Source organism: Scomber japonicus, chromosome 16 (assembly GCF_027409825.1).
Source record: "Scomber japonicus isolate fScoJap1 chromosome 16, fScoJap1.pri, whole genome shotgun sequence".
Taxonomy (NCBI): Eukaryota; Metazoa; Chordata; class Actinopteri; order Scombriformes; family Scombridae; genus Scomber; species Scomber japonicus.
Window position 1 is genome coordinate 24,966,661 of NC_070593.1, and position 62,000 is coordinate 25,028,660.

Here is a 62,000-nt window from a genome sequence, read left to right on the forward strand (position 1 = left end):
GAGTGCTGACGTCAACGTTTATTTAAGGGCTGAAGCCACAAGCTACTAAGCAATTCCCTGACAGCTGACCGCTGCAAAATGTTGCGAATGTTCGTCAGCTGCCAATGAGAATAATCTGACTAAAGATCACCACTTTACTATTGATTGTATTGTAGCGGCCATGATTTATATTGAAATCAATTAAAGTGAGATCAAGGTTTGTGTTGTCTGCAGTATTGGCATTCTTTGGAGGGCAACGCTGATATTTCCCCTGTTTTTATTGATTGGTACATTGTTATCTGTTTAAAAGATAACACAGATAGAAACACACTGATACTGTTGACGAGGGCGACTGTGGGAAACAGTGAGAGGGAGAACATAAAAGCAGCACTCCATGACATGCTTGTTCACATTAAGTATGAAATATAACCTGGAAACAGCTGAATTGAAAAATATATAAATCCTGCTAATGATGATAAGACAAACCCAGGCTCAATAACTTTATTGTCTTGTTTATTCTTCTGTTTTAAAGGTGGCAGATCTTGATACTCATTGTGGGATGAACTGTGAATTTAGCATGCTGTAAAGATTCCTATTGATTTAAACTGTTCTCGACCTAGGCACATTGATTAAGAACTCATTACACTGATAACCCAGCAATCAGCTAGGGGCCTCTCACTGGATTAAGCAATTAAAAGCCTTTTGAAACAAAATACAGCAATGTGACAACAAGACACATGGGTCAATAACAGATGAAGACTGAAACATCATGGTGGGAATGGAAACTGGCCCGGAGAAAGGAGAACTACAAAACACTGTCATGACTATGTGGAGTTTAAAAATCCTACTACAAATGAATGTACAAAATGAAGCGCTGTCTCATGAAGCACATTTAATGGCTTGAAAAGGGGGTGTTACACTCGTCTTGACTTGTCCACAAAATGAAGTCAATGTTGTTGAAGGAACAGTTTACTTTATTGCTGAGTGCAAGAGAAGAAGAAAGATACCCTTTCTCATACATGTACACAAAATATATAGTTGGAGCTGGTTAGCTTAGCTTAACAAACAGTGGAAAAGGGGAGGCCTGGCCTACCAGCAAGCCAGAAGCTCACTAATTAACACTTTATACCTTGTTTGTTTAATTAATCTTTAGCAGGGCTAACCATATCACCTAGTTTCCAGTCTTTATGCTAAGCTAAGTGGTTACTGGCTTCAGTTACCACTTCAGTGTCTTTAGCTAACAAAAATGTGAGTCGTATCAAAGACACAAACCTAGCTTCATATGGAAGCAAATAAAAGTATTTCCCAAAATGCTAAACGATTAGTTTTGTCAAAACAGAGGAGGAAGACTTTTTAAACCAAATTTGTTCCTGTATATTGTGTGGCTAAACCTTAGAAGTTCTCTTCTTATAAGTTATGCATGATACATGAATTTGAATTAAAGTTCTTGACATTGCAACCTGGATGGCTCTGTAACATTCTTCCACTTTTCTAAGCATTTTTGCCTCTCATAGAACTTGGAAAACTTATTGAAGATGTTAGTGATGGGCAACGCCACGATAAGCAGTCCACAGATGATGCACAGTGTTCCTATGATCTTCCCACTAAGTGTAACGGGAAAGGTGTCCCCGTATCCCACCGTAGTCATGCTAATGGTGGCCCACCACCAGCCAATGGGGATAGTCTGCAGCTCCGACTCCTGAGATTCTTTTTCTACACAGTAAATGAGAGCAGAGAACATGGAAATGCCAACAGACAAGAAAAGGATGAGAAGTCCGATGTCATGGGAGCTATGTCGCAGTGTGGCACCAAGAGAGCGTAGACCAGCTGAGTGGCGAGCCAGTTTTAGGATGCGAAACACTCGCATCAACCTTAAGATCTGCACCACTTTACCGACGTTCTCAAGGTCTGGGTTCTCACCTTCGTCCATTATATCACAGGCCAAAGTGACATAGAATGGCATAACTGACATTAAGTCAATAATATTGAGAGGGCTGCACAAGAACTTCCTGGCCGATGGTGCAACAGTCAAACGAAGAATAAATTCTGTAGAGAAGAACAGGACACAGAAGTTCTCGAAGAAGGTCAGCACTGGGTTTTCAATCTCCTTCTCATTGAGGTCCACCTGATGAAAGTCTGGCATGCTGTGGACACACATGGCTACAATGGAGACAATGACAACAGTTAAGGATGCTATCGCCATCACTTTGGCGGAAGTGGAGTAACCTGGATTCTCAAGTTGGATCCAAATATTTCTGCGGATGTCTGCACACCAGGTGCCATCAAACATTTCTATGTCGTCGTCCAAAGCAGACAGCTCATCAATAGAGGAGTCTGAGCTATGGAGCTGCTGATCCTCACTCCCCTGATCCCAGCCCTTATCCTCAGAAAGCTCCATTAGTTCATGAAATTTGCTACTGCAGCAGAAGTCGAGGTGACGCTCCTTGATGCCCCAATACTCAATTTCTTGACAAAAGGAGACTACACACAACCCATCCACCAGGTGGATTTTGCCTGTGAGGTAAAAGTTCAGAACATAACAAAAAAAATGAGGACTGCGGTCAAAATAGTACTCCTTGTCAGAGGGACTGAAGTCATCGCAGAGCTCCAGGATTGCTTCTTTGGAGCTGCAACACAGAAGACGTCCCAGACGTGTCTGAGGGAACCGTTTCAGAATGTTGTGTTCCATTCTTTGTTTGAAACCCCCAACATTAACATTAATGAAGCAATCATCAGGGCTGTGTCGATGAAAGATCTGCCCGTACACCATGATGGAACAATGAACAGCTCCTGGAGACAGTGAAGTTGTCCTTACTGAAAATCTCAGAGGGTCCGTTGCCTGTACAAAAAGCAACTGGGATTAGTACACCTCTTACACTCTAGTATGTCATCTGATCACATTGACATGCATTACATCATGGTTGTCAAGTAGTAGGTTGCATCTGGGTGTCTGTGACACCCTGTAATGGTATGGTTAAATGACAGCAGATCACTGGCTGAGCCTTTTCTATTTCTATTAAGAATACAATGAGGGGATGTAATGAATGTTTCCAATAGACATGAAACATTTGTACTTTCATTTGTGTCACTGTTAACATGTTACACATCATGACAACATGACTGCATAAATACTGCATGCTGTGAACATTATCAAACATTTTAAGATAATGTCCAAAACCAGCTGCAGAAATTAACGCAAGAACTTAATCAGTGAATTAAATGCTTTTGCCACTGAAAGCTCAGCGCATAGCCACAAACAGTTCAGCAAGTGCACCAGTAGTGCAGTTTAACATGACCAATATTCTTTACATACATTGGCTTAGTTCTGGTCAGGTCATCAATAACTGCGGTCAGTCTTGCTTGTAGCTTTAAAGGAGTTGCACTCTCTTACTTCTACAGTGTTATACGCAAACTGCAGTGAATAGCAAGCCAAGGTCAGACTTGACATATTTGGTTGTCGGCTTAATAAAGACTTCATGGCGAACCATAACAAAGCAAAAATACTGAGGAGAAATAAAGGAGACTTTGTGCGTGTTAAAAAAAAAATTGTGCACAAAATAACTATAATTAACCAATTGTCCATGATCGCAGCCAGAAAACTATTACTTCTAGTTCAAACTTCTCTTAATAGTTACAGAAACTGCAGATAGTTTTTTACACCTTACCTGTCCATGCTGTGCCCGTGGAGCAGATGTTCTGTGCCTAGTTACAGTGCGCGGTGTCCGGCGCTGTGAGGTGTGCGAGTCCGGCGGCGCAGGGCGAGACGCAGCCTTCAGCAGGACAGATGATCACACACCGCCCCCCCCCCCCCCCCCCCCCCCTCCCCACGAACTAACAGGCTACACAGTAGACTTTGAATGTGTTGAGTGACACCAGTGCGCGGGTCACTTAAGATGTGCCAAATGTATGATTGTAAATATTTTATGACTGTTCCGGCTAAGTGCTCACATTATTCTACAGGGGCTGGTTGCGCAATTCTCATTTGTTTCCTCGTTAGTGTGGATATTTTCATTGCATTTGGGTTTGCTGTGCTGACTTTTGGTCTCCAATGAGAATAAACCTTTTGGGGAATAAGCATAAAACTAATGGAAAAGGCCAACAGCAGAGAGGAGCATGAGGCACAAGAACTACTCAATTAAATGGTTTAAACACATAAAACCACACAACTATAGTGATAGTAAATCCAGTTTATAAGTGCACCACACACCCAATGTTGGACATTATGGGTATGCAACACTGAAGCAGTGTTAATGACTTGAGAATAGAGAACTATTTTAATCAAGATTCATTTGCAAACCCAACGATTGACTTAGGAGGAGGAATACACAGTATGCAAAGTGTACATTTTTTTACTGTTAGCCCAGCCATGTAATGCTGCAGTGGTAACTCACTACAGAAAATATACAATATGCAAAACTGTTCCAGATGCTGTATCCTACTCAGTAATGCAATTTACTGACAGCAGATGGCAGAAGAAGACTATCAGAGGTCAGCATGGCTTAATGACAACCAAACAGCAAACAACAAGACTAATATAATGACTGCATGAGGATGTATGTATTAACTTTTGTTATATCCAGCAGCAGTGATTTATTGTAATGAAGCTGTTTTGGATGGTCGAAACATCCTGATGTATTGACAGTTTTCCGCTTGCAGGATAAATTAAAACCAGACCTTTGAGTCCACAGATGTGAAAGTGCTTCCCTCATCATTGAGTAAACTGACCCAGCAGAGGACATACCCCACTTAAAGAGGTATTTAATCTGGTTGTCAGATACACCACTTAAGAGCTCCTTACAACTGCTCAGCTCAGATGTTTACTTGTGAAGGACAGTTCTGAGTGCAGTGATGTTATCAGCAAACACTGAAGACGATGCTGCCATTGATTGGTAATTTTTCAAAACATCTAGCTGTTGAGAATTGTCTACAGTGGTCAAGAATGCAACACATGACATTAAATGTTCCGAAAAATGAAATCCAATCAATATCCAATATATATTGTGTTGACAGTTTATTTACTGTAGACTTCCATATAAAAATAGTTATAGTGTAATAGTTAATAGTGTGTTGGATTTAGTGACATCAACCCACTGCATACCCCTCCAAGCCCTCTCCCACAAGCATGTCAGAGAACCTACGATGGCTTAAAATACTTTTAACTATTATTAGACAGACAAACTCATAAAAAAGAAACATATATGAAAGTACACTTCAGTGCAGTGAAATGTGGTGTCTTATGGGATTGATCTTCAGGCTACAGGACTGTGACACAGTGGGCAGCAGTTATATTTGCTGATCTCCTGCTCTCGAGCGCCGTGTTTACACACAGTGCACATCCAGAAGTGGTGCTGTGAGATCGGTAGGCCTGTCACAGTGCATGCAGCTGACTTTCCCTCTGACCTAAAAGAGGGAAAAAAACAAAATTTGTTGAAGTTTTTTAAGGATTTTTAACAGATGGGTTAAAGGGATAGTTTGCATTTTTTGAATTTGGGTTATATGAGGTAGCTATCCATAGTCAGTTTAGGAGTACCTATGGATAAGTACCTCATACAACCCCACTTCAAAAAATGCAAACTATCCCTTTAATGGCTGACAAAAAGTTTCAGATGGCCTGTTGGTCAACTTTCCAATTAAGTGATACACTTAACTGTAATTTAATTTGGATATTTTTGTCTAGTTCTACTTCTAACACGTCTAATATTTTAAAATAAGCCTATTAAAAAAGAATCCATCACAGAAAATATTTCATATGTCAAATATTATTCAGTATACATGCAAATAAATGAAAATAAAAAATGTTTTAATGTTAGCAATTTAAACTACTTCCTTTATTATATGCTAAATGTACAGTTGTGCATGAATTGTATTGTTGCATTCATCACCTGAGCTAAGCTAAACACATGTAGGGAGAACAGGCTGCACTCAAACTGACATAGAAAATGATATTGGAACTGTTCCTCCCATCAGTGTCTGGAGCCATAGTTAGACATGAACTCATTGGTCCCTCACCCCTCTGATGAGCTTTGTTCTATGATGCGGGTGTCCTTTGGGGCGTGCCTTGTAAAGATCTCCAGGGCCAGATCCTCGTACAGCTGACGCTGTTCAGGTTCCAGACTCTCTAGGGACTCCAGCTTGATGAAGGCCTGTGAGCATGTGCCGAAAGCCCGGTTGGCTGAGGCGCAAATGGCGAGCAGAGAGTAGATCTCCACTGAAGGGATGATGTCCTCATACTCACGGAGGTGAAGGGCTTTTAAGAATGAGTTGAAAACACTGCTATGATGAGGAAATCTAAAAAAGCTAAGTCTCCTTAGATGTAAGTTATGTCAGTGGGACAAATAGGAGACACTAAACACAGTCAGATGAACACAGACATTAAAGTAGCAGTTTAATAGTTCAGCATTGCACCCTGGGCTCGACATGTACTGCCATGTAGGTAATGGAATGTTTTAAATTTGATCCTAAAGTGAAAGTCAGTGTAATGCCGCTTCAACTGTAGTGAAAAAATCATTATTGCGATTTCGTTGTCCCGGAATTTTCTCTAGATTTATTTCTTTGTATAACTTTTAAGGAGATTGATCTAAAAGTAGGCATATAAAGTATTATGATAATAACATATTGATGTGTACAAATGTTACAAATGAGAAAATAATTACTTCAAAAATATGTCGAGAACAAAATAAAACAATTACAGCTCATGTATTAAGCTGCTGTCTTTGAGATGGTATGGAAAAACACAGAATTTTAATTATTAATATGGGGAATTGTCCTGTGTGATGGGGTACCTGTTCGCATGGCGTTCTCCATGTAGCCTTCATACAGCTGCCTTTGAGCCAGCAGGAAGAAGTGATACGCCTCCGCTCCACGCCACGCAGAGTCCACAATCCTATTGTCTTCAGGGGTTGCGTCTTCCTCAAGCAGCCCAGCAAGTGCAGATGTTGCCTAATTACAGGATGAAGTAAATGAATGACATGTAAAATGGTATACAGTACAGTATATCAGTGGTTCTCAACCTGGGGGTTGTGACCCCCCTAATTTCTGGTAGTTACCAGATGATTGTGGAGAACACAAGACTAGGTCAAAATCTAGTATATGACTGGATTAATAAAATGTTACAGGGCTTTTTATTTGAAACAGATGTAGGAAGTGGCAGCATTCAGCTGGCCAATGGTGTAACTTCATCACTATGTGCAGCTATGTACAGTTGTTTTGTTCAAATAAGCAGTCCCAGCCATCCCACTAAAATGTGTGAGGGTACGTAATGAACTGACTATTAGGCAACAAGCCTTCAAATAGAAGTCCGTCAAAAACTGAGTGAACAGACAGAGGGTACACCCCCAACATCATTTCCTTGCTCCTTACTTGAACCAGAAGTTGTTCTGGTCCACCATCTTGCAGGCCGTCACTTATTTCTACTCTGAGGATCGAGGAGCAAGAAAACACGAGAGCAGCCTTCACAGAAGTCTTTTATCATGTGGCACACGTCCTTATAGGATATCAGTTACTGATTTGACGCTGCAGCTAATCTGACTATCTGATATGTCACAACATCACTGAGTGAAGAAAGATTTCAGATTAAACCCAAATGTATCACTCCCTAAATTTTATTTGGTTTCTGACTCACCCTCTAGTGGAAAATCTGATAACTGTAGGTCTGAACAACTAAAGAACCATAAACACATTTCTTCATTTATTAGAACAATGTTTCTATTGATTATTTTTGTTTTGCTTTGTCACCAGTTCAGTGTTCAGGTGACTGTTTACCTGCAGCAGGACATGAAGACTTTCGCACAGACATGGGCTTTCTCTGCCCTCTTGTGGTCAATACTGGTACAAGCTTTATCTCAACTTGTACAGTAGCTGGCTGGTTATCACCACATGCAAACTAAAATGCTATACCGAGTCATTTATTTTGTGATCCATCAACAAAGGTCTGCTGTGAAACTTGCATCTTATTTCCTTGTGTTAAGCAGAACTGACAGAAGTGAAATTAAGATTCATGTTGTTTTGAGATGTGAGGGTCACCACTCGTAAAGGTTGAGAACCACTGCAGTATATCTCATCTTACTATAAATTAACAATGCCTTTGCACAGCTCTAAAATAGTTCACAAGCAAAATTAAAAAGTTAAATAAGAGAAATATTTTAATAGCATAGATGTATAAAAAGTTTATTGTATCAGGTACCTCAGACTTCTTCCCTTTGGCTTTAGTCTGCTGTGACGTCTTCATCTGCTCATGGTAATTTTCAACAAGACGTGCTGCCAGCACATAAAGCTTCTTCACCCGCAGCGGTCGAGTCCTTTTCTTCGCCTCCTCATCTGCTATCTGTAGACAACACCCACACATACTATAATATATTCTCACAAACAATTAATTCCAGCAATTAATTTGCTATATAGTGTATAAATGCCTAAATTTTATTATTCTGCATGAAGCACACAGGACCAAGTTTTTAAGTCTTTCTCTCTCTTTTTGAAAAACATCCATGAATACTGTATAAATACTTCCTTAAAATGTTCACAAGTTCAACATTTTTTCCAACTTTATAGAAAAACAAGCTCACCTTAAACATGAGTTTGGCTGCATCAAGGAAATAGTGTGCTTTCTGATACAGTTCCACCGCCTCCAGAGTTTTATTCTTCTCAAGAAGATGTGAAGCATATTTGGAAAGAAGAGATTTGATCTCCTTCATGTTGTGGGTCCTGGCCAGTTCCACTGCTTTGTTCCACTGTGGGACGATGGCAACATAAAAAACAACATAATTACTACAGCATGCAGCATAATAATCATAATATTGTTCATAATGTGATCTTAAAAGCAGGATTCATTTGAAATTAGACAGTGAGCGACTTTTTAAGGGAAGTGACTTTCTTACACAAGCACTCAAACCCTGCAGCTGCACATTTTACTTATGGTAAAACCACAACAGTTAGACATGAAAGGACACTGTCTTTTTAGATCTATCTATAGCAACAGGAAGCTTAAGTGGAAACGGTTAGTGACAGCTGGTTCATTTCAATGTCAAAAACGTAGCATTAACACAGCAGGAGGAACAGCCTGGATAGGACGAAGTCACGATTTCTAATGAACTCTCTTTTTGGATTAACACCGGGTCAATTAAAGCACAGTTTTAACATCCTTTAAACTGAAGTCAGATGAGGCAGGACATTCTTCCAAAGTTCAGCAGGTGCAGTTTACCTGCAGCCACATAATCGTATCATTTCCTGTCTCCAACCTCAACACCTAAGCAACCATTTTTCTTTAACCAAATGTTAAAAATGTTCATTGAAAGAGCACATTTTGTGTGTAGGTTTCACACTCCAGGGCTAAACATCACTCAGGAAGAGGACCAGAGTGGGAGGACAGCAGGTGCCAAAGTGTCCGCTGTGGTCCAAAGCTGTTCAGCAGTGTGTTTATTATCTGCAGATCACAGAGAGAATGCCATGTGTGTCACTCTGAAACACAGGCGCCACAAGTTTTCCGTCTGTCTCTCACCTGGTTCAGATGGACACACGTGTCCACGGCAGCTTTGGGCTGGTTGCACTTAAGGTAGGCGTTCACAGCCTGTTCACACATGCCCACGGTGGCAAACATCTGACCAATCTCCTGTGACATAGAGGTGGAAAATGGCAGTAGATGCAATGCTGTAGAGTTGGTGTATATTAATAGAGCTGTGAAACTACAGCATAAAGCTCATAGATAATATTAAACAGTTCATATTGGTGATCAATCTTGAACATATGGCTTACAGGCAAAAGTTTATGATTCTCTGGTAGCAGGATGGTCATCCTCTCAAGGTCATCATAGTCCTCTAACATGTAGTAGCATTCTGCCAGCCTCTCCTGGTTACGACCCTGAAGGTAGTACTGCACTGCATTGATCCTGGAAAAAAGAATCGATACTGAATCCAATTGATCATTTTTAATGAGTGAATAAACCATTTATACAAAGCTATAATAGTTGTAAACAGACACTGTATGTGTTAATTGATAAATGTATCAACTAAAACTCCTATAAACAGATAATGAATGGTTGATAAAATAACGTAACAGTTGTAATCATCTAAAATATGCTTTCATATTCAATATGAATGTGAAACTCTAAAGTATTTGTATAATTAATGAAGGTTTCATTTATTTATAAATATTGTTTTTACTCTCAAGACAAATGACCAAACTATCTGTTGATGAAGGCCACAGAATCCCAGTAAGTGGACCTTGAGTCAAAAGTCTTTGATGAAATCCAAACCCAATTTTTTCGGACTTCACTATTCATGTTTTGTCTGCAATAGTCTTTCAATGTATTTAAATTATTTAATTAACCCTCATTATAGTAGCTTTCATGATCAGTGGTGGAGTCTGTTATTATTGTGCAGGCTAAATATGGAGGGTTAAATAAAAGTGTAATTGTTAACTCTAAGTAGATTGCACTTCTGACATGAGAAAACTATACAGTATTACAATACACTAAACAGATAATGAGAGAAAAAGGCTAAACAAAATCCCAGTACCACTTCTGTCTGTCAGCGAAGTAATCTCCAATGGCATTGTAAGCCTGCTCCAGCAGAGCATCATCACAGTCACCAGAGCCTGTTTTGAGCAGCTGGAGCACCCTGAACCAATCTCCCAGCTTGATCCTGAGGCTGATGGCAAGATCCCTACACACAACGACAAACATCCAGTTACCATCATGCCTGAAAAATGGTGGCAATTAATCTTGTACAGTAACACCAGGATGAAATCAGAGAGAAAACAAGAGCTGAATTCATTAGGGGATGATGTTATCAACAAATGTGGCTCAGTGTACCTGCGATCCATGTCCAGGTACATGCGTTCAGCTTCCTCAAACCTGCTGAAGTAAGCTGCCACCTCAGCCTGTTTCATGGGTTCGTTCTGCAGGTTGCCCAGGCGCTTGACAAACTCGATGCCCTGGTAGTCTTTGCAACGGACGAAGGCCTGCTCAGCCGTCTTCAGGTCTAGTTTCTGGAGGGCCGCCTCAGCCAGCAGACGCCTGACAGGGTGATAATAGCGAGGGGGGGGCAGTTAAATGGCATGATGTATATGTGGAAATCACTATACCCATCCTACTTTGATTAATTGAGATCTAAACTGGAATGGAGCTTTAGAGCTAGAAGTCAACCTCTGTATGTAGTCACTAATGACTTTTAACAGTAAATCAGTAAAGAAGTGATCCAATCATCTGTATACAATGAATATATCACATTCAATTACTCAATGACTTGATTAGAGTGCAAAGATCAGACTGGAACTGACTCCTTGGACAGGAAGGACCATGCTTGAAGTTGTCAGATTTTGAGGGATGCTGCAAAAAGTGGCATGTCAGCCAGAGAACACACATAAACCACAGCTGTCACAGTGCTGCATCAAAAGACTCACTATAAATCACTCACACTGCCATCATCCTCCCACACCTGCACACATAATATGCTCAGATGGAAAATATCAGAGTGATATCAGCTATTTAGTTTTCACTTTTATCTCAAATATAGAAGATGTAAAAAATATGGTGCAATCTTTGGTTGTCGTGTAAATAATTTTAAATTGCATGTATCTCTATCACCTATATATGCAGTTCATGAAAACGTTTATATTTTGATTGAAGAAGAATGAGCTACCTAAAACTTTTTGTTTTCTCCTGCAACAGAAATCCAGCAGAATAATTAATACATGACTGTACTAACAAACCAAAAAAATAAAGTCTTAACATGAACACTATGCAGGATTTTCCTAAAAATCAATGTATAGACTCATACAAAAGTAACCCTTTCAATCATCACCTATAACCCACTAGAAGTTGGTGTCGGTGCATGTATCTACAAAATACTGCCCTCTGTGTGTATTTTCTTATCTTCTTATTATCTTGCGGTGTTCAGGACATTTCTGGAAGTCAACCTTTGAGTAATGGGTGCGCAGCCCCCAGCCAGTGACAGCATACAGGGTATGAGGTCGGGACTCGTAGCGTAGCAACCAGGATACATCTATGTTTCCGTTTCTGTTTAGCTCCGCTCTCTCTCTCTGTATCAAAGAGCAGCAGGTCTGTGTGTCTGCTTGACCGAGGTCAGGGCTGATAGCCATACAAGTACACACACACACACACACACACACACACACACACACACACACACACACACACAAAAACACACACACACACACACAAAAACACAGAGCAGAGCAGAGAAACCACAGCGAACAGGATGAAGCTTTGCATTCACACTAAATCCAGCTATGTGGACAAAGAATTTATCATGCAGGGTTGTGTGGAGGTGTTTTTTTGTTTGTATTTGCTTGGAACGTAACCACTCTGAAACAATAAGAATATAATATTTATCTGATTCACTTATTTGTTTTCACCAACGCCGCTCGCTCTCTTCATTCACTCTTTAGCTCACTCGACCACAGCTATAGGGGCAAACCTTGAAATGCTGTGTGTTTACAAACACCAACAGACAAATCCTGCATAGTGCACCTTTAAATTTGAAAATGTAACCAATGCCCATGCATGAATCAAAAGCACAACAATTTTGCATTTACCAGAGTCTTGGATGAGGATTGTCTTCAATGAACTGTGAAGCATCTTCAATCCCCACTTTCTCAATCAGAGCACGACTGTCTCTCAGGGAGCGGATTTCAAAGTTGATGAGGTTGTCTTTGTTCGGCCTCTCTGGATCCTAGAAGGAAGCATTACATAAGTGAATGTTTCATTCAATCAGCAGATAGAAAGTACACATTTGAATCATTTCTAGGTAATAAAAACTCATGCCTATTATCTCTAGCTGTTACCAAAGTATTGTAAATCTTTCTGCTTTACGATACTTAAGATGCAAAATAGATCTTTTACTTAACACCATAAGAAAATAAGTCTTTATACACTATCTGTGTGATTCTGTCGCGACTCAAATAACACCAAATTTACCTTCATGATTTCATCGAGCAGGACAGATTTGATTTCCAGGTCTTCAAAGTTGCAGATATATCCAGATGTTTGGATGGGTTCCTGTTTTAAAGATGCGATAAAAAATTGCAACAATAATCACACTCAGATTGAACAATAAGACAATGTACGTCTAATACCATTTAACCATCATACAAACACTAGACACTCCACTCACCTCTGGGTCCAGGTTTCTGAAGACGTACATCCTGGTTTTCTCCATCATAGCAAACAGGTCAGGGTTGTCATTTGCCCACTTCATGTCCCAAACATCCTTGCGCTCAAACTTGGATGGATCTCCAGCAGATGCTTGATTGCCAGTGCTGTCGTCTGTGGAGCTACGAACTTCCAGGTCCAACAAAGTCAGCACGCCTGCGATGTCGATTATGGCCAGTCGACTAAAGAAAATAATGATCTGTGTTGAGATGATTCATGACGGATTTCTTTAAAAAGATTACTTAAATCTGCAAAAAACACCAATGTGTACTTGCCTGGAGTTGCAGTTCAAAGAGAGATAGTAGGCTCTGTTGTTCAAAGTGTATTTCTGGATGAGAACAACATTTGGGAGGCTGTATTTGTGGATAGTGCCAGACTCTCTGCCCTGTGAGCACACATAAAACAGAAGAGACTTTACCTTGATTTTACTCTTCATTTTGCATCATTCAAAATTGTATAATAAAAAACAAGATGTACAAACCACAATCAGTGTCTTGTCTGTTGCTGTAATACAACAGATGGGATCTCGTGTTGCCTGGAATAGAACAGAATCATACACTTCATGACGCTGTATGTGCTTTGTAGAAGAACTATGACTTCATTACCCCCAATAATAAACATATTATAATGTTAAAATGTCAAAATATGGCCATTTATGATATAGTATTTATTTGAATGAATTAGACAGAAAGGAATTCATAAACTGCAGATGAAGAGCCAAAATCCCCTACATACTTTACTGAAAATGCTTCAGACGTGAATTTATGAACTAGATTTTTGATTTTGTGCCTGTGAAATAAAAATGTCACTTACTGTGAAGGCTTTTGCAAAATCTGGACTAGTGTCATGGGATCCAGATGGATTACTGTCAATGTGGTAGACCCTAGAAAGGCAGGAAGTGAAGACAAATGAGAAAGAGCTGGAGACAGCCAGCCAGACAAATAATTACCCACTGAGGGGACTTTTGGTCCAGGTGCTAGGATAGCCCTGGCAGAACATTAGGTCATGCCCAGCCTGTCTGGAACCTCAGTGGCATTTCATTCAGATGAATGAATCCTTTTACAGGTTTTGCCACTCACTCATAGAATCTAACCTTGTCGTTATCTTGCCTTCCTGTAACTTTCCATGATCTGCTTGATGTGTACTCTAAGTCCTGGCAATGGGTGTTGTATTTCTTCCCCAATCCACCAATTTGGCTTTGTTAAATACTCAGTGACTTCCAGTTTTTAGTTCCAGCTCCACTCTGGTAAAGTGTTAAACCTCACCTCTCCCTTCCCTCCTTCTTAGTTCTGGTCACTTGGTTGATCTCCAAGGCAGTTAATTTCTTTGCCACTCGGTACTGCCACAAGTAGAAAGCCTCTTTGGATGCAGCGATCACATGTGTCTTGGTCATGGTGACAAACTGTGGATCTGACCAAGGAGACAAGACACATATTTTAGAAGGTTTTTATTTGTATCCAAGATCATGCATGTCCACTGTATCTGGCATCAAGTTTGTGACGTGGAGGACTTCCGTTACCAAGGTCACCAATCAAAAACATCTTAAACCTTTGTTTGGGCTCTTGTTCATCTAAAACCACACAGTAACCATACATATGAATATTTATTAGAACTATTGTCTGTGTGAACTTAATCCAACAACAAAGTCCTGGGGTGTTCTTGTAGTATATTTGTAAAGACACACACTCTTTTACTGGCCTGGTAAAAAAAAAAAAAAAAAAAAAAGCCACCGAGAGGCCACAGAAGGACTCACTTCCAGGAAAATGTACACTTCACAAATCCCTCTCCTTTTATTTAACCAAGGTGGGATATCTGGAACCCTTTCAGACCACTGAAACCTTTCATTTCTGTACTCTTTGAACTGTCTTGGCCCGAACTCCTCAGCAAACATTCGGCCATGTTGTGCCGAAACGGAATGCTGAACATCTGTGAGATATAAAGATGCCTGGTGCTCACTATCTATTTGCTATAGGATGATGTGGGCCCATGAGAGATGTAACTGTTGGCGGAAGGAGGCGGAAGGCCAACCACAATTTCTTCATACAGAGGGTGTGATCTCTCACATTGGCTTGAAGAAATACATCAATCTAATGGTAAATTAGGAGTTTCACCAACTTGCTGCTGTAATACCTGAAGATTTTACTTCTATATATGCAAACTTGCAGGACACATACCGTGGTGGAGGGTATGTTCAGTTTTAAGGGTGTGTTAACTAGTAATGTAATTTCAGAGGCATAACAATATTAATCTACCTACGTGTACACCAAACTCACCAATGTCAATGTATTTCGAGTCCAATGGAGTCCCAATGGAGTTGCACAGAATCAGGACATACTGAAAAACACACAGCAGTGCTTGATTATTTTACAGATCAATGTATGCGTTAATATCTAAAGAAAAAGTCCTCATTTTGATTGTGTGGTTTTTAATTCATACGTTACCCTTGCATGACTTCCAGACTCTAACTCAGCATCTTCCTGTGCAACAATGGTTAAAAAAAAACAGGATGAAAGACAACAGAGAAACAATAGTGATACTAGATCTCTATGTTGTCTCTAATTCTACTAACAGGCTTAGAATAGATTTGTCAGAATCAATAGATAAGCTTGTCTGAGTCATACAGTAAGTAACAAGCACATAAACTCAACCTGCAGTGTGGTAAATATCATTATGTTGGAACATATAATCTGATAGTGTTACTACCTGAGGGTGGGTGTTGTCTGCCTTGCTGGCCAAGATACAAAAGTCCCCTGATGTGGTGATGGACATTAAGCTCTTAACATATTTGACAAACTTCTCGTTGTTTTTGGTGTCCCAGAACACCACGCAGTACTCTTGCCGCTCTGGCTTGGTGTAGGCGTACACCACTGTGCTGCAACAGTAGCCCCACTGTACACAAACAAGAAAGACTTGATGAGATTCACCTTTTATGTGAGTTTTCTAATGTGCTCATAGACAAGTCAACAACCTTTAAAACCACATACTGGAAAGTCCCTCAATTCTTTTCAACCATGTAAATATAATTATCAGATAAAACACACATTTTCATATCTTGCAGATAGGAGCAGTAGCTACTGCGCTCTAAGTACTAACTGTTTTTCAGGCAATGAAAATGAGTCATAATGTTAAACTATCCATTAAATATTTCAAAGAATGTAATTCAGAAAATGTGTTGGAGTTGACAGTACACAGAGTAGAGAGTAATTATCTTAACACTACTTAATGAGGGTAATTGGTCACATCTTGTTACTCTATTATGACTAATATCCCTCTTTACATTATGTACATTATCTGTATTTACAGTACTCTGAATAAGAGCAGTTACCATCAGGTAGAAGACACACAGCTCAGAGGTGTATGCTGAATCAATTTAAAAACTCCTTTGTTCCTTTATCAGTTGTAATATTGAACAATAACTTAAAAAAGTAGAAGTTACAGCCAAGGTAGGTGACAATTCATTGTCTGCTTTCTGGTTGTACTGTAGGTCGAGTACAAACCTTAACACACTGATCAATGTATTTGTGTGTATTTTTTCTACACTGTACCCTGCACTTGTCTTTATTATTTTGTTTTGAATTGTACCTTTGTATATTCACTGTCTTGTGTGTGCTGGAAAAACAGCCATGATAAACCAAAAGAAAGACTTTTTATTTAAAAGACAGGTGTAGCTGATTAATATTAACGTGACATGCTGTTTATTTGTGATCATTTTCAATATCAGTATATTATTAATTCTGGCCTGTGAGATTAAAGCTGTCTAGTGTGTTTAAACATACTTATGCCAGTGACTTGTTTCTTTCTCTAAGCTTATTTCAATAATAGGAAAAAGAGCACCTTGGACCGTCTTGTTTTTCAGTCCAGCAGGTGTTGGCATATACCTTGTAATCTGGTCTTATATTGGCAAAGTAGATGTAGGAGTCCACAGCCAGGCCAATACGCAGCCCTCCTCCCTCCCAGCCGACTCCTGACATCTGCTTCCCGGGTACCTTCAGAGTTCTCAGATGCTGTTCAAACACAAAAAACATTTAAGATACACATTTTAAATCTTTATCTTTGTGTGGAATTTCAGAGAGTGAGGGTTGATAGATATTTTTTAATCAATACCAATGACTCAGCAGCTATTTTGCAGCTCAACAGCTCAAGAATGAAGCACAGTTCAATAACAAAGAAACTAGCAGTGCAAAGCATTTCATTGTTTAGTAGAGCATATTATGTCTATGCTATTTATGACAATGATGTCTAATTTACATCTGATTTTAATGTGTACAACCTTACGCACGGGAACATCACTCTCACCTCCCCAAATGGTGTGTAGAACTGCACCACATTGAATTCTTTGTCCATATTTGCAGCTCTGAGGGAGCCTGCCACTGCCAGCACGCTGCCACAATGATTCCACTGGATGCTGACCACGTTCATCATAGTGTCAATACACACTGGGTCTGCAGGAAAAAAAAGAAAAAGAAACATTTCATTTAAGTGTAAACTGGAAAACACACTGCAATCTTATCCAGGATTTTTATTTATTTATTTATTTTTTAGGTTGCTTACTTTCATCATTCTCGTAGCGCATGATCTGACATCTTCCATTATCAAAACAGATAGCGAGACATGGACAATCTGGTTCAACATAACCCCCAGTTCCTGCGTACCAGTGGATACCTGCTATATAGATGGCGCCAGTGGAATTAGTGAGGCAGCTGATGGTCATTTTCATCTGAAACACAAGACAAATATCACCAAAAAAACAACATAAGCTAATGTGTAGTAAAAGCAATGTGACAGAATGAGAAGAAAACGTATTTGTTTGGTACATATCCCCATAAAAATCAAACCATAATCATTTCAATATGTTTTTCAATGAGAATGAGAATGAGAATAATAAAGTACATTTTATCATTCTCTCTGATATCATATATCATATAGCAATTGCAGTATCAGTCAAAATAATCAGAATTAGATTTTTTTCCAAATTGTTCAGCTCTATTTTCAGGAGTATTTTTTCTGTATGTTCAGAATAGCAACATTTTACAGAACAAATTAAACTTTTTTTAAATCCATTTCATATAAGTGTGGTGTTTTCTGTGTCACCAATTTTAAAATCCTGCATATATCTGCGGATCATAAACAAGATCATGTTCATTCATGAAAAGGCTAAAAGAGACTACTGTTTTGTCAGATAAGATGCCCTCTGATAGCTATCAAAATACCAAAAGTTTGTTTCCAATAGAGTAGGGAAGACATTTAGTACTACATGAGTGCATACTAAGACACCATGACATTACTATTTAACATAAGCTTGTGCCCTCACAATAAAGTTCCCTTGATTATCGTAGATTTGGACTTCCCCGTTGGCCATGCCGAAGAGGAGGATCTTGCTGTCTGGTGACCACGCCACATGAGCAAGCTGATTTCCCTTTAGCTCCTTTCCCCAAATCCGGTTACCTACAAAAAAATAGGAAAAAAAAGGAAAGAAAAAAAAAAGGTCTTTATCCTTCTGTATGTGCTCATTTCCATTGACCCACAGTATTTGAACAAAGCAATCCTTGTCAAAGGAGCCTAAGTGATTAATTATATTTTAGTAATCATGTTGTAAGATTGTTTACCGTCTACAGATCCGACGATGACCGCCCCATCTTCATATACGATGCAGATCTTTTGACCATCAGCGTTCCAACTCATACTCCTCACCACTGATTTGTTCCTGTTGTTGATCATCTCCTCGTACCACGCACCTCACGAAACAAACAAAGACAAACGACTATAAAAACTACATTTATTCCAAGACAACCTGTACTTTAAGTTAGACTGCAGTAATTACCTTTGTAAAGCATCCATACAATAATAAGTCCATTCTGGTCACTGGTAGTCAGCTTTTCATACTGTTCGTTCCATGTAACTACTTGTACTGCACCTGCAAGTGGAATAATCAGTGTCAGATATTTTACAACTACTACTGTACTACTATTCTAATGATAAAAGGTTTAGTAGCTATCATACTGTATTACTCACCACTGTGTCCATCTAGAGTCTGATTCATTGACAGGTTACTGGGTGCAGCAAGTCCTCTAACTTTGGCATCATCTGTTGAGAAAGTACAGGGAAAGAGATCAGGCTCAGAACAGCAACAATGTTCAAACTATTCTCGGTGAGGGGAATGTGAAAGATGTGTCAAAAAGGCTGATGTAGTACCAACATGTAGTATCGGAGTATTTTAGTTTATTGTAACTTTGTTATTTGTCATTTTTCTATATTTGGTGTTCATCATAATAACCAATAAACAGATGGAGTGGACAAGGTGTTACTGTTTCTACTTACAGTGACTGGACACCGAGGCACCAGAACTGAGCCAAAAAGGGTTTTGAAAGTTTCAGAAGATTTCTTACAAGCTGTAAGAGCTGTTGTTTCAAAAACCCTCAAATCTCAATCACATGGGTATTACATAACTGCTCAGACTGCGACAAATAAACTTGAACACATACCTAAATGTATGTGACGTTATTCACCAGAGCCAAAAATGTTGGGTTTTTGAAGTATCATTTAAGCCAATTGTATTCTGACACTAAGTAACATAACAGCAACAATGTGAGCAGGGAAACGCAATATGGCTGATGCAAATGCCTGAAACCAGGCACACGCAGCACTCACAGTATAGGGAAACAATCAGCAGTGGACATTTAAACAACTCAGTATTTATGCTGCCACTCTTCAAACATCTGCCAGATTACCAATTTTGCCCATTGTCCTTATGGCCTTGGGCTAGAATGGAATTTTTGTTCATTAAAATATTATTATGACATATAAGTATTATTATTATTATTATTATTATTATTATTATTATGTCATATCAAGTCCTACCAAGCATATAAAAGAGACCCCAACCACTCAATAAGAGTTTCCAGAGCTAGTCTGCAGGCACATGAGAGACATGTGGACACTGTGACAGTACTGCAGTGATTTTAGGAGGCATGCGGGTCCTTTTTGATTCAGTAATATTTCACTGGTCAAACATTACAACTTGTGTGTGCACTGTGTATTGAATGTGTGATATTTATGCAGTTTGCCAGGTATTCACTCTCATGCAAAATAATGCATTTCTATCCATGTGTTGGCTGGGAATGATGAAAGTGATTCAGGGCTGTGCAGGCTGTTCACTCCACACCCTAAACTCACCTATCTGAGTTTCAAGCTTGAGCACTCTCAGGAGACCATCATCTCCTCCACAAGCAATGAAGCCTTGGTCTTTGTTCCAGGACACACATTTCAGATGAATATTGTTGGGGATAGCAATCTATAAAACGCAGGAAATGACAGCCAAAGACATGTTAACCTTCATTTATTTAACATTATTAGTAACACAGGAGGTGTCACAGGTTGTTGTGCAGCACTCACCTTCTTGCTGAGATAGATAAACATGATGGTAATGACGTCAACCCAAAGTTTGTTATATTTATTAACATAAGTGAAGACACTTGCCCAACTATCCTAAATTATCAAACCAGACAGCTAAAGTGGGCCAACTTTTCCAACCCACATCCTCTGGCCTCGAAGTAGTCTATATAACGTTAGCCTGTACCGTTAGCTTAGCTAGCGTTTAGTTGACTACCTGACGCGACACAGCAACTATAGTACAAAAGACGGTTAACTTTATGTGTAACGTAATATATTTAAAGTCCGGCAACGATAATATTAAATAACATTAGACCATTTTAATGTGAAAACGTGTCAAGCGCGACGTTTCGTCTCATGTGTAGACAGACTCCAGCACTCAGAGGCTGTAGCTTCCCTGGGTCTCCCGTGGTAACCGTAAACCGGAAGCGCTGGGATTGAAGGGGCTTTATGGGAGGTGTAGTTTTTTCTTGTTCGCGCGAATTTTTTTGTACTCTAATTTGATTCCAGTTTTGAGGAAAAGCTACTTTTATGTTATTTGGCTTCACAACGTTACACTTAATTGGAACTACTGTAACACTATGTCACAAAACTGACCATGTATAAATATATCTGATGTTGGCCAGTGCAAAACTGAGTCCATAAAAGTATGGTGAAATATTAGCCTATTTAAGCCTACTTACTAAAAGGTACCTCATTTTAAGTAAAGTCCTCTATTCAAAATCCTTTAGTCAATATTAACTGTATATCCCAATAGCACAAAACACCAATTTGTTGGTAAGGTGCCTTATCAGTCTCTACAGCAATACTAGAGTCTTTCACAAGGTCATAAATCAAATGGTGAGTAGGCTACCATCAGTTTAATATTAACAATATTTATTGGTGAATCTCTTTTTTTTAATGTAAACTTTAAATCTATAGTTACTTGTAGCCATCTGTCAAATAAATATAGTGGATTAAAACTATAATGTGACCCTCTGAACTGTAGTGGAGTAGATGTACTTCAATATTTTAAGTAATTCTGCACAAGAATGATTTGTGTTAAGATGCTAAAAGTCCACATCATATATAAAAAGTGTCTTGGAAGCTAAGGGTAAAAACACACAATACAACAGTTATATGGGATCCATTGTCTCAGAATATTTATTGTCCATGTGCAACTATATTTACAATAGAAAACAGGTTATACAGACAAGTTGTTTTCTATCACAAAAGCATCAAAATATGCCATAAACATGGCCAGTTTACACAGAAAGACCCTTATTATAAATAATGCTTTAACTTTGTTTAATATGTGTGCCATGGTTGTGTGATGAATTATATAAATACAGTACGTGTGTGTTGAATGGAGGAAATAACTACTCATTGAGATACTGTTTCAATTTGTCAAAGAACTGAACTCAAAATCCTTGTTTCAGATATAGTGCATAGGTTGTTGTAGTTTTGGAAGTCAGTGCTTTGACTTTAACATGTTATCCCTTGTATGTTGTGCTATGTCGATCCAGAAATAAATCCAATGAAAAATTTAAACTGTCTTCATGATCAGGAATGCTAATAGAAACTCTGGTCCAATACTTTTGCCACGAGTGTGTATTGTATTGTGTGTGTATTAAGTGAGTATTTAAGTATTGAAGCGGTCCAATCATCCTTTAACTCCCTATGTTGTTTTCCCACTCTCCAAAAAACAAATGTAGGCTACTTGTAACAAACAGAAAAGTACCATTCAATGTTGTGCAATAGGCTACATTTCTTTTCCTGAAATATTTTAGGAATCAATGTAAAGGATTACAGTAATTCATTATGATGTAACTCTGCTGTAGGCCAGCTGGCTCAGACTTGGGTTTTTTCTGTATAGTAATGCCATCAGAAGGGTAACAACAAACATCTTGTTGCATAAGAGATTAGTTGTTTTATATTCATGGGTTGAGGCTTTGCATCGTAACTAGAAAACTAATGAACTGCTCTCAGAGCAGTTAATACACATGGATGTGGTACCACACGTTTTCCACCAAAAATAATTAAGTCATTCATTGTAAAAGTATAGTTTAAACTTTAAACATGTCACATTTTAATAAAAAATACACTTCTATCTATTAGATAAATTCACTAATTATCTTACAAAGTCTAAATTTTACACAACCGTTAGGGGGAAATGTTGCTTTTCATACAATCAGACAGGTACATGTAAACATTTAAACCAGTTATAGCCAACCTCTTTGCAAAACAGTGTTGTGACTTCAAACATATGATTTTATGATATAAAACAAAGGTACTAACAGTATACTGAATGATGAATCAACCAGTTTTTAGACATGTTACTAAAAGTTAACAGATTTTGAGGGTTCAAATGATTTCTGCTGGTCAAAAAAATTAATACATTGCTAGCCCTCAACATGTCCTCTGATGTCTTCGCTGTTTTTAATACTGCTGCCGGCTGTCAAGCAGGTTCACTTTCTCTGAAAGTTCATCAAGTGGACAGAAAGTTAAGGAACATCACAATACTTGACATTCATTAAAGAATACTATAAATCAGCAGACTCAAAATTAACACTGAGATTGGCACCAATGTACTAATAGAACAAAACGATATCTGTCCAAATGGCACATTTAGAGATATAAAATGTTAACCAGATTCTAATCTTAATAATAAATTCAATCTGCGTCATCTTGGGATCACTATGAGAAGCAAAAGGATATGTTTTCTGCTCAACTCCTGAATAGTCGACTGCAGTTTCGTCTGGAACAAAATCTGAGCTTCACACTTGCAGGCATCTTGGGTTATTTCACTTCTCATTTCCTCTGAAAGAATGAACAAAAAATAAAGAGACAGTCAAAACATGTCAGTGTCAATTTACGATTTGTTGCATGGCCTGTTTGTAATACTTAATTCGGCTGCCAAGAAGAAAAAGCGACAGAGGCCGTTTGATGTTTCTCTTTGTGGATCGAGTCTAGACACCTGTGTAGGCTCCATATTCAATATGAGTCTTTGTGACAAAATCGATGAAAACGTGATGACAAACTCTGAAAAGTTGTGTGTTGTTTTTGAAAAATAACATAAGCACAATGGATATGACTGAACAATATAGCTAAGATCAGGCATAAGCATGATTCCGCTTATATGAGTGAGATCAGGAAATATGTTTAAAATCACTTTGTTAAATTAAAACAAGGAGTTACTGACATCAGGTGTGATTAGCTTAAACTGGGATTTTAAGATCCATGTTAACAATCATTTGAGCAATATACCTACATACACAGATACACCAAATCACTGACAAATATACAATCACAGCAAATAACATAAAGAAGAGGCAAACCAATTTCAACCAATTCTTTGGTCCTTTGTTGGACCAAAGTTCCCTGTGACCTCACACCACAACCTCAAATGCCTTAGCAGTCTCTCATTCCTCACACTCCAAGCACAGCACACTTTTATGTAGTTATATTCTGTGCTATAAATGATGTTGGGCTCAGTAGTCTTGGTTGCAGTCAACTGCAGACTTCTCCACAACTGAAGATTGAAAAAAAAGAAAGACATTTAGACAAATCTGCTTAGAAAATGGTCAAACCTATAGACCCTTCTAGATTATGTAAGCTTGCGTAAAATATGAAGTGATATGATAGCATTTGGAAAACTGGAATCTCACCTAAAATCCCTTTGCATAGTAGGAAGATTTAGTCCAGCACACAGTTCAACTCTTCTTTCATAAAGCCTCTTCAAATATCATTGATAAAGAGCACTTCTGGTCAGTTGTTATAACTTTGGTTGATCATATTTCCTTTGAGGGTCCATTGAAACCATGTCCATGTATGCCACACTACTTGGTAAGTTAGCACCAGTCAGACACATCTCCTCAGCTCCAGTTGAGCTCAATACTAGTTTCGGTAGACCGTAATGCTCTGGAGCTCAGGGTTTGGGGAGAAATGCTGGGCTAGAAGAACTTGTACAGTATATACAACGTAACATTCAATCCATAGTCATGATTATGTATGTTGAGGAAAAAAGAGCAGATTCTTACGTGAACATGTTTTCTGGTCTGCATTCAAAACATATCCCACTCGACACTTGCAGCTGTATGAATCATCACTGCTGATACAAATATGCTGGCAGTCATGTCCCTGAGCACATGCATCCGAGCCTGGAAAGAGACACTCCCACATCTAACTGGCTTGATAACTCAGCCAAGGAACTTGGCTACTGTTCCCATAATATTCATGTAATCACTTGTCAAACCGTAACAACAGGTATATGTGTCTAGCTCGATAGCTAGTGCCTCAGAAGGTTTTGTTGCAGAAGTCTTTGGAGCTGCTATGGAATAAGACAAAATATCTTGATATTGCACCAATTTTCACTTGAAAGGTTTCTTACGTGAGCATGTTTTCTGATCCATGTTCAATACGTATCCCACTTGACACTTGCAGATGTACGAGTTCCCATTGTTGACACAGATGTGTTGGCAGCTGTGTCCCATGGCACATGCATCAGTTTGAGAACCTGCAAAGAGAAAGTGGCACCTCAGTAACAGTTTTATGAACAGGAAAACAATCACTTAGTTTTTTGTAGAGCCACATTTACAAGAGAGGGAAGTCACATGCCATATTCTCCCACATTCTGCATATTTGCACAGGCCTAGAACAATGGAAGAGCAGGAGATATATGGGGTGTCTTAAAGACTACCTGTCTCACCAGCTCCAACTGTCCAGATCCTGTAGGGATGCTTTGTAGCTTGAAAAGTGGTGCTTTGATAATCTGACATGCTGGATCAACTCATAGTCACCAAATACTGTTAGGTATAGAAAAAGTCCAGGTGCTTACGTGAGCATGTTTTCCCATCTGCATTCAATACATATCCTGCTTCACACTTGCAGATATATGAGTCATCACTTCTGACACAAATATTCTGGCAGTCATGTCCATGGTCACATGTATCTGAACCTGAAAAGAAACACTTCCACATCTGACTGACTCGATTTGCATCAATCAGTAAGCCCTTAGTGAGCAATAGAGTCAATGGTGGGTCATTATGTTCGTACACAAATAATAGATTTTGAAGCAAACCTGAGGCACTTCATCACATCTAGAAGAAAGAGAGTTCTTACGTGAACATGTTTTCATATCTGGATTCAACACATATCCCTCATGACAATCGCAGATGTATGAATCATCATTGTTTATACAAATGTGCTGGCAATCATGTCCATTGGCACATGGATCAGAACCTGAAAAGAGACATGTTCATATGTGACTGACATCTCATGGCATCAGTCTAGAGGAGCTTGGCCTACTGAAGCCTCTGTCTGGCAACTGCAACTGTTCCTTTTACAATTGATGATAGCTGTCAAGGAGCACTTGAGCTTTTAGTGGGCCACCAGTCAACAATGGCTATGTACATCATACTTCTAGGTGTTTCAGCCCCCCTTCCTACCTGTTAAAAATAAGGTCACTATTGGGATGCTCTTGTAGTCTGGTGGTTAAGTCGTACACCAAATAACCACAACATCTTGAACATCAATTTCGTCAATGGACCTTTGATACATATCATCCCCCTTCTCACCCTATATTTCCTGTCCATATCTCCACTATTAGTGTCAAGAATTAAGGCAAAAAAGACACTATATGTGACTGATATGTGCTTAGTCAGCTCTTGCTGTCCAAATTACATTTTGGAGTCCTTTTTAACACCAGTGCTATCATATATTTTCATTCCCCTAGAAGACTGCTTCTGTAAAATTTAGTCAAGCACCTAGAAGACCATTTTTACAGTTTAGTTGTCTTACGTGAGCATGTTTTCTGGTCTGTATTCAACACATATCCCTCATGACACATGCAGATCTCAGAGTCGCCACTTGTGATGCAAACATGCTGGCAGTCATGTCTCTGGGCACATGTATCCACACCTGAAAAGTCATCTTAGTCATTACTTTGGTGAGTAAAATGTTATCTTAACCAAGAGAAATCATTGCCAAAACTATGAGAATAAGTCTTAAAGGATAAACCTACAAAAACAACAAAAAAATGTAAGGCACAGGTTCTTACGTGAGCATGTTTTCTGGTCTGCATTCAAAATATATCCCATCTCACACTTGCAGATGAATGAGCCATCAATTTTTATACAAATCTGTTGGCAGTCATGTCCCTGGGGACATGCATCCGACCCACTAACTGAAAAGAAAGATGACGCTCAGAGTCAAATGCTCTCTACCTTTTTCTGCATTTAACCAACAAACTATTAATATTAAACCGGAGTCACAATACTTAGACTTAGTAAATTACAGCCAGGGGTCTTACGTGAGCATGTTTTCTGGTCTGCATTCAACTCATATCCCTCATGACACATGCAGATCTCAGAGTCGCCACTTTGGACACAAACATGCTGGCAGTCATGTCCCTGGGCACATGTATCCACACCTGAAAAGTCATCTTAGTCATTACTTTGGTGATTTCAATGTTGTGATAACCAAGAAAAATAATTGCCAAAACTACAAAATTGGTCTCAAGATGTAGATAAACCTAAAAACGAGACACTTTCACATCTAACATTGTCTAACACCACTTTGGTCATTACTTTGGTGAGTACAATGTTGTCATAACCAAGAGAAATCATTGCCAAAACTGTGAAAAATTAGTCTCAAGATGTAGATAAAACTAAAAAATAAGACACTTTCACATCTCACATGGTCTAACACCATCAGAGAAAGAAAAAGTGGAACTTAAAGGCCATTGTCATGTGTTCTATGCCTTTTTTACATTAAAAAATATGATTGTAGTAAACCATAAACAGTCCAATAAAACATATGCACAAAACGTAAGGCACAGGTTCTTACGTGAGCATGTTTTCTGGTCTGCATTCAAAATATATCCCATCTCACACTTGCAAACATACGAGTCATCAATGTTTATACATATCTGTTGGCAGTCATGTCCCTGGGGACATGTATCCACACCTGAAAAGTCATCTTAGTCATGACTTGGGTGAGTACAATGTTAAAAGCAACAGAAAATCATTACCAAAACTATGACAACAAGTGTCAAGATGTAGATAAACCTAAAAAAAATACTACCATCACAGAGGAAAAGCCCCAATGTGGAGCTCATGATGAGCAAATACACATTTTAAAAAATTATGCCATTGTCATGAATTCTATGCCTTTACATTTAACAATATAATTGTTGTATTAAACCATAGACAGTCCAATAAAATATATGCACAAAACATAAGGCACAGGTTCTTACGTGAGCATGTTTTCTGGTCTGCATTCAAAATATATCCCATCTCACACTTGCAAACATACGAGCCATCAATGTTTATACAAATCTGTTGGCAGTCATGTCCCTGGGGACATGCATCCGACCCACTAACTGAAAAGAAAGATGATGCTCACAGTCAAATGCTCTCTACCTTTTTCTGCATTTAACCCACAAACTATTAATATTAAACTCGAGTCACAACACTTAGACATGTACATTACATGTACAGCCAGGGGTCTTACGTGAGCATGTTTTCTGGTCTGCATTCAACACATATCCCTCATGACACATGCAGATCTCAGAGTCGCCACTTCTGACACAAACATGCTGGCAGTCATGTCCTTGGGCACATGTATCCACACCTGAAAAGTCATCTTAGTCATTACTATGCCTTCTTTTTACACTTAATATATGATTGTTGTATTAAAACATAGACAGTCCAATAAAACATAAGCACAAAACGTAAGGCAAAGGTTCTTACGTGAGCATGTTTTCTGGTCTGCATTCAAAATATATCCCATCTCACACTTGCAGACATACGAGCCATCAATGTTTATACAAATCTGTTGGCAGTCATGTCCTTGGGGACATGCATCCAACCCACTAACTGAAAAGAAAGATGATGCTCAGAGTCAAATGTCCTCTACCCTTTTCTGCATTGAACCAAGGAACTATTAATATTAAACCAGAGTCACAACACTTAGTCTTAGTAAATTACAGGTACAGCCAGGGGTCTTACGTGAGCATGTTTTCTGGTCTGTATTCAACACATATCCCTCATGACATATACAGATGTATGAGTCATCACTGTTTTCACAAATGTGCTGACAATCATGTCCATGGGCACAGGGGGTTGTCCCTGTAATTCTAATGATCTCCTTGAGACCCATTAAGTTTTTACTGCCCACTCTTCATGTATAGGGAATAGAGGTTTAGTTAACTTTCCAGTGATGAGCTCTACACAACAGCATTCAGTCCAAATTCGTATTTTCTGGCTCCACAGTACATAACCAAAGCTTGAAGTTGCCTCTATCAATATTTCCATGCTAGCAATGAATCAAATTACTGTGTAATCTTGTTTACTCTCAAAGAGACAAATCAACAAAGGATTATCACTCCTCTCTGTTACTCTCAGCTCCATCAACTCTTTAGCTTCGTTTAGCTCTTTGTTTTGGTTTTTAGAGGCTGTAGATTTTTTTCGGCTAATTCAGTCTCAGCGCTCTCATGTTAAACTTGTGAACAGTGAAAACTGTATGCTAGACCGCAAACAGACAAAGTAAGCAGCTGGCTGGTAAACTAAGTGAAGCATTGAACAGGTGAAGATGTTTTTATCAGAGGTTGGTGGAGACCAAAGCAGAGTTGAAATTAGAGTAAATATTGGACCTATATTTACCTAAGTGAGGAGCATGAGTTCCACTGTGTCCAAGTGGCCAGAAAATGAAAATAATGCAGGATTAAGCTCTTTGCCCATGTACAGACTAGCAGCCTAGACTGGTGGCACAGTTTGGTGCTTCTACCCCACTGGACCTACAAAGCCCATTCAGAGGGCCAAGCTTATCTAAAACAGAAGCATGATCATGAATTGTAATTGTAAACACTGACAGAAACTTTCTGCTAACCCACGAGTCAATGAAGATGTTAGCAGATGAGCAACAGAGTGTTGCATTTAGTCTTCAAGTATCTTTCCCATTCAAGCTGAGAACTATATTTGTCTCAGAAGACAGTACCAGCCTTAATATGTGTGGTAATGCTTTCCAAGCATCTGAACTATGGTGAAAAGCACTTTACTGACACATACATATCAAAACTATTGAGAAAATCCATGTTCTTACTTGAGCATGTTTTCTGGTCTGCATTCAACACATATCCCACTTGACATGAGCAGATGTAAGAGTCATCATTGTTGGTACAAATATGCTGGCAGTCATGTCCCTGGGCACATGCATCTGAAACTGGAAAGAAACACTCTCATGTCTGACTAAAATAGTTCAGTCTAGAGATAACAGTTAGCATTTGTGCTTCTCATCACACCAGGCCTTTATTATTTCCCGCTCATTTGCGATGCTGAATAGAATCTGCCAATCTATTTAGGGCAACCCAAAACATTAGTAACAAGGGATGGTATGCAGTGTGTCTGCAAAACAAAGTGTCCAACTTACTGGTGTATAAACTTGGAAATCCATGTATTATTCCATATCCAGATTTTTACTCAAATTATTCTAAAAGGTTGGCATTTTTACCTTGAATGAAGCTTTTGCATGGTCATGCAAAAGCAAAAATAGTGGGGGTTGTGACCCTGAGACACTGGACAAAAACATCAAGTCATAGACAAAGATTCTTACGTGAGCATGTTTTCTGGTCCGGGTTCAAGACGTAGCCTGCACGACACTGGCAGTTGTATGAGTCTCCACTGTTGACACAAATGTGTTGGCAATTGTGTCCTCGGGCACATGCATCCAGACCTGAAAAGAAATACTCCAATGTCTGATTGGCTCAAGTCTAATGAAATCAATAATTTTGTGTTACAGGAATATTAGTAAGTTGTAAGTATGCAAATTTGCCATTGTGCAAATTTTAATTCTACGTAGCTGCATGCAGATTAGTTTGCTTGATCTCTGAACTCTAGGGATGTTATAGTGATTTTTGTTTTGCTTTTGTTTTAAATCCTGTGTTATTTGTAAAAGGAGGAGACGCAGTCATTTGTCACTTTCAAATGGTGCACTGTTTTTTGAATCTTCATTTTCGGACAGAAATTCCATGCAGTGCAGACCATGCAAACACAAACTCTACTGAAAGCAACAGTCTAATGCCACGTCTTCAGTAGTGACGACACTGTTGTAGATCGTTGGCCTCAGCGAAACACAGAAGAATTGGTTGAACACACTCCTCAGATTCAAGCTGTCATATACATGGCTGGAAGTAAGCCATGATTTGTGCGCAATGAGTTTGACACAACAGAGGATGTTGTGTGAAGTTTAGCTAACTTTAGCAGTTATCATGCTAGTTTGGGTGCTACCAAAAGTTGGAAAGAGAAATGTAATTTTTTTTTTTAATTTCCTAAGGAAAATTACCCAAAAGTATAGAGCTCTGGATACTTTTGCATTACTGTACCTCTTAATATCGTATTATCCTTTCTCCCACCGAGAAAGTCTCAACTCCGACACTACAAAGTCTGTTCTTATTTTCCAATTTCTAATAGAACCAAACTTATAATTGCAACAAGCAGCTGGGCTGGATCAGGCATTCCTGTAGCCAATATGTATTAAGTATTAAAATAAATATAAATATATGTATATGTATAAAAAGTATATGTAGAATATATGTAAATGTCTCACATCACAGGTCATTTTTATCATTTTTAATCAATATTCTCATCTAATGTTCTGCAAAAAGCAAATAAACCATATTTCCCAAAATGTCACGGTATTCTTTTAAACAGGGCATATTTTGTTTATGTCATATGTTTTCTTAAAAATATCTGTAATTCTAAAAATTTCAGCTCAAGTAAGTTTTAGTCGAATTTAGCGCAAGCTAATTCACAAGCTAGTGTAGTTTTCCCCCGCAGGATATTGGCCAAAATACACCAGGCACAGACATGGCATGGCGTGTCTGTTGCAGCATGGCCATAACAGAATGTGTCCATTATAATGAACTGAAGCTGCTACACTGACACATCTGTTTTTGTGTGGCTTGTCTATTTTTTCCTCTACATGTGACTACATGGCCGTCTAAAAGATGAAACTACATACAACTGTATAGAAAAATGTGTATAATAATGAATCTGTTTTGTACTAGAAGCAATCGACACAGCATAGAAACCTTGTGGAGTTTTCTTCATTGCACATTTAAATAAAATCAATCAAATGTGTATACATGTTCTCTTAGTCAAAACAATGTAGTTAATTCATTCAATATTAGTTAATAAGGCCCACATTTCCAAACCCTGCATAACCAACTCATATATGCAGTGATGGAGATGTAGTTGGTTTAGCTGGTAGAAAACCCAGCTCAGGCCTGCCTATGTGACATGCCCCGTCCGTTCCTGGCATATTTCAGCTATAAAAGGCCATTAATGTTCAGTAAGAACAGTCCAAACTGTGGACCTCGACAGCCTGGCAGATTGTCAAGTAACTGAGCAGGGTGCACGGCATAAGGCAAAAGAAGCAGCGCAAAGTGCTAACCCTGTGAAACGTATAGGCAGCATCATATTAGGTTTAAACCATTTTAAAGTACTCAAGGTTGTAGGATTTGCTCTGAATTGGCAGATCGACCTGTAATCAGTGGTTTTTCTTCTTCTTTACATTGGTTAGCACATGGAATATTGTACATGTTTAATGCTGACTGCATTAAATACACAACACTACTGTATCACCATCTGCATGGCAACAGTAATGTAGTGAACACCTTTTTGAGGGAAATCTAAACACAACAAGTGGCGGTTGATTACTAGTACCCTACTAGTACCCTGCCCTTGTTCTTAAGACCAAAGAAGAAGACCACTGACTTTAGAATGGAGATTCCCCCTATGGTGCTGCCCATATGATCACAAGTGTATTTAAAAGGATGAATTTGACATACCATCGTTTCCTTTATCGCCGTTTTCATTATTTATCCCATTACCGTCTTTTCTGTCACCTAGGCCTAGTCCGTAATCATCATTTCCACTTCCCTCATCATCCTTACCACACAAGGTTTCCCTAAATTTGGAAGTGAGCTTCTCTATGACACCATAGGTCTCCACATAGAAGACATGGTCATCCAGAGGTTGGCTGGCCATGAGGCGGAGGGACATCATATCAGCTCTGTCTACTCCCACTGCGTAGATCTCAATCCCAGATGCTCGAGCAGCGGCTGATACCTCTTCCACCTTGTCCTGGGGTCTCCCGTCCGTCACTATGATGGCTACTTTGGTGATGCTCGTGGAGGTAGTTCTGGCCCCTGCCTCCGCTGTGAAAGCTTTCTCCATGGCAGTCTGGATGGCCATGCCTGTCATGGTACCTGAAGACAAGGGCTCAATTCGGGCCAGGGCCTGTTTCATGGCAGACTTGTCAAAATAGGTCTTGAGTAGGAACTCGATCTGCACTGTGCTGGCATAATTGACGAGGCCTACTCGTGTGGCATCTGAGCCAACCTCCAAGCTGTCCACCATGTCTTGCAGGAACTCCTTGGCCTTTTCAAACTCAGCAGGACGTACACTGCGGGAACTGTCAATGATGAACACCAGGTCTATAGGCCGATTTCTGCAGTTTGATCTTGTTGCTGTAAAAAATGGATGTGATGAAGTGTTTTTGGATTAACATTACAATACTACAACCACCAAAGATACTAAAAGATAACCAGAGCTACTGGTGTTAACTGATGTTGAGATAGATCAATCGGTTCATGTGCAAGGCTCAAAGAAACAGTGATCTGACAGCTGGTGTTCTGCTGGGGCTAAACATTTTACTTGAAATTTTTATACAGTATCTCAATACACCATTATTAAATCCCCAAATTTTCACTCATCTCAGTGTTGATTACTTTAAGTCATCGCTTCATGATGGAAATACTAGTAACAAAACCCCTACACCTAGTACCTGGGGAGAGTACCTTAAAGTCAATCAATACCATTAACCTATGCGTAAATTAATATTCTGAAGAGCATGACTCATTTTCAACGAATTCCTAACTTCAGTATCGGTGGACTTTTCCATGAAGTCCTTTCCAAGAACTTCATCAGAGAAATGTTAAACTTTTCAACCTAATAAATGAGAAACAAACTTTATGAGATGAATATGTTAAGAGGGCTGCAGTGGCTTTTAATGCCAATTAATTGTGAGACTTTAAAGTCCCCCTACCCTCAAATATGTGTTTTGTTTGTGGAAAATGTCCACATCAGACACAAATTATTACCGAAAGCAGATGATGTCTTAAAACATATCCGGGCAAGGTCTTTAAAATGGGCCAGTAAAGGCGGTCCACAACTCCAACTATGCCTTTTGAGGGTTGAATGATTAGATGTTACTTTAATGATCAGTCTCTGGTGGATGCAGGAGAGCTGCTCCAGTCTCGAGCAGGCTGCCAAGATGCAGATGGTGCTGCTTTGTGTTGCAGCTGTGAGAGCGGCTGGTGATGGGAGGGCTAATAGCAATAAAACCCAGAATTACTGCCACCAGCTTTGCCAAGAGAGAGGGAAAAAGGCACAGGGGGACGTGTTGGAGCATGCTTTGATTTAACTCAAGCAAACTGACATGGGCAAGGACATAAATGATTATTAGCTTAATAACACTTTCCATATGTGTCACAGAAGGAAATTGAGCTTTTTGGGCAGAGGACAAATGTGTACAGTATATTTTACTGTTCAGTGATGCAATCATATTGTCTAATTTTGAATGTTGTACAGCCTTGTAAAAGCTAATAACTTATAACTAAAATCTACGATGTACAGTTGGTATTGATATTTTCATTATGACTGTTGAAAGTTTTAGGTTGTGCTCTGTTGCTGATCTTATAGGCCTACCTGTTAAATTATGAATAACACATCTATAACCCATACATTTGACTTACAGACTTCAAAAGACTACAAAACACATATTCCTGGCTATAGGTGCAACATGAGAACAACATTAAGCCTTTTTTTTATTTTGCAGTGGACAGATTTTTTTTATCCAAGCTGTCTGGATTATAAAACATTTGTTGATTCAGAAATATCATCTGAACTGAAGATCGCATGTATTTTTCAAAAAATCTGAACAGTATGAATGTCATTGCGGATATATTAAAAAGCACAAACTGGGCGATGCTGACCACACACAGACTACAGTGCATGCACGATATAATTACCCAGGTCCCTGATATGATAAGTTATAATAATAACAGTATGCAAAAAAAGGAAAAATTGTTATAGCCAGTCCAGAAAACATTTTGGGCCATTTCACAACCACTGGTGCAAAGTAATTAGTACATTTACTGAAAACATATTTGTGTATCAGAACTTTTCTTCTTTCCTCTCCCATTAATCATGAACAGTCTAGTCATTTGTCTGGTGACCCTTTGGAGGGGCCCCACCCGAACCACTGGACTAATCTAGCTAACTGTATATAAAGTAGTTGAAACTAGCTCCAACAGTAACATGCTCTTTACACACTGATGTTTCACTATTAATAATCTAATGATATAATATATAATAATATATCAGTCAGAGGGACCAAACCACTACTTTTACTGTAATACTGCATACTACATCACTCATAATACTTGTACTTTTATTGAAGTAGGAATTGTCATGCAAGACTTTTACTTGTAATGGAGTATTTTTTTTTTCATTGCTGTATTGGCACTTCAACTGAAGTACAGGATCTGAATACTTTTTCCACCACTGTTCACAACTTCACAAATCTGTACAAACCATGCATGCATGGGAAATATACATTAAAAGGTTATTACAGCACAGAACAGCACTCACAGGAGGATGGATACTGACAACAAACATACACATGACACATGATATCTACCAACTAACCTCCATTGACAGCTGTCCCTCTGTCTTGCGTTAGGTAGTTGTTGGTACCTGTCCGGCCACCCTTCTGCTGGAAGCCTCGGCCGTTGTATTCAATCAGCTGGACGTCTTGAAAACGTTCAACACTTGGCATTTCATCAGAGGTTAATTCGATGGATTTGACATTTCCAAGGCGCTGGTGGCCCCTTGTAGAGACACGCGGGGACACTCGGGAGACTGAGGGACTAATTGAGTGGATCTGCCGGTGGCGTGACCCAAACTGGGGGGCAATTGCCAGGGATCCCGATACCTGGATGCCAATGAAACACATCAGTCCCCACGTTAATGAAATCATGTCGCCTGCACAGGATGGGGTTTGCTTCTGGCTCTGGGTGTCCTTCGGTCCACTGCCTCAGCGGACTGTAGCCTATTTATATGATCTGCTCCACCACTGCGCACAGGGCGTGGGGAACAAGAGGCCCAATCCACTGACATGTGAGGGAAGTGCATAAGGGTGTATGGTTTGAGTGTGGCTGTGTTTGTTTCACATCAATCTGTGCTGGAAAAACAGAAATCATTTTATTTCTCCCAGATTTCAGGATTTGATGAAATTCTGATATTACAACCACGCGCATGAAGATTGATTATTTGTTAATGTACAATTCTCTTTTTGTTATAGGTCCGTGATAAAAAATAGTCAATTACATTATTACTATATCCTATGTAATTGTAAAATTATCATTTACATTTTCCTGGAAAGTCTCATGAAAGTGTCCAGTGTCCAGTACGCCACACCTTCAATTGAATAAATACAATTAATAACCATTCTTCCTGTTCATACTGACCATTAGAAGACCCCTAATGTGGGGGACAAAATCCACAGTCCTCCTGCAAAAATGTATTTCAAAGTTGATCTGAAGCTAATATGAAGCTTCAGTCGTCCAAATGAGTCAAATCAAGTCTTTTATGTTTTAATGTCACAGTGTTTTTAGTGGCAAAGTCCCTCTTTTTGTTACTATACTTCCCATTAAGAGGGAATTCAATGCTAAAAAGACTGTGAATGTGTAAGATATCACTTGATAGGACTAGACCATTATAGATTTCGTCTCCCATCACTTACATTGAAAACATATTTGAAGGAGATCATTCAATAGCCACTAAGAACAGGAGGAATGATTACAGTGTTCATTTTTAGACAGGCTTTAAAAATTGTGAACTTGTACTTTAATTGCCAGCATTAATAGAAGAGTCCTTTTACCACAAGAGTCAGCTGAACATGTCTACAAGCATGCACAAAGAACACATTTTCCATCTACAAATAAATAAACATAAATTCATTCTTACATAGCCTGCACTAGTGCACATTTTCATACTTACAATAGACTACTGCTATAGAAACATGAGAGAGCAATAATCATGAAAGTGTTACATTCAGTGTCTTCAATTCATTTGTAATAGTCATGAATGATGAACAGTCTAGTCAGAATATGTTGTAGTTGACTGGAACAAGTAAGAAGTAAAAATATCCATTTTGTCATATCCACATATACCATATTTTTCCTGGTTAAATTAATAACTTTCACAATCCTGACCTCAACTGGTAGGTATAAGTAATAACTTACTATAAATGACCTCAGAGGCCAGACACAGTATCTATTTCTAGGATTGTTTGAGCAAAAAACAATAACAAAAACAAAATCCCTATTTTGATAGAATATTTGAATACTCAGTGAGTACAGTTTTCAATATCAAGATCAAGAACTTTATTTGCCTTTTGTGCTTGCATACATAGGATCTCTTGTGCGGTTGTTTGTTCAGAGAGTCAAGTCAAGTTAAAAAAACACACAAGAAAGACATAAATCTATAAAACATATAGTTCTCTAGAAATAAAAAGAAAGTGCATAAAACTCTTTATAATAGGAAAGTGAGTGCATTGTAAATTGCACAAAACGCTATATAGAAGTGTAGATTGCATTTTAAATTGCACAGGCCCAGGAGACAATATAATATAATATAATATCATATAATATCATATAATATAATATGAGGTAGGTCAGGACATCAGTTCATTTTGTTTTGGCCAAGAGTCTCTCTGTAGCAGGGAAGAAGCTCTTAAAAAAGCGTGTTCTGTGTGTGGTGATGCTGTCCGCTCGTCTGTGTCTAAGGTTGTATGTGCAGTTTTTGTGTTTGAGCAGGAAGTGAGCTGGATGTAATGTGTCTCTGATTATTCTCTCTGCTCTTTTTTGACAGCGCTGTGTGTAAATTGTGTCCATGGAGGGGAGTTCCGTTCTGATAATCCTCTCTGCAGTCTTTATGACTCTTTGCAGAGCCTTCCTCTCTGTCTGTGTGGTGTTTCCATACCAGACAGTGATGCCTGTGGTGAGGATGCTCTCTATCAGTCCTTTGTAGACCTGGGTGAAAGGGCAACAGTGCAGACCAGCTTTTCTGAGCAGCCTGATGAAGTACAGTCTCCGCTGGGCTTTTTTCACTGTGGCAGCAGTGTTCAAAGTCCAGTTCAGATCAGATATAACTTGTAGCCCCAGGAATCTGTAACTGTCAGCCCTCTCCACCTCAGTCCCCTTGATGATGAGGGGCTGCAGGGGGGGTGTTTTTTTCTGAAGTCCATTAACATTTCTCTTGTCTTGTCTGTGTTGAGGCTCAGATTGTTCACCTCACCATAGGCAAGAATGTCGTTCACCAGACTCTTGTAGCCCGACCCGCCCCCCCACCGATGAGGCCCAGGATGGTGGTATCATCCACATACTTAATTATGATGGTATTGGATTATAATGCAGGCTTTTTTTCACTAAAACAAAAAGTGGCACTCCAACATTCAAAATGAAGTCAAATTCAGAGACCTGCCCAATTCTGGACCAGTTTATCCACTCAACACTAGGTTCATACAGACACATGAGGAATGAATCATCCTCTGTGAACAGTTCAAATCACCATGTTGTTCTCGTGCCAGTCGAGTTCATTTGATATGTGCGATGTGTGTGTGCTTTGCATCACATTATTGAATGTGTCTGACAATGCAAATGATCCTGTCTGACTTCCCCCTAAGAGGAAGTTATTGAGGTGTTGTTCAAGAATCGGTTCATACGGTTGAGAGAGGAACCAATGCACACATGTGTTTTTGCGCCTGTGTATCCACAATGTTCTGGTTCAAGTTATTTTTCACAATGAGCATATTTTGCCTGTGTTCAGGAGAGAATGTCTCTCTGCATGCATATTCTCCCGGGGATATCATCATTGGAGGACTTTTCCCTATTCACTTAAACACCAATAGAACAACAATGCCAGGACCAGTCTCCTGTACTGCGTAAGTATGACCTCACTGAAATGAATCCATTTAAATGACGTATAACTTCACTTTATGAACTTGTATTCATTTCATTACTTATACCAATTTTCACAGCTATGATATCAAAATATTCCTACACACTCAAGTGATGATATACGCGATCAGAGAAATAAATCAACGCAGACCAAGGGCTCTACCCAACATCACCATTGGATATGACATCTATGACACTTGTGGAGATGTCACCTTGGCCATCAGAGCCACACTGAAGCTGCTGGAGAACCAGTCACACCCTCAGAGCTGTTTAATGCCTGTAAACGTTCAATCTGCTTTACCTGAACCCAGAACAAAGGTGGTGATTGGTGAGAGGTTTTCTGAAGTGTCCATAGCTGTCGCACGAGTTCTTGCTCTGTCATCACTTGCCCAGGTTTGTCTGCACTTGTACTTGATACTGTCAGATTACAGTAAGAAGTGCAAAATGTATTGTTTTAGGCTAATGATTAACATGAGCTAATGACAGGATTCCTGTCTAAATCTACGAGTTTGTAACTTTACTAATATAATAGCAATTATTTTGACTTTGAATGCATCTCTGTTGCTGAACTGCATGCAGAACAATTTTTACATGGTATACTCCTGTTTTCCACAGATTAGTTATGCATCGACGAGTGAGCTTCTCAGCAAGAAGTTGAAGTTCCCCACTTTTCTCCGTACAGTATCAAGTGATGAATATCAGACAAAGGCCATTGCTCAGCTGGTGAAGAAGTTCAACTGGAAAACAGTGGCCATTATAGGAAGTGATGATGAGTATGGGAAGTATGGCAGTGATCGGCTTAGGGACAACTTAATTGAAATGAAGGACATCTGCATTGAATTCATTGACATACTGCCTGGTTACTTTTCCAAGAACACATCCCAAGCCAGTAAGAAGCTGGAGAAACTGGTCAGCAAAATCCAAAATTCCTTTGCCGAAGGCATTGTCGTGTTCACCAAGGCCTCCAATGTTGCAATCATTATAAAAAAAGCTATTCAATACAACCTCAAAAGAACTTGGATTGCAAGTGATACGTGGTCCACCTCGTCAAAGATCTCAGCAATACAAGACATTGAGAGGGCCGGGCAGGTTTTCGGATTCATCTTTAAGAAGAATGAGGTGCCTGGTTTTAAGGACTACGTCATGTCAATGTTCAGTGGAACCACCAATGCCATCCTTGAACATTATCTGACTAAATATCCATTCTGTTCGGGTCAGTCTAAGGACAACGACTGCCAATGGGGGTCAAAGCAGTGTCTGGATCCAAGCTGCTTGGCCAGTTACATTGACCAGGATGAATCATACAGTTTGTACTTAGCTGTAAAAGTCATCGTTGAAGGTCTCAGACGTTTGCTGAAATGCAACAACCAACAGTGTCAACGCAGTGCCAAGTTTACAGCCTCCGAGGTATAGTAGAATTATCTTTCTGCCACATTTTACATTAGTGTAGTATGTTATTAAAGCTTTTTTGGTAAGTGCTGTCTTGCAGAGGTAGAAGAGAAAATCAAAACACTCTTATGCTACTCCAGTAAATATAAGGTTATGGCTACCAGTTAAGTTCAGTGTAAAGATTAAAGACTAAACATTGGGAAACATTATATGGAAGATTTAAAATGCTGAAATAAGAACAAAATCAAACAAAGAAATGAAGCGAAATAAAATACACGCAAGCAAGTTTTTTATTCAAAAATATAAAGTGGGTTATGTGCTATGTCTATTTCTTACAGATTGTGAAATTTACAACCTTGAAAAGTTATCTTGTAGACACATTTAGTTTTTAAAGCAAGAGATTTTAAAATAGAAAGAAAAAGTTTAGAACTGTTATGTATCTGATAAATGTAAAGACACAGCCAGCAGCTGTTTACATGTTGTTTGTTTAATCTGTGCAAAAAAGTATATTTATTATGGACTATTCTGTTTTGTGTTACAGACTATTTGTAACTCTTTGGTTGTTGTATGTAAATAATAATAACAATAATAGTAATGTCAACAAGCAGTCTGGGCTTTAAGTGGCTTCTGGCTGGATTTACCTTTTATATTACAGTTGTGAGAATAGTGGTATTAAGGTATTTCCCAAACTATTTCTTTAAATGAACAAAAATTACAATGTCTTTTTTTGTTATTGACAAAATTTCCAACTATTTTGGAAGTATTCTCTATAAAATATGATATAGTTCTCCCTTTATGGATTACAGCTGTCATTTAATATGTCTTAATTTTACCAGACATCAGTGTAGTTTTGTTTATGTTTCTTTTCACAGCTTCTCATGGAAATCAGGAAAGTCAACATCACTGTGGACACCACGCATATATTCTTTGACAGCAATGGAGACCCCAGTTTAGGATATGACATTGTATATTGGAACATGACTCCATCCACACAGCCCACGCGCATAGAAACCATTGGAGAGTACTGGCCAAATGGAAAAATTCTTGTTCCAGATGATCTTGTCAAAAAAATGCGCACAGAAATGGTGAGGTCAAAATTTCATTACATATTTATGCCCCCAAATAATGTATGAGTGCTGACTCTGTGTTGTCTTTTAAGGAAAGTGCTTACAACTGCTCAAAGAAGTGTAAACCAGGACACGAGCTGAAAAAGCAAGATGGCCGTTGCTGCTATCAGTGTGTTTTATGTTTAGAAGGAGACATTTCCTTGGGAGACCGTAAGTATTGTATTAATAATCTCAAACAACATAACGATGTCTGCACATAACTAAACTGTTTTCTTCCTGTATAAAATATCCACTACCTCTAATAGCAAAAGTCCCATCCCATCTCTAAAAATCTAAATTTTTTTAATTAAAAAACATCAGATTTATTACATTACTATATGATCCTCAAAGAAAATGTACATACTAAACACTTTGAAAACTTGAAACTCTCTAATACACCAAAAAGTATGTTCAGGTTAAATTATCATTGTATCCAAAGACAGGTCCACATTCAATACTCTACTGTCACACTATCACATGTGATGCTAATCAGATGCTGTGGTTTAATACTTCCTCATTTATGAAAATCCATAGAATTCAACATTTGAGGAAGTCTCACGTAACCTTTTTATCCTCCAATTCATGCTAAATTATTCCACTGTTGAAACTGCATTTCTTTGTGTGTTCCTATAGGTGAGGAGTGTAAACCCTGCAGCAAGGATCAGTATTCATCTCAAGAAAGGAATAAGTGTTTGAATAAAACTATTATATTTCTAGCTTGGACAGATCCCTTCATTGTATTTTTGAGTTCATTTAAAGTCTTAGGGATCATTATTACTGTTGTGTTTGCTGTTTTGTTTACAATCTATCGTAGCACTCCTGTTGTAAAGGCGGTTGGAGGTTACTTGTGTTTCTTGGAGCTTTTTTCCTTGCTGGCCTGCTTCTGCCTTACATTCAGCTTCATAGGGAAACCCACTAAGGCTTCCTGCATGCTTGGCCTGCCTATCTTTGGCATAGCCTTTTCCCTCTGTATCTCCTGCATTCTGGCCAACCTGCTCCAAATCTTAGTAGGCTTCAGCTTTGACTTGGAGATAGGATCCTGGCTAAAGAGGCTCAATCAGCCGATAGCTGTGGTGGCCATTATCTCAGGGATCCAGATGGCCTTGTGTGTGCCATGGCTGTACTTTAACCCGCCATTTCCAAAAGAGGAAAGATCAATTAAGACCATCCTGCTGCACTGTCATAAAGGCTCCATTGCTTTCTTTATAGCCATGTTATGTTACAATGCTCTCTTGGCCTTCATCTGTTTCATGTTTGCTTTCAAAGGAAAGAAACTGCCAGATTTATATAAAAATGCAAGTTTAATCACCATTAGTATGCTTCTGTTTCTAATCATTTGGATCGTCTTCACCCCTGTTTATATCAGTTCGATTGGGAAATATGAACAAGCAATAGAAATCGCTGCCATTCTCATTTCTACCTACAGTATCCTCATATGTCACTTGGCCCCCAAGTGTTACATTATGGTGTTCAAAAAGGAGATTAATAATGAGAACGCCATTACTGAGTATATTAGGAAGCATTATGAGCAGAAAGGTATCCCTGTGGTGAAATCCTAATCCAATACGCACATCAATAAGTCCTTTGCAGGAGCAGGGTAATTATCATCTGAGCAGAAAGACTTTCTCTACTGTGACACGTGTTAGTGTGTTGTCACTCATAGTATGTACAGTATGGGTTTGTGCTACATGTATCCTGACATATGGAAGTATTTACTGTGGGTTTTGTTCTGTATGCAGATAAGACGTTTCCAAGGTTGCATCAAATAAACTAGAGCTGCACTGATCCCGACACTGATATTTGATATGGGCCGATCTGATATGATACCATTACAAGTATCAATTCAGCAAATTTATATCTATGTTATTATTTGTTCCAGTTTGGTTTGACAATATTAAGAGAGCAATGCTCTAAGGCCTTTGCACATGAGAGAATGATCCCAGTCTCTTCCGCACAGCGAGGCATACAGTTTATTCTTTAAACACTGGTACCAGATCGGGACTCAGTACTGGCCGATACCCAAAGCTCAGGTATAAGTGTCATATCACTGCATCCCTGGTTACAACCACCATTACTAAATCATGATGTTTTGTAAAGACATTAAGCTTTGGCATATGATCCTCCTGTAAATATGTATATTGTCCATTTTTCTGTATTTTTAAAAAATATTTTCAATCATATTGTCTTTCAGATAGGAATACTCAAACAATCATATATGTGTGATGTGATCATTCTGATTAACTTGTAACTAAATGACATTACTGAGTGATACAGTTTCTGTTTAAGTGCATACGCAAATGGTGTGATAGATGCAGTTTTTGTCTTGTGTAAAATAAAGGTCAGAAATGACACGTACACATGTCTGAGCATGAACATTATTTGAGAAGAGATTCGTTAGTGTGTATTTGGATTGCACACTGGAATGCCAGATCAATTACTTTGCATTATGTTTAAAAAACAGTTGATTGGGAAGGAAAATAACTGAAATGTGACTCTTTTTAAAGGCACCTCAACTGTATGCCATGTTGAGAAAGTTGCAATGATTAAAACACTTCCTTTTTACAAACACTAGATGGAGCTCTTGAAACATCCTGCATCCAGTTTACTTATAAATCCCCTCCAAACATGATTTAAAACACATTACTGTTACAAGCTGAATAATAATGCGTATCTGATTAATGGTTTTCTACAAAAAGTAAAATCTGTTTGTTTCTTATAATATATATAATATAATATAAATAATATTTCCTCCTTCACCTCTATAATGTGTAAATATATTAAGTTTAACTACTGGACACAAAATGTCTCCTGTTTCACTTTAAAGTCCATTCTCAGTGTATGCGCACTAGAGGCTTCAATTTTCCACATCACACTTGTGGAAGTCAAATATTTAATCAGGCTTGGCTCCAGACTAGTGGTGATGTCACAAATCATGCTTTTAGGCCCACTCGTTAAACATTCTGCATACACATCATTCTGCACAATGAAGCTTAACATCCAACTATACATCTCAGTGGCTTTTATTTTTGTCCCATATGTACAAAACACACAACCATAATTCGGCTCTGCACCTAATGTTTTATTTATTAAAAAAATACAAAACTTCAAAAAGTTTCCATAGGAAAGCATTATGAATTTGCAATCCCGTCTCTTTCGTATCCATTTTGAATGTATGATTAAACACAGTTTCTTATTAATATCATGAACAGACTTCTTGCTTTCTACAGGTTACAAAACATGAAAATAATAAACATAACATAAGGAGGAGAAGAGGAGAGGTGCAGTCTGCTTTTTGAGTCCCCATGGAGAAGTGTTGACCTTGAAGATTTGTTTGGGATGTGGTGGCATCTGTAGTGTTCTAGTGACTACAACAAATAAGATAAAACACATGCTTTACATAGAGACCTAAAAATGTCTTGTGTTTGGATCCAACTTTGTTTCACATGCTTAAGCCATTTCAGTACAGGGTAATACTCTGTGATGTTTCGACATACATAGTATGATGCATGTATATATTATTTAATGCGAGTTTCTGAGTGGGACTGCATATTAACTTTTGCATGGGAGCCATTAACTGAACACAAACACATTGATATCCTATTGCTTCGAGAAAAGGTCAAAAGATATTGAATATGGTGCTTACGGAAATGTTCAAATCTAGATGATTAACACTTGAGGAGTTCTGTACAGAAGTGGAGATCATGGAAAAAGATAAATATAAAAATAGCAGCCATTGTTGAGGAATTAAATCACTCCTCCGACCAAATCTTTGCGAGTTACTAGCTAAGGCTGTGAAATCAGCTGTTAACAAGGCTTCGAGGGGGCAACAGTTCAATGAACGTAAACTAGAGAATTATTAGAATGATTATTTTGTTATTATATTGAGTTAATAGTGTATGAGTAACCCCTCACCTCTTGGACTTATTGCTACAAGTTTCAAGTGTTGTGAGTCCTGTGGTGATGGGATTCACCTTCAGTGAAGTTCATTTGGAAAGCAACTGTTTCTCTCCCCGTTGTCTTCTAGTTCCGCAAATAGGTTATTCATGAACACAGTTCTTACAGTCGTTCACCGTATATACAGGTCTGAACGACTTCAGTACCAATTTCATGTACAGAGCTGCCCTGTAACAGTACGCCTGGAACCCACAGAGACACTCAGAGTGTGATTCAGCCTCATGTCATCGAGGGTTGATCCCCAACTTCCATACAGAACACTGAAATGTGTGCGACAACATGCTCCTCTCATTCTCCTGTCAAGTAACTGGCCTTGAAATTTCACGTACATTTTGGGAGAAGAAGAAGAAAAAAGTAAAGAACCTTCTCCAATAATTAAATGGCAAGAAATGCTAGATTTGGGAAACACTGCTGTGAGACAGAATGTGTTTAAACCACATGGGCCTGGCAGGGCTTAGTGGGCATCTCCAAGTTGCTCTCTCTGCCACAGCAGGCTGGCACTTCAAACAGGCAGGACTCCTCCGCAGGAGCTGGCAGGCCCTGGGAACAGATCTGCTGCACTTGTTGCCTGGAGAAGGGAAAAACGCAGGTAGAGTTAAAGCTTCACTCGGAACACAAAATGCGTTTGAACCTGCCATATAATGCTTCTGTGACATGTACTCACCAGGCGGGGCGGGACATGACGTAATGCATGTCTGGTCTCTGAAAGCCGTTGAAGGTGGAGGAGGCGGCCACAGTGTAGGCGCCCATGTTCTCGAAAACCAGCCAGTCGCCCACCTGCATGTCCGGCAGGCTGCACTGCTCGACAATACGATCAAGGCCGTCGCATGTTGGGCCCCAGATACTGCAGGGGTACATGACCTCATCTGGCTTTGGCTTCTATTGGTAGAAAAAAAAAAAAAAAAAGGGTGAGGGACACAGGGTTAAACATAACCTTTATTACAACTTGTCTTGAGACAAGAAATATGGTCGCTATTTTAATCCTTGATTTTTGCTTACCTTATGCAATGTTGGCAGACAGTGAGCGTGGTCATAAAGTATACAGTTGAAGGATCCGTACACTCCATCGTTGACGTAGTACATCAGGGTCCTATCATTGGTCCCTTCATCTTCCTCTGTGACAAAAGCATAAGTCAGCCATTTAACTACTGAAATTTACTAATGATAAATGTTCAGAATAAACAGGTTTTCTTAAATCGAGGCTTTTACCATCAGAGGCTGATTCATCGTCTATGATGACCTTCTTGGCAATGATGTTGACCACCAGAGTGTAAGCAGAAGCCACGTAGAAGCGCCCTGGCTCAGCAATGATCCTCACACCACAGTCAGCAGGGAAATACTTGTCCAGGGCTGGATTGATAACGGCTGTGATCTAACATGAAAAAAAATGAAGTCAGAATATTTAAATAAAAACAAAATTGTCAGCTGTACTACCATGTTAGATTGAGTTAAACTGACAAGGCAATGATACTTTGCCTGATAAATATTAAACATACCTCTTCAAATTTGAGTTCAGCATCGTCTGAGCCGGGGAAACCACCTCCGATGTCCAACAGGTCCATGTTGAAGCCCAGCTCATCCTAAAGGGAGTCATGAAAGTAAAAGTCTTAGTTTACTTTTCTGATTGAAAACCCACATCAATCACTGTTTCATGTGTATACATCGGTCACAACTCACCCCCATATCGAAGACGCAGCGGGCATCAGTGATAGCCTGCATGTAGGTCTCTGGGTCAGTGCAGCCGCTGCCGACATGGAAGCTCACACCAATCACATCCAGACCCAGTTCCTTGGCCCGCTCGAGGAGACCCCGACAAGCTTTGAGTGGCGCCCCAAACTTCACGCTGAGGCGACACACTGCCTTTGAGTCATCTGTGGCAATGCGCAGTACCAACCTGAGAACAAAAGCAGTCAGTAAGTGGAAGGGTCGTAAATGACTTATATGTAAATGCTGCTAACGCCCTCATAGCATGGACGATAATGATAAGCCTGCTGTAGAGCCTTACTTGGCGTTGTCATGATAGCGGGCCACTTTCATCAGTTCCACCTCGCTATCAAAAGTCATCATCTGGACACCATGGGCAGACGCATACTTGATCTGAGAAACCTGCTTGCAGGGGTTGGCATAGATGATTCTGCTTGGATCCACACCCAGAGACTGAACCAGCTGAATCTCCGTCTAGAGGAAGAAGTGAGACCAACAGTCAGTGAAAACAAAAGTAATAATTTAAAATGCCATTTCAGCACTTGACCAACAGAGCTTTGTATCACATTATTCAGACAACTTTTAAAAACACGCACCTTGCTGGCACAGTCAAAGCCAGTTCCCAGGGATGCCAGAGTCATAACCACAGCCCGGCTGTCGTTGCATTTGACAGCGTAGAAAGGAGAGACACGGGGCAGTGCCCTCACCCAGCGCAGGTGCTTCTTTAACACGTCGCCCAAGTCGCAGACGTAGAAGGCATCTCTGTCATCCTGTAATTGAGCGAATGAAAAAGAGGGACGTATTTTACAAAAGCTGGCCAGCAATAACAAAAAAAGGCTACTACAGATTAACACTGCAAACAACTATTCTATGCATGTAATGTCAGCAAAGTGTAATAATTCTTGTTCATGTAAATGATAGTCAGAGGGTAGGATTTGAATTGCATCCTGTCAACATCTTCCTTACTTATCGTTTATAGTCATGATTCTTAATTATAGCTTGTAGTGTATCTTTTTCAAAGGCTGTTGATGGTGGTTGTTTGTCTGTCTGTTTTAAGCCTGTGTGAGTGTGTTATCATAAGTGTTTTATCCATTAAAACACTAACCAGAGGCAAGGAATGCAAATTAGTTGTGACTTGAAATCCAACACACATTACATCAGATGCATTTTATATTAAAGTAACAATTCTTATGTGTCATCCCTGTCAAATAAAAAAGTAAATAAACTTATCACCTCTCCTAAACAATGACAACACAGAACACTTACCGTCATGGATGACTCATTAATCGTCTGCTCGACAATATCCCGAGCAGAGAAACCCTCCTCCAGGAAAGAGAAATCAAACTCGGTGGGAGTGTTCATGGTCACAAGAGGTCCTTTTGATTGGTCACTTAGAAACTGGAAGAGAGAGTGGGTGGGTACACTTAGATTACATTCAGCTTTTCAGAACAATGTGTCGTATGTGTTCTTGATTACGAAAGTTCATTTTACTACCCAACTCATGGGAAGGTCTCAAAACGGTGTAAGTGTGAGTCATTCTCAAAGTGGTGCAATTTACTGAATGACCATTTTGTTACAGTGTTATCTGTATGAGATGGTGGAGTGAAATACTTACTTGGATACGAAAGAGATGGAATTTGGTTTGCTGTGTCTCAGGTGCAGAGAAGCCAAGGAGGCTCACCAGTGAAGTTAAATCCTTTCAGATAAGACTCAAGGCCAGGGCCTGCTGAGTAGCCAGAGTGCGTTCTCCTAGAGTGGTTATTCTGTTAACAAAGAGTGGTTGACAGTCATGAAATAAAGCAGCATTTTGTGAAGGAGAATTCAAGCAATTTCTGGAAAAAAACGTTTTAAATGTAAAACTCATTAAAATGCTCAGTGAACTCAACTTAAGTGAGTTTTAAGCTTACATTTTGAATAAAAATTGCGATAAAAAATGATTTAGTGTCTGAAATATTTCACATTTGACAAAAAAAGTTAGATAATTCTACAAAATATATAATAAGTAACTCATGGAAGGTCAATAAAGCTGTAGCTCTCCAGTCATTCACCGCGCTCCATTTTATAACCATGTCATGACAACTTGACACCATCTCCACACAAAAAAAACCTCATTCAAAGATCCAACTGTCTAAGCCCCGCCCATGCAAGCTTTAATCCAATTACAAATAAGATCCGCCCTTATACTTGAAAGAATGGCGTAAAGACGAACCAATCAGGGGCTAACGAATGACGCCAACGTCGATATGCCGGTTCCGCTTAGAGATCTTCATGCCATGAGGCGATTTAGCATTTGAAGTTGCTACTAACGTGAATAAACGAAGTTATCCAAGTAAACAGTTTAAAAAGACTTCTAAATATCAAGTCAACATACTGACGCCCACGGCCACAAGTCAATCTCACAGGCTAACGTTATGTGGTTAGTTTGCTAGTTTCGCATATGAAATAATGGGTAGCTAACTTAACCAGAAAGGCCACGTCGTAATGTTAGGCAACACTAAGAGCGTTTTTTAATTTAACGTTAGAAATGAATTAACGTTTCGACGAAATAGCAAAATGACCCTATTCAAATCTAATTTTCCTTTGTTCTTTTCAAACCGCCATAATCAAACCAAACCAAACCGCCGGCTAAATGTTAGTTGACAAACGTTTTTAAATGCGTAGCTCTTAGTAAGACGACTTCGAAAGCTTCCAACTTACCTTAAAAAGCATTTACAAAGAGTGTGTCCATTAGACCAAAGTGCTGGGATAAAAAAAAGCTGCTCCTTTTCACAATGAAATCCGCTGCTGAAGGCACCGCCTCACTACAACGACTGCAACTGAGTGGAGGCTGATAACGGAGCCCCAGAGTATTTATAGACGGCACGTTACTATGGCAACGCAGCCAGCTGAAACCGGCCTCCCATCCACGTATGAACCGGTTTAGGCTTGTCACCTCATCCACATGGTGCTAAAGACAGACAGGGACTAGTACCGTTAACTACGCATTATCTAAAGTAACAGTTAACAACCAGTTTCAACCAGTTCGACATCCCAAATCTGAAATAGCTGTAGTCTTGTCATTGCATTGTGATTACAACGAGACAAAGCCCACAGTTAACTAGTGTTCAGCACTCACAGAACTACAGTCAGAGTTTGTGCCATTTCATGTAAAAACCTGACCTCTATTGTCTTTTGTGGCAGGTTTCCTTGCCTTACTGAACAAGTAAATGTAGATTTGAACCTTTGAAATGTCTCTTTTATGTTAAATTGAAGTTTTTCTCCTGTTTAAGTGTTCAAAAGTGCTTGCCAGACTGCAGAAATTTAAAATTAGAAAAGTATTTTAGAATAATATGATTAACTAATTAAATTAACAGAAAATGTTTTGATATTTGATCATTGTTTTAGTCATTAAGCCAAATGCACATTTTCTGAAGGTTCTCAAATATGTGGATTTTATAGGCTAGTTGTATTTTTTCATTTTCAGTGATGAATGATTGTAAATAAGTAAGTCATGTTAGTATTTGCAAATTCTGTTTTTCACTATTTTCTTATATTTTATTGACAAACCAGGTTGGTGCTTTACTCAACAATTAAAAATAATTGATATTCATTGTAGCCCTAATAAAGACATTGCATGCCTTAATCAAACTGACTTCACATTGATGATGATGACAATGATCACTAGTGCAGGCCAGCTGCAATGGAAGAAACTTGCACTGTATTTGCACAGTGCTTGCACAGTCTGCTGGTTTTGACTGACAGCAGAGTCTCTGTGACCTGGTTTGACAAAAGTCTGCTCAGTCTTACTCAAAACGTTTTCACCTGCTTGATGAGATTAAGGGAGATCACAAGATGACTCAGAGATAGCAATGTGCCAACACAGCTGTGTACACCAAAACAGCTCTTTAGTACATGTAGTTTCATTTGAATTAATGCGGTTTTACCTATGCCCTTAACCACGTATGTAAAAGATGTTTACCATACATGCTGCTGTAAACCACTGAAAATTGTGTGCAGGTTTATATCTGTCTGTTATGGTGCTACTACTTCTACTCAGTGAAATACTTTTTCCTGAAGGCCCCCAATTTCCTGACCTCCAAACATTCCCCCTTACTGCACTTTCTAATCAGTCCAAAGGTTGCTTTCATAGACATTTGGTTTCCAAGCAGACATTACTAAATGGAGGAAAATGAAGAATTTGGTTAGTGTGGCCCAACCGTCCATGTGGAAATGTTGCACAGGCCACTAACAGGAAACTTTAGGGTTTCATGAGGACCGCATATCTGTGGGCTTTGCTTAATATCTTTTCCAGGTCTCCAGGCCACAATCAAGATGGCATTCTACTCCTCACACAACAGTGTTTCTATTAAAAAAAAAAAAAAAAGAAAGTCTGCAGAGTTGCTTTTTTTTTTCTCCAAGTAGTTTAATCATCAAAAAGTAAAAAGCACAGCCCTTTCTGAACTGGTCAAACAAGTTAAAATGAGGGTAAACACCACATTGACATAGTGATATAATTTGCAATCTTCATGCATTGCAGTTTTCCTTATAGTCTGCCCTGAGTCTGAACTTTTTCTAGCAGGCCTCTCCTCCTATGCAGACTCATGCCTGTCAGGCAGGAAGTGGGCCCACACTTGGGGGCTAATTCATTTTCAACAGATGTTTATCAACTTGTCCAAAATCACAAGATCACAGAACGCTTAAAACATATTACATAGCAAACCCGGGACTCTTTGTTTCTAATTTTTTTTTCTCTCCAGCTATTTCCTTTTGTTTCTGTTTTCTCTTCCACCGAATGTCTACTCTCTCCTTCACCCTTCTCCTTCTCCTCCTCATGTAATGTCTAACTCTCACTCTGTGTGGACTTTCTGTTATCATTACTGTGGACCATTGTGGCCTAACCCCCACATTTGCAAGGCCACACAAAAGACAAGGATGATGATTGTTATTGGCCACCCACAAGATACAGTGCAGTGTACAATCCTTGGTGACTGTGGGTCATGTGTAGTATCTGGTGTTGTGTTTCTCTTCACTTATTTGTTAGCTCCTACTTCATAGTTGCACAATTCAATTACCAGTTTTACAGCTTCATCAACATGTTTTTCCTGTATTGTACTATCCAGTTCAGCATGGATAACGCACCATGGCCGTAACTTGTAACTAATGAAAAAAGCTGATGAAAGAAAACTGATGCATGTAAAAACAATTCAACAGTATTTAATGCAGTTCATAGTGAATTACAAAATAACATAGGCTGATAAACTAATCATTGCCACTGTGTTGATTAAGTCTTGAAATTCAAATTGTTTTTTTACTGTTGCATTGGTTGTTGCAAACTTGCCAGCCCAAAATAGGTAGGGTGGGAGGAGGGGTGTAAAGGTAACCCCATAGTGTGAAGCCAAGGGCTAGTGAGACAAGACAACAGACAAAGATGTGTGAAAAGTTGTAAAAACTGCTGGAGAGTAATTATTAGGGCTGCCCTAGACCAAAGATTTTCCATGTCAGCTAGTTGTCATTATTTGAAACCATTAGTCGCCCAGTTGTCGCATGTTAATATTGATTTTTTGAGGCGTCAGAAAGTGGTGTGAGTTTCAGGACTGAGAAAGATGTAATTGTTAACACTGAGCTACATTACAAAGAAATCCAAAGCTGTAATAATGAGCCCATTGAAATTAAAATTTTCCAAGCGCACCCAAAAAGCAAGCCACCTGTTAACGAAAAATGCTAACAGTAAAAGCAGTAAAGATTCTGAATGTGTCAGCAAGGACGCTGTACATTGTGTTATTCTTTTTTTTAACACAGTATAACATCATACAGCTTATAAACTGTAACACACTTGGCTGAAAAATGTTATCAGTGATGCTCAGAACCGCTTAAGCTCCACCTAGTGGCCATTCTGAGGTGGTATCGAATTAAGATACTTCATCCACTCATGTTCGAGATCAGACTGGACGCTACAGTGACTCACTGCTGCCACTTGAGGTACAAAGTGGTAATACGAGGCAGGACGAGCTGGGGCTAGTTTTACATATAGCACACACTTCTGTTGCATAGTTTAGCACAGTCAGCCACGGGTAAAGTACCCAGGGCCCAACCCATGAAACATCACTCTTTAGACATAGCTACATGGGTCGGGTGCTACAAGTGTAATATGGAATAGTATCCCAATGTATTTCTAATCTCTGTTTTGAAAAACTAATATAGACAGTTTGCTTGTGTTAATCGTGTAGCTTACTGTATTTGTTTAGTTTGTATGCTATTTTAACTGTTGTTTGTTGTTCCTGCATTTTAAATATATTGATAAATAATCAATTCTATCCCATAGAGACAGAATTGGAAGATGGTAAGGATCATTCTCAGGGCATGCTGTTTTTTCTCTCTTAGAGGATACAAAAAAGAATACAGCAATAGTTGGTGAAACAAAACAGTTTATGTGTGAAAACATGAATGTCAAGGGCTGACGAAAATTATATAGAACGCTCTTAAACTACATGACATGATGATTTTACGTAGTTAGGTTATGAGCTTTACTCCCAATACAAGTTTACACTTAGGGTTTAGCATGTTTTTAGTATTTAGTTAATTTTTTGAAGATCAGTTTTTGAAAAGGTCCCTTTCATACAATACTTTGGTCAAACATCACAACCTAGATGTTTACATTCACTTAAGTATAAATCTATCTATATCTATCTATGCCTACTATTCCATCGGTGTCTATCAGTTATCATGTGACAATACAGCCTATATGCTCAATAACTGACTACTGAAGTGTCACACACTTTGCATAAGCCTGTTGTCAACAGTGGCTGACTCATTAATTTAAACAACTACGTAGTTGCAGGGTCAGAGGTAGAGGATTGCAGGTGTTTAGTCTTCATAAGAGGTTAACCGGCAAAATCCATGAAGCTTGACCTCAATATACATTAACATATGTGGCTTGCCCAGACAGCTACTTAGACCGGAAATCTTACTGTTTCTTTTCATGGCTTTTGGCCCACCCGAACAGATGGTACCTGTGGTGTTACTTTACTCTTTTGACTCTGGTCCATTTGTCATCTCAAATTAGACAGAGTGCCTTTGAGGGGGCGGGAGGGGTGACAGACTCCAGCCGGACAGCTGGGTAGAGTCGAAACCATTGCGCCACAAAGCTACTGAACCAAGACCAGCCAGCCACAGAAAGGAAATGCATTGTTACGAACTGTAGTGCAATCCCTGAATTTAGACACAACTCTGACGTTGTTGGCATAAAAGCAGCACCATTAATCAAGAATGAAACTTTCCAAAGAAAGTGATTCTTGTGTGTCTCTGTTGACCGAGCTCATCTGTCGTCAGGACATTTAAGGCTAATGTCATACTAATCCTGCCTTGACATCTTGCATACGTAATCTATGTTTAGATACATGTCTTCATTCACTGTACCAAATACATAAAGAAATTGCGTAACTAAATAAAATATGTTTTAACGGGAATGGTTTTAAATATACCCTTTGTAACGCAAATTGCATGGTAATTTATAAATGGTTTACCTCCACCAATAAAGCAAACACTTCAGTTTTCCTACTGTTGTTTGCCTTTTCTTGTAAGCCTTTATACAAACTGAATTAAAGGATTAAAGCTAGGTAAAACAAACAGATTTTCATACCGCACGCCTGTTTTTCCCTCTACTGTTAGTATCACCGACGTCTGGTGAGTATCACAAAGAGGAGGGGAAGTGCTGAGGTGAATTATAAGTGTTAGCTGCGTGTTCTTATCTTTGTTGAACAGTGACCACTGAAGCCACTAGTGGCATTTTTGAGATAACGATAAATGCTCAAACATTACGTAAAGTAGCCAGACAGTGAATGAAACATATCAGTTACTCCAACCACACAACAAGACCCACCTACAGTTTGCTAACATTAGCCTCTGAGTGTGTTGGATTGAACAAATGTTTATTTATTGCTTATGAATTCAATTCTTAATTTATAAGAGGAATAGTGTGTTATTTCTTATTTTAGAGGTTATTGCATCTCTTTAAAGACTGTAAAAATCATGTATCTGACACTTTTTATTAATGCTAGCTACGTCTGCTTTAGAGATACATGTAATGAGGCCTTTCTTTCTGTCAGTCAACCACTCTGGTACAGCCTTAAATATCTCAACTATGGTCATAAGATTTTGTGCAGAAATTCATGGATCTGAAAGGACAAACCCTGCTGGCTTTGGTGATCCTCTAACTCTTTACCCTAGTGTCACCATTAGCACGACATACTTGGATTTTAGTGAAATGTTAATACATCTACAAGATGGATAGACGCAACATTTTTTAACAGACATTCATTTCCTCCAGAGGATGAATCCTACTGACTTTGCAAGCTCCACCATGCGATCCACTTATTTATTTGGTGAAAAGTCTCAGTAGCTAATGGATGTGTTGCCATTTAAAATGTATGGTAAACATTAATGATCTTTCCAGGATGAATTGTAATAAGTTGAAAGATCTTCAGACTTTATATCTAGCACCAAATTTTAGATTTGTCCAACAGTTTGGTTTATGGCCAAAATTGTGACACTAATAACTTAATCACACTGCATCAGTCCTCATATTGTGCATGTCATGGTTTACTGGGACACTTGAATAGAATGAAGAATGTCAGTAACCCCTTTGCCTTTCCTATCATGACAAGTCAAAACGTCTGCTGTGAAAAAGGCCTATTGTCACTGTGAGCATGTTAGCAAGCTGACTTTATAATTTAGTTCAAAGTACCACTGTGCTTAAGTACAGCCTCACAGAGCTGCCAGCGTGGCTGTACACTCTCTTCTCTCTTGTCAAACAAAGAATCGTAGACCCATATTCAGCACTCCTCCACCGTGTAACATGGTATTTGGGACAAGACGGCAGTGAGGACACATTTTGTGGATAATAAAGAATAAGATAAAAACCTTTTCACTACATCCCTTCTGTGGAGCACATGACTTTAAGATTCCTTGCTGTGGAAAACATTTTTTCTGACATGACTGTAACACCACAGCATGGTTTAATAACACCCTGTGAAGTAAAATATGCAAGCTGCTTATCTTTAAAATGCCATTGTGATACCGTTGAGACATAATGCAGCTTGTATTACTTTGTGTCTCAAATCTGAAGGTCAGTTTCACTCCAAGTTTCCAACATTCTTACAGCGCAGAAGATTGTTGAAATATTAACCCTAAAATTGTCCTAAAGAAAAAAAGATAGACAAAGTGTGCATGGATGGCTGCTAGACAGATCAAATGCCTGTCAACTTATCTATCTAATCACTGTGGTGTGTGTCGGGGTGAACATCACACATCTGTTTTGTGTTGAAAAGTTGGTATCCCTCTGCTTCGTATTATTAGTGGAGCGCTGGTGCTGACACATCGGGGTCACGTCCTCAGCATCACTGTGAAAACTCTCTGTGACAGTGACCTGAATCCATTTGGCGCCTTTGTACACGTGCCTGTCTGTCAGATGGGAGACAGGAGGAGAAAGAGGAATGAAGAGCCAGTATAAATACAAGTGATTCAGAAAGTTTACAGTCAGTATGTCAGTAATAGATAGAAGAAGAGCTTTTGCAGTGAATTTGCTTGGAAATGATTATTATTTAGAATGTCATATTATTAACACACCCAAAGTCTGATTGATTTATTGAATAATAGGTTTGAATAAAATGAACTATTTCTTAAATTAAGCCTAATTACAGTTTAAATTATATCAACATGACCTGACAATTAAATTATTATTTGGTCACAGAGCTGCCCTGTCTACAGCTCTGTCCCTGGAGTGATGAGAGGAGAGCTGTTTAATCTGGCCCTCTGCTGACTCATCATTTCTTCTTTTTTCAAGGTTGAGTTGCCCACAGTTAGTTCGCTCGGCAGTGGGGAGACTCAGGCAAAAAAAAAAAAAAAAAAAAAAAAGGCATCGTATTTTCACTGGAACATCTTTTGTGCTTTCCTGGGTTGGCCTGAAGCTCGGTGAACATCCTGCATCAGCACATTTCACTCCTTTGATCCATTTGGGGGTAAAAGACACAGACTGAAGAGGAGGCTTGCTGCTTTACACTCCGCATCGTGGTTGCTACCATTAATACCATCATATTTGCACCATCACGTGTTCAAATGCCTACAAAGTTTTAGCAAGTTGGCACACATTTGTAATAAATGAAGAAAAATGTCCTTGCCTAACCTCATCAAGGTTCAATTGCCCATTGGCCTCTGGTTAGATGCTGTTCTAAAGCTGAGCAGCACTGATGCCTTCGCCTCAATGGAGAAAGATGGCACAGTGGCTGTAACTTGCAGACTCATAATATGACCTCATAGAAGGTATCCTTTGAGTGGAGTTCATGGCCTAATATTCCTATTAAGTGTGGAGATGTGTCATGGTTTCGAGATGAGTCATGGTTTCCTAAATGACTCAAAATCTGCTTTCCATCATCAGGGGAATTGATGATGGGAATACAATATGGAGGCATTTTACACATAGCCCATATAAAGGTCAAATATAGAACTGACAAAGTGTGTAGCACAATGCCATGATCATCATCAATGACATGCTTTTTTATCTTCTGAACTCCATTCACCTTTGCCGGTATTTCGCCCTCTTTATTTTTCATAGTTAACAGTGAAGATAGACAAGACATAGACATTGCGATTGCATGCTACGCATCTTAGACCGCAATTCCCAATGGACGCCACCCTGAAAACCATTTTAGATAATTAAGACAGAATTGCTGTGGGATGGTGGAAAAAGTCACAAAAGCTACCACTTTACACTCAAGTGGGGTGTGGGAAGATGAAAGAGGTAGACATGATCTAAAGAGTCCAGAAATAGTGGTGACATAAAGTCAGGGAGGGACAAATGTAGTGATGACAGGGCAACAAAGGCCAGAATATATATTAGTGTGCAGAGGAATATGAAGATTTAAAGGTTGCCGATCAATTAAAATGAATAATTTAGAAAAAGAAACGTCTTCTCTCACCATCTCCTCTTGTCCCTACTACCTTGTCGTCAAACTTGACCGACATTGCTCACCAGGTGACGCCGTGTGTATTTGTGTGTGTGTAAGACTGCTAGTCAAGGCAGACCATCTAACTAGTTAAGTGGATTAATCTTTGAAAGGAGCCGTCCTTGGTCTGACTCACAGCAGATCAGTGACAGCTGGTTTGCAGCTCTAGACTGATTCAAATCACCTCACTTCCAGCTAGACAGTAGTGTCTTTACTTTAAGTAGCTGCTGCTGACGTACCTCATCTGGAACGTGACACCAACTGCTGCTCATTCTGTACAATGTTTGATATTTGTAGTTTAAATTTAATATGGGAGAAACACTATTATTTCATATTAATGTTAGTTTGCAACATTAAAACTGAAATAGTACTAGTAATAGTATCAGCAGCACTATAGCTACCATTATTACTGACTGTAAAGGGTTGTCGGTTCTAACATGTCCCCACAAGTCTTACAGATGTCTTACAGCACATTTATAGGGAGTGGGAAAAAAGGTTTTAAGAAGCGGTGGGGCCAGAGTAGCATGTATGATTCAAAAGATATTTATTTTAATTCAAAGTAATGTTAAAGCTGTCAGAACAGTGCTGTTGGTCAAACATTTAGATTGTTCAAGTGTTGTTTTACAATGCACCATAAGGTACCTGAACTTATTCATTAAAAAAGATCTCAATCAAATCAAATCAAATCAAATAAAAAAATACATCTACTAGTGATCCTACATCACAGGCTATAGCTTCAATATTGATATGAGCTGCAAGCAGTTCAACCAAAGGGTATTTTTTCCCTCTCATATAGTTTTATCGTCACTCACAGAACATGTGTATGTTTAAATGAATTACCTGGACCCCAAGTCACTTAGTACATAACAAACTACAGAACCAGTTAAAAGTTTGGACAAACCTACTCATTCAAGGGTTTTTCTTTAGTTTTACAGACATGTAGACACAATTAGAAAATGATAAGATATGGAATTATTTGGTAGGCTAAGCAAAAAAAAAAAAAAAGAAATATTACGCTATCATCAACATGGGCTACTTTAAGGACTCTAAACTCTGAAACATATTTTGCTTTTAGAAAGTATGGTTTTCTTACTTCATAATTCCAAATGTTATTCATAAAGGAAAACCCTGGAATGACTAAGGTGTCTCCTGCACTTCTCTATGCTGCTTGCCCTTTCCAGAACTGCCTTTATAGACAGAACATGTCTAGACCTGGCTGAGACACATTGCTGAAAAAATAAAAAAGATTTATTTTTGGCCTTTTTTGCCTTTATTTAGACAGTAGCTGGCAGAGAGGCTGACAGGAAACAGGGAGAGAGAGGGGAATGACCTGCAGCATAGGTCCCTTGCCGGATTCGGACCAGGGACACTGCGATTATATGGCATGCGCGTTAACCACTTGACCACCAAGGCACTCAAGTCTGGGACATTTTAATAGTACATCCACAATTCATGTTACTCACAAGAAAAGTCAAATTAGGATAAAGACGGTGAGAAAGGTCTTAATGGTTACTCGCCTCCGGAAATGATTAAGACTTTAAAACCTTGTGTAAATTGTTTGTCAGGTCAACAGCATTTGGAAGGTTTCTCACACTATGAACACACCACAAAGTTGCTGGAAGGAGTGCCATCAGATTTGGTTGAGACTGCAGTGGTCACCATAGGATGGAATGTAAAAACTTTGATCTCTTGACCTTTCTACCATCATGAGCTCACAATTTCTATTTGTCTAACACTTTGTTGATGATCAAATAGTGTACCAGCAAAACTATTTAGCTACATACCCATTTGTGTCCGTGTTTTTAGTGGCAATTAACAAATATTGGAACGCTAACACAACGATTTTAAACATTATACCTGCTATTATCAACATGTTAGCATTATCATTGGGAGCATGTTAGCATGTAGCTGCAATCTGCTGTGCCTAACATGCCTCACATAGACGCTAACATGGCTGTAAACTCTTGAAGCTGTGTCCAAAATCCACACTACACAGTATTGTTATATAGCCTTTTCTCAAGGTGGACACATTAACCTTACCAAACACACAATGAAATAAATAACAGCACACAGAATGGGACATTTTGAGAGTACATCCATAATTCATGTTACTCACAAGTAAAGTCAAATTAAGACAAACACAGTGAGAAGGGTCCTAACGGTTATCTAATACTTGCCTCCAGAAATGCTTAAGACTTTAAACCCTTGTCTAAGTTGTTTGTTAGGTCAACAGTATCTCATGCTATGAACGCACTAAAAAGTTATTAGATGGAGTACCAACAGATTTGGTATAGACAGAAGTGGTCACCAAAGAATGGAGTGTAAGCAGACACTTCTGCTGGAGAATGCTGCTGCTGTGTCGCATTTTTGTGGTAGATTTCGCCATTGTGAATCTGTTTGATCAATGTTCAACATCATACATACATTTGAATGGTATGCACATGCAATTAGTCTGAAAACTTGAGCCTGTCTTGAATTAGTCTGATCGCGCAAACTTGGATTGGCCTTTATGGAACCGCTTTAGCCTGATCTCATTTGTTAGGCTCATTCAAGTCAGGTGTTCAACAATAAGCCCTGCTTTTCTGAGCAGGCTTTATCGAACGGACCCCTGGTTTAGAGTCAGCCGTGTGTCCACGCTGGACATGTGAGTATGTTTAAATATACTCGAAACAGTTAATGGACACTATTCTCCCACAATGCAATGGACAAGGAAAATGGAGGCACTAATCACAGGCCAGGCAACATAGTAATTCTGCCTTGTTGCTCGATCGGTGTTTATAATTCAAACTGAAACACACCATGCTTTGCTATTATGCCCCATGTCCTACTGCCATGAAGCTCTGATTAGCATTGGTTGGATCATTATGCAATATCTCTACTTTTGAGAACATGCCTCAATGAATTCCACATGGGACCGAAATCTTCCTAAGAAATCACAACCCACAAGGCATATCATGGGTCTACACAATTGTTCGGCTTACATGGTACCACCTATCAAATAGCACTTCCTTCCTTTATTGTGCCAGCTTTGGTTGACCCACTTCCTGTGGCCTGATTGCCAGTTGTCATGGTGAAGCTAAAGCATTGTGAAAGAAAAAGAGGGGCAATTTGCCTGGAACCCAGATCAGAGAACTATACCACATAACACTTTGCTAGATGATGTTTATTTGTTCTGCAGTGGGACAGTGTCAATCGTGTCCCAACAAAAAAGAGTGAACTAGGCTGGAGCCTTTTCATCAGGCCTCATGCAGTAATCTCTCTACTGATGGCAATCTCTTAACAAATACCTGGATAAAAAGCTTCCTGTCCATCGTGGAAAGGGCTTTGTATTGATGAATTTGATGTGTTAATTCATGAGCTTGAGAGGAGATGGTATGAGGATTTTGTTGCTAAGCTAGTTATTTCTAGGGCTGAGTATTGTTTAAAATACTACAATACCAGTACCAATCCCCTTAAAGTGATAGCAATACCAATTGAGTACTTCTTTTGTACCCATTACACATTTGTGTGTAGTGTTGCCACACTTTAGAGCGTTTAGGTGTCATCTTGGCTGCTCAACTCCAACTCTAATTCACCACCACTTTATCGCCACAGATGGGTTGTAGCTGCTGTGGCAGTGGGCCAATTACATGCCGCATTAAATCGAAGAATGATTGCATTGATTGGCTGCAAGCAAGTCCATACATTTTATTGGTTGCAAAAAGGATCAATTGCATATATCGTTTGATGGGAAACATTTCGATACTATTACTATACTAGGGTATTGATTTATTTCAGTTGATACCTTAAAAAGGTATCAAATACCGATAACTAGTTAGCTAGTTCCCATTTTCCAGTCTTTATGCTAAACTAACTGGCTCATATTAACTGTACAGATATAAAAGTGATATCAAACATCTCAAATAACTTTTAGCAAGAAAACAAATAAGCCTATATCTCAAAAATGGTCTGTTAATGCTAACATTATTGCAAATATGTTAGGCTTTTGCAGCAAATGTCCAGGGTGACGTTCGTGCCTAACATGATATAATCTTCTTGACTCCTCTTCAATAAGGTGTTGTTCAAACTGTCACAAAAGCTGACGGACCGTGTCACAGTGCAAAAGCACGGTCAGCATAGTCAAAGGAGTTCAAATGAGCTTGGGTCAGTGCTGGTATGCAGAGGGCTGCAACACACCTCCCTAACATTTGAAATGGGCCAATGCTACGCCAGAAGGGGGTTCACACCAACAAGCACACTGGGGGATGGGAAGGACACTCAGGCAGTCCTTC

General features: G+C 39.1%; 5 protein-coding genes across 5 annotated transcripts; 1 reads left to right on the forward strand and 4 right to left on the reverse strand.

Annotated features, from left to right (window-relative positions):
- Positions 1 to 1,324: 1,324 nt before the first annotated feature.
- LOC128374819 (potassium voltage-gated channel subfamily S member 3-like) lies at positions 1,325 to 2,807 on the reverse strand. The gene has a single exon (XM_053335034.1). It carries the CDS (start codon positions 2,747 to 2,749, stop codon positions 1,418 to 1,420), a length of 1,332 nt encoding a protein of 443 aa, XP_053191009.1. The 5' UTR covers positions 2,750 to 2,807; the 3' UTR covers positions 1,325 to 1,417.
- Positions 2,808 to 5,228: 2,421 nt separating this feature from the next.
- Positions 5,229 to 20,560, reverse strand: wdr35 (WD repeat domain 35). The gene is made up of 28 exons (XM_053335033.1): positions 20,537 to 20,560; positions 20,318 to 20,435; positions 19,157 to 19,228; positions 18,966 to 19,058; positions 18,751 to 18,879; positions 18,456 to 18,589; positions 17,696 to 17,861; positions 17,441 to 17,586; positions 17,023 to 17,148; positions 15,848 to 16,033; positions 15,586 to 15,621; positions 15,418 to 15,478; positions 14,410 to 14,554; positions 13,958 to 14,027; positions 13,626 to 13,679; positions 13,420 to 13,529; positions 13,107 to 13,326; positions 12,911 to 12,991; positions 12,529 to 12,665; positions 10,784 to 10,987; positions 10,488 to 10,634; positions 9,727 to 9,859; positions 9,473 to 9,583; positions 8,541 to 8,705; positions 8,162 to 8,302; positions 6,762 to 6,918; positions 5,989 to 6,226; positions 5,229 to 5,379 (listed from the first exon to the last, which is right to left on the reverse strand). Exons 1-28 carry the CDS (start codon positions 20,558 to 20,560, stop codon positions 5,229 to 5,231), a joined length of 3,555 nt encoding a protein of 1,184 aa, XP_053191008.1.
- A 2,391-nt stretch (positions 20,561 to 22,951) lies between these two features.
- Positions 22,952 to 35,614, reverse strand: LOC128374975 (matrilin-3-like). Its single transcript, XM_053335193.1, has 7 exons — positions 35,284 to 35,614; positions 32,466 to 33,041; positions 30,125 to 30,244; positions 25,640 to 25,753; positions 24,900 to 25,028; positions 23,231 to 23,335; positions 22,952 to 23,004 (listed from the first exon to the last, which is right to left on the reverse strand). Exons 1-7 carry the CDS (start codon positions 35,612 to 35,614, stop codon positions 22,952 to 22,954), a joined length of 1,428 nt encoding a protein of 475 aa, XP_053191168.1.
- LOC128374976 (G-protein coupled receptor family C group 6 member A-like) lies at positions 35,613 to 42,651 on the forward strand. Its single transcript, XM_053335194.1, has 9 exons — positions 35,613 to 35,754; positions 37,624 to 37,721; positions 37,916 to 37,940; positions 38,467 to 38,581; positions 38,678 to 38,990; positions 39,213 to 40,004; positions 40,859 to 41,076; positions 41,151 to 41,263; positions 41,726 to 42,651. Exons 1-9 carry the CDS (start codon positions 35,613 to 35,615, stop codon positions 42,649 to 42,651), a joined length of 2,742 nt encoding a protein of 913 aa, XP_053191169.1.
- A 1,500-nt stretch (positions 42,652 to 44,151) lies between these two features.
- On the reverse strand, positions 44,152 to 49,561 carry odc1 (ornithine decarboxylase 1). The gene is made up of 11 exons (XM_053335524.1): positions 49,448 to 49,561; positions 48,366 to 48,513; positions 48,017 to 48,148; positions 47,347 to 47,520; positions 47,052 to 47,224; positions 46,724 to 46,940; positions 46,543 to 46,626; positions 46,256 to 46,418; positions 46,046 to 46,161; positions 45,711 to 45,925; positions 44,152 to 45,614 (listed from the first exon to the last, which is right to left on the reverse strand). Exons 3-11 carry the CDS (start codon positions 48,110 to 48,112, stop codon positions 45,476 to 45,478), a joined length of 1,377 nt encoding a protein of 458 aa, XP_053191499.1. The 5' UTR covers positions 48,113 to 48,148; positions 48,366 to 48,513; positions 49,448 to 49,561; the 3' UTR covers positions 44,152 to 45,475.
- Between the last annotated feature and the right edge of the window lie 12,439 nt (positions 49,562 to 62,000).

Excerpts from the sequence above, each read along its gene's own strand:
- odc1 (XM_053335524.1), bottom strand. The coding sequence starts at position 48,112 with ATGAACACTCCCACCGAGTTTGATTTCTCTTTCCTGGAGGAGGGTTTC. Across the intron at positions 46,627-46,723 it reads GCTGCGTCTTCGATATGGGG|GATGAGCTGGGCTTCAACAT; the intron begins GTGAGTTGTGAC and ends GACTCCCTTTAG. Across the intron at positions 46,419-46,542 it reads CTGAACTCAAATTTGAAGAG|ATCACAGCCGTTATCAATCC; the intron begins GTATGTTTAATA and ends TTTTCATGTTAG.
- wdr35 (XM_053335033.1), bottom strand. The coding sequence starts at position 20,560 with ATGTTTATCTATCTCAGCAAGAAG. Across the intron at positions 12,666-12,910 it reads TGCTCGATGAAATCATGAAG|GATCCAGAGAGGCCGAACAA; the intron begins GTAAATTTGGTG and ends GCTTCCTTCTAG. Across the intron at positions 10,635-10,783 it reads TACCTGGACATGGATCGCAG|GGATCTTGCCATCAGCCTCA; the intron begins GTACACTGAGCC and ends CGTTGTGTGTAG.
- LOC128374819 (XM_053335034.1), bottom strand. The coding sequence starts at position 2,749 with ATGGTGTACGGGCAGATCTTTCATCGACACAGCCCTGATGATTGCTTC.
- LOC128374976 (XM_053335194.1), top strand. The coding sequence starts at position 35,613 with ATGTCGCCTGCACAGGATGGGGTTTGCTTCTGGCTCTGGGTGTCCTTC. Across the intron at positions 41,077-41,150 it reads ATGCGCACAGAAATGGTGAG|TGCTTACAACTGCTCAAAGA; the intron begins GTCAAAATTTCA and ends TTTTAAGGAAAG. Across the intron at positions 41,264-41,725 it reads AGACATTTCCTTGGGAGACC|GTGAGGAGTGTAAACCCTGC; the intron begins GTAAGTATTGTA and ends GTGTTCCTATAG.
- LOC128374975 (XM_053335193.1), bottom strand. The coding sequence starts at position 35,614 with ATGATTTCATTAACGTGGGGACTGATGTGTTTCATTGGCATCCAGGTA. Across the intron at positions 25,029-25,639 it reads GAATCCAGATATGAAAACAT|GTTCTCAAACTGATGCATGT; the intron begins GTTCACGTAAGA and ends TTCTCTTTGCAG. Across the intron at positions 23,336-24,899 it reads TCAGAAAACATGCTCACGTA|CAGAGGAAATGAGAAGTGAA; the intron begins AGAAACCTTTCA and ends TGTTCATTCTTT.